The following is a 72,089-nucleotide window of genomic DNA, read 5'->3' as shown; positions in this document are numbered from 1 at the left end:
CTAACTAATTAATGTGGAAGGCAGCAATAGAATTTGTCTCTCGTTTCAGCTTGAAATACTTCGCAATTAGGGGCGCCTGGGTGGCTCAGTGGGTTAAGCCGCTGCCTTCGGCTCAGGTCATGATCTCAGGGTCCTGGGATTGAGTCCCGCATCGGGCTCTCTGCTCCGCAGGGAGCCTGCTTCCTCCTCTCTCTCTCTCTGCCTGCCTCTCTACTTGTGATCTCTGTCAAATAAATAAATAAAATCTTTAAAAAAAAAAAGAAATACTTCGCAATTAAGAGATGGGTGTACTCTTCCCTCTGTAGGAAAATAAAATGCCTTCTGCAGTAATCTCTGCAAATCCTTAGTCTGCGCCCTCTTCCTACTCATCTAAAACAAAGAACAAAGCAACAACTTCCAAACACAATACGAGCATATAATAGGGTGAACTTGGCAATGCCAAAGAAAGATGATTGCAAGGCAATTTTTTTTTACTTATCCCCATAATTTAATCATCAAATAGGCAAATAATAATAATAGATATAATATAAATAATAATAAAGAATAATAAAGAAAATAATAATAATAAAAATAATAATAAAGAGAAAGAAAAAAAAGAAAAAGGAAGAAACAATAGTTCTTCTCCAGAACGGTATGGAAAGTACCATTTGCCACTAGCCTTACTTTTCTAAGTAGAGTGTTTGGTGTTTTGCACGGGAACTGCTAGACTTATGAGTAACTGTCAGGGTTGCTCTGAGACTGGTCAGATATTTTGCTCAGGCTCAGAACAGATTTGTAGCTCATCTTTCAGAATAGACAAGCTGCAATCTGTGAGAACACAAGGGACTTCAATGACAGCAGATGGCTGGACAGCTTGTTGTCTTTGAAGTTTCAAGGCTGACCAAGTATACCAAATGTCTAATTTAGGGAACAGAATTGCCAAACAAGTAGATGTTAAGGTCGAAGGAATTAAAACTGTTAAGTGGCAATCATGAGTAAAACTTCATTTTTTTGTGGGTTGTCAACAATAGTTTCCAGAATGATGATTATGATACAGTTATAACAATAACATCCAAGTACAAATTCTTCTCCAAGAAGATGGGGGAGAGGGGTTCCAGTGATGGAACAACAGATCAGATTATGAAATGTATCATGTTGTAGGTCTGCCAGATACACTCTTGAACTGAGGTGATCTTTTTTTTAACTCTGCTGTCTCTACCCTGTCTCTGCCTCTGCTATCTTGAAGGTGAAATTGCTAGAAAAATTTGAAATTGTAGGCAGCTATGGTAGAATATGTCGGTTTTGGTTTGGCAATCGTATACAGCATTCATGAAATCAAAGCATCACCTCCTATTTTTCCCCCACACTGCAATTTCCAGTTAGCCATTATACCAGGCTACTGAACCTGAACTTTAAAAACACAAAATGTTGGCCCTATTATTGCATAGCTTTGCTGCTTGAAAAAAGGCATCTGATCAAACAAAAGCCATCTTTTCCAACTGAGATCTTAAGAATAACAACCTATTGGGATGCAAGTGATACTTTTTCATATATTACATATTTCATTCAGCACCATTGCACAATTTATGTTGGATTTTTGCAAAGAAAATACCTCAGGACAATTTCAATTGTTATCAACATTAATTAGTTTAACTTTGAGCTACTTGTCAGTCATGGTGTAGCATTTTGGAATTGGGGGGATCATTAGAAAAAATGTAATTATACTCCTTCATTTTATAGATGAGAAACTGAAGGCTGTTGAAATTAAACAATAGATGGAATTCCTGACACAGTCAAAACCAGAACTGAGGATTCTGATTTGGCATGTGTTTTACAAAATCATTACAGACTTCATTTCATGAGTGTGTGGTTTTGCGTGAGGCATGGTGCTTGGAACTGGGGATAGGAAAAAGTATAAGGAGTTCTCGAAGATTTATAGTCTAATTGGTGATGTAGGCCTAAGTTTCTCAAACTTTAAAGTCCACAGGAATCACCTAGCAAGCTTGCTAAAATGCAGCTTCTATTTTATTGGTTCTGGGATGGACAGGCTTTGCCACTAACAGGCTCCAAGGAGACATGAATTCTGCTGGTCCACAGGCAAAGTTTGGACATATAAAGATAATTAACAGTCTAGCAACCTAAGAGAAACAAAAAGAATAATAAAATCTTCTGAACCTGTTTGAAATGGACGTTACAAAGCTCACACTCCTTCTAAGAATGTCCCTCAGAGGCTCAGAGTGTATATACTGTTACAAAACAGTAACCTATTTTTGTCTCTGGGAGCACAGCGTTAAATATTAAGGAAATAGTGGGGCAAGGAGAAAGAAAGGAGAAAAGTGATGGCAAGAAATACCATCAAAGGAAGAGGTAGAGACACCATAAAAATTTTTTTTTGAAAAAATATAAACTCATGGCAGTCAAGATATATCAGTACTTCTGGAGAGTATCAATGAGAATGTAGTGTTGAACAATGGATTCAGAGCCAAGAAGTCTCAATTCAAGTTCTGGTAGGCCATTTAGTAACTATTTGATTGTTAGCCATATATGTAACCTATTTAGCTTCAGTTTCTCTATCAGAAAAGAGAGAGAGAGAGAGAAAGAGATAATACCTCAAATCTCCCTGGATTGAATAATTATATATTAAAGCACTTGACACAGACATGTTGAAGAATGTACAGAGCTTCAGAATGTAGCTTAGGTTTAGAAACTCAGCAATTCTATTCAAACCAATGCAGTAATAAATAATTCCAATCTTACACAAGCTACCTCAGAGAATAGAAAAAGTAGGTACCCTCTGTGACTAATTTTACGAGGCTGTTATAACCTAACTACAATAACCTAATTAGGGTAATACATACAAGAAAAGAAAACAAAAGGCCCATAATCACTCATTAGAATAACTACTAAAATGCATGACCAACTGTGGTTTTTCTCAGAAAGGAAGGTTGGTTTAACATTAGAAAAATCAATTAATGTAATTAATGTGATTAACAGATTATAGGAGAAAAATCATATGATCATCTCAATTTCAAGAGAAAAAACCCTTCATCAAATATTATGCTTAATGGTGAAATGCTGAAAGTATTCCATTAGAGATTTGAAACAAAACAGGATTGCCTGTCATAATCACTTGATTTACTGTTATACTGGAAGGCCTAGTCAGTATTTTTGGTTTTTTAAATTTTTTCCCCAGCCATTCTTTTTGTTTTACCTTGGCATTAAAGGTAGGAAACGCGCGTGCGCGCGCGTACACACACACACACACACACACACACACACACACACACACACGCGCGCGCACACACACTCACACACACATACTCATTGGAAAGGACAAAACAAAACTCATTATTTGCAAATGATTTGATTGTATATGCAGAAAACCTAGAGGAATTTATAGATAAATGATAAGAATTTATAAGAGAACTTAGCGAGCTCGTAGGTTTCAAAATCAGTATTACGAAGTCCCTCTCCCCTACAAAGATGTTCAGATCTTAACCCCTGAAACCTGTGAATTTTTGCCTTACAAATCAAAAATAACTGCAGATGTGATTAAATTAACATAATCAAATTATCCCAGATTATCTGGGTGAGCCCAGTGTAATCACAAGACTCCCTAAAACTGAAAAAGTGTGTCATAAAAATCATTTGACCTGTTATTACTGGCTTTAAAGACAGAGAATGGGGGCTACAAGCCAAGGCATGTGGGCAACTCTAGAACTAGAAAGGGCAAGGGAACAAATTCTCCCTTAGAGCCTCCAGAAAGCAGTGAAGCCTTTCCAACATCTTGACTTTAAGACCAGTGGAACTGCTCTTGAACTTCTGAACTACAGAACAGTGAGATAATAAATTTCTGTTGTTTTATACCACTCTGTCTGTGGCAGCTGGTTACAGCAGCCTTAGAATAATACAGTTACAAAGTAATGGATTTCTAAATGCCAGTTCATAAATTAAAGCAAAGAAGATACCACTTAGGACATTTGTGGTAGTCCAAATTTATATGTTTAAAAAACTACCCAGGAATTAAATCTAACAAAATATATGCAAGAAAATCATAAAACTTTATTGAGTGTTTTTAAAGAGGACCTAGATATGGGTGCCTGGGAGGCTCAGTGGGTTAAAGCCTCTGCCTTGGGCTCAGGTCATGATCCCAGGGTCCGAGGATCGAGTCCCACATCGGGCTCTCTGCTCGGCAGGGAGCCTGCTTCCCCGTCTCTCTCTGCCTACTTGTGATCTTTGTCTGTCAAATAAATAAATAAGATCTTAAAAAAAAATAAAGAGGACCTAGATAAATGGAGATATGCTATGTTCATGGACTTGAAGATTTAACATTTAAAGATGCGAATTCTTCCCCAATCTGATCTATAGATTTAGTTACAGTTCCAATTAAAATCCCAACAGACTTTTTTTTGGTGGAACTTGACAACTTGACTCTAAAATACATATGAAAGTCAAAAGGTCAAAAATAGCCAAGACATTTTTTTTTTAATTTAAAAATCTGTTGTGCTTGGGTGGCCAAGACATTCTTAAAGAAGAAGGAAGTAGGGACTTGCTATCAAGATATTAAAATTTATATAAAGTCATTATAATGAAGATAATATGGTAATGGTTCAAACTAGAAGAATAAATCAATGAATTTGAAGAGAGAGAGCAGACCTAGATCCACAAATATATAGACAAAGGGGCACTGCAGAATAAAGGAGAAATTATGGCGCCTACAATAAATAGTGCTGGGATGTCTGGGTATTTACAGTTACAAAAATAAAATTGGATCCTTAATTCATACCATACATATAAGTAATCTCCAAGTGAACTAAAAATCTAATGTAAAAGGGAAACCATAAAAATTTTTCCCTAGGCTAGGGAAAGTTCTCTTAAGACATAAAATGTATAGACATAAGAGAAAATATTGGTAAATTAGACTACATTAAAATTGAGAAAATTTATTCATCAAAAAACTTCATAAAATACCATCCACTGCTTCCAGTATACCTTCAACTAGAAACTCTGGCACTAGGAAATAGATACATGGATGTTTATAGAAGCACTATGTATAATAATAACAAACTGGAAGCAATTCAAATGTCCACCAAGGATTGAATATATAATTAATCGTTGTACATTCATAAAAGGAACTACTATACAGCAATGAAAATAATGAACAGCTACACACATCAACATAGATAATGCAAACACAAGGTTGAAAGAAGTAAACCCCTGAAGAAAATACACAATATGATTCTGTTTATACTAAGTTTGAAACAGACTAAACTAAACACTCTTGTGTAGGGATGATCATAAGTCAGAAAACTAAAGAAACTGAGGGGATAATGATTTTAAAAATCAGAACATTGATTACCTCAGCAGTGTAGGGAGGGGAAAGCAATTGAGGAAGCCCACATAAGACGTTTCTTTGACAGGGAAAATGTTCTTTTCTTAACCTGGGGGAGCTAGATAGAATGCTTACTTTATTCTTATTCTTTGGAATAAAGAATGCTTACTTTTGGGGCACCTGGGTGGCTCAGTGGTTTAGGCCTCTGCCTTCGGCTCAGGTCATGATCTCGGGGTCCTGGGATGGAGTCCCGTATCCGGCTCTCTGCTCAACGGGGAGCCTCCTTCTTCCTCTCTCTCTGCCTGCCTCTCTGTCTACTTGTGATCTCGGTCAAATAAATAAGTAAATCTTAAAATAAAAAAAAATAGAATGCTTACTTTGGGGCACCTGGGTGGTTCAGTGGGTTAAGCTTCTGCCTTCGGCTCAGGTCATGATCTCAGGGTTCTGGGATCGAGCCCCGCATTGGGCTCTCTGCTCAGCAGGAAGCCTGCTTCCCCCTCTCTCTGCAGGCCTCTCTGCCTACTTGTGATCTCTCTCTCTCTGTCTGTCAAATAAGTAAATAAATAAAATCTTAAAAAAAAAGAGAGAATGCTTACTTTATTTTTATTCTTCGGAATAAATGTCTTACACATTTATTATTATAAGAAAGTCTTAAAAAAACAAAAGAATGTCTTATATGTTCTTATGTGACCATGATTAATTTAAACAAAAACTACTTAATTAAAAACAAAACAAATAAAAAATTATACTGGAGGTTTTGTAGGTGGAAACAAGGGGCTTAGTTCTAAACCGAACAACCAAAATAAGATCATCGTAAGTTTAGTAGTAAATATAATTTACAAACTCTTTTGATTGGACACCATCTACACCCATTTTAGAACATACCATGACTAAATCTGTTTCATCAACCTTGAGGCGATACTAACATAGAGGTAAACAAAGAGTATGGGCTTTTTGGCAGGAGAGATTTTATTTCTGCACACCAATGTGAGGAAGCAACAGAGAAAAATATGTTTTTCCCATGGAGAAAATTGAACATGGTAAAAATAAATCTTATTTGGTAACCTAATTGATGAATCATTAAGCCCCATGAGTAGCTCACTGAATCATAAACTTAGCTTTCCCTTCTGCAAAGACTGAAATATTTTACAGTCTAGCATCTGAATTTGAAAATATCTTTAGGTCTAGGTGGTTTGCTTCACAGTTTTTCTGAATTAAAATAGTTTCCAGGGGCGCCTGGGTGGCTCAGTGGGTTAAAGCCTCTGCCTTTGGCTCAGGTCATGATCCCAAGGTCCTGGGATCGAGCCCCGCATCGAGCCCCGCACCGGGCTCTCTGCTTAGCGGGGAGCCTGCTTCCCCCTCTCTCTCTGCCTGCTTCTCTGCCTATTTCTAATCTCTGTCTGTCAAATAAATAAATAAAATCTTTAAATAAATAAATAATAAACAGTTTCCACTCTTAAAAGGGACTCATATCTGATGTCTCGTTTTCCTCTTGAAAAAGGGGGTTTATTTCTGCATTAGGGACAGCTGTTCATTATGTTAGATGAACCTAGAGACTCACTGAATTATGCCTTCTGTATAAAATGTTTGATCTTCATAATGTGTAGTCTGAATCATCGAGAGATGATGATTAAATAATCAAGCACTTGATTTAATAAGCTAGGTAATTTTTGCCATCTGCCTTAGGAAGGTCCATCCAAGATGGTTTAAAGTTTTAAAAATTTAAAAGTATTGATTTTTATCTTCCTCATCTAGAATTTCTCTTTGCACAGGAATGTTGAATAGATCTGATTTTGGAACAAAGTGGCCAAAATGAATTGTGTAATTTCCAAGTTTAAGTTCCAAGTTCCAAGTGGAACTTGGGGCATGCAGAATCAAGCCCTCACAGATCAGAGTAATTGGGGCTCAGAGTTACAGTGGGATCCACTTTTATGAACACAATGGGCTACAATGGGGAGATACAATGGGATGCACTTTTATGAATGTATATAGTTAAAACAAGCTTTAGTAAACCCAGTTTTGACAGAATCCAAGGCAGGAGTATAACCAGGTGATTGGATGCAAGAAGATCCAGGTGCTATTTTGGGAAAACACCCAGACTGTGTCTCATCTCTTCTCAATAATTCGTTCTCATTTTTCTGTCTCTACCAGCCAGCTTTGGCTGCATTTCTTCCCCCCATGGATCAGATAACCATTCCACAGCATCCATGGTGACCCAAGTCCAGCTGCTGAAAGAGATGCTCATTTTTTGTTCCAATTCCAAGTTCCACAGGGAGACTGTGATTTGCACAGCTTGAGTCTGGTGTCAATTCCTGGTCCAAACGATTATGATGAAGAGGAAACCAGGGGCCCACTTCTATGGCACAGACAGACCAGCCCACTGTTACCCACTACAGACGGGGAGGACATAAATGCTTAGGGGATTAGGAAGAGCTCTCCTAGTCAAGGGCCTGAAGGCAAAAATGTGTATGGTGTGTTCTAGTAATACTGTGTAAGCCAATTTGTCTAGGTATGGAGTTTGTGCAAAAGCCCTAAGAGACAGAATTGGAGAAATAGTTTGAGCTCACGCTGGAGAGATTCCTGGATGTCAAGCTAAAAGGTTTAAAGTTCTGAGTCTACAGAAATTTAAACCCAGCATGGAGCCCAATGTGGGCCTCAAATTCATGACCTGAGATCAAGACCTGAGCTGAAATCAAGAGCTGAACAGTTAACCGACTGAGCCACCCAGGCATGAGAACTTTATAGGTTCAATGAGTAAACAGGTCTTAAACAAAAACATGTATATTCATGAGGTCTTTGAAGGCTAGAAAGTCCTTTTACATGTTCATGTTTATTACACAATTGTTTATAATAATAAAATGTTGGAATCAACACAGATGACCATCAATAGAAGAATGCTTACAGAATTGACAGTGTATCTATCCTACAAAATTTCCTCTGGTCATTAAAGGGAATGATGTAAAGCTGTGATCATTACATCATTTCATTAACATGAAAAAAAAGTTTCAAAATTATTAACAGAAAAAGCAAAGAAAGTAGCAGAGATGTATAATGCGATTCCATTTATAGTAAAGTATTTTAAATATACATAACTTTTAAACAGGTAGAAAATTTTCTGAAAGAACATTCATGAAACTGCTAAGGTGGTTTCCTCTGGGGAAGGAAGTGGGATGAATGAGTGGGTGGGGTAGAGATGAAGAGTGACATTCACTTTACTACGTGTCATATGCTTAAAAAGATAAAAGTGCAAATACACCATTAAACATTTTTTAAAGTTAATTTCATTCTTAATAAGACAAGCATAAGGATGTGTACTTAGACTCAAAAACTAGAATAATATTACCTTTCATTTCTGAAGCAGCTTGCAGTTGACAACGGTGATAACTAGCCCTTGCTATGTTCCAGGTATCTTTGAAACCTTTCCATATGCTAACTAAATGAATCCTCAGAAGGACCTGGCAAATTCATTACTGTTATTCTCCCATTTTATTGATGAGGAAGCTGAGGCACAGAAATGAGTTAGTGGCCCAGGCTCACGTAGCCAGTAAGGGGCAGAGCTGAGATCTGAACGCAGGTGTTTTGCCACCAGTCCAGGAGCTAGCTAGTCTCCAGAGCAGCTTACTTCAGACATGTGACTACAGAACTGACAACTAAGAATGTTGGACTGTGGGCGCCTGGGTGGCTCAGTGGATTAAGCCGCTGCCTTCGGCTCAGGTCATGATCTCAGGGTCCTGGGATCGAGCCCCGCATCGGGCTCTCTGCTCTGCAGGGAGCCTGCTTCCTCCTCTCTCTCTGCCTGCCTCTCTGCCTACTTGTGACCTCTCTCTCTGTCAAATAAATAAATAAAATCTTTAAAAAAAAAAAAAAGAATGTTGGACTGAATATAATGATAATATATAAATGTGATATATTAAATGTATATAATAAAATACAATATACTATAAAATGTTATTTAAGTATTAAAGGTATGTAAAAACACAACTAGGAGCACTCTTGATTTCAGCTCAGGTTGTGATCTCAGGGTCCTGAGATTGAGCCCCATGTAGGGCTTTGAGCTCAGTGTGGAGTCTGCTTGAAATTCTCTCTTCCTCCTGCTCATGCTCACTCGCTCATTCTCTCTCAAATAAATAAATAAATCTTTTTTCTTTTTAAAGACTTTATTTATTTGTCAGAGAGAGAGAGAGAGAGCACAAGCAGGGGAAGTGGTAGGCAGAGAGAGAGGGAGGAGCAGGCTCCCCCCTAAGAAGAGAGCCGGAAGTGTGGGGCTCCATCCCAGGACAATGGGATCATGATCTGAGCCCAAGGCAGATGCCTAACCAACTAAGCCACCAGGCATCACTAAATAAATAAATCTTTAAAAAAATACAACTATAGGGGCACCTGGGTGGCTCAGTGGGTTAAAGCCTCTGCCTTCAGCTCAGGTCATGATCCCAGGATCCTCGGATCGAGCCCCGCATCGGGCTCTCTGCTTGACAGGGAGTCTGCTTCCTCCTCTCTCTCTGTCTGCCTCTCTGCCTGCTTGTGATCTCTGTCTGTCAAATAAATAAATAAAATCTTAAAAAAAAAAGATTTAAAAAAATACAACTATATTAAAAATATCAAAACAGGGGCGCCTGGGTGGCTCAGTGGATTGAGCCGCTGCCTTCGGCTCAGGTCATGATCTCAGGGTCCTGGGATCGAGCCCCGCATCGGGCTCTCTGCTCAGCAGGGAGCCTGCTTCCCTCTCACTCTCTCTGCCTGCCTCTCTGCCTACTTGTGATCTCTCTCTGTGAAATAAATAAATAAAATCTTTAAAAAAAAATATCAAAACACTCATATAACCAATAGAATATATATATATATTTTAATGTAGATTCACACCTAGCATGGAGTCCAACATGAGGCTTGAACTCATGACCCCAAGATCAAGACCTGAGCTGAGATTAAGAGTCAGACACTTGGGGTGCCTGGGTGGCTCAGTTGGTTAAGTGGCTGCCTTTGGCTCAGGTCATGATCCCAGGGTCCTGCGATCAAGTCCCACATCAGGTTCCCTGCTCAGTGGAGATCCTGCTTCTCCCTCTCCCTGCCACTCTGCCTACTTGTACTTTCTTTCTCTGTCAAATAAATAAATAAAATCTTAAAAAAAAAAAAGAGTCAGACACTTAAGTACCTGAAAGGCACTTCAAGTGCCCCAGAATCTTTTTTTTTTTTAAATGTTTCAATTTGTGGTTTAAATTCTAGTTAGTTAACATAGAGTATACTATGAGTTGCAGGAGTAGAATTTAGTAATTCATCACTTACATGAAACACCCAGTGCTCATCACAACTAGTGTCCTCCTTAATACCCATTACCCATTTAGCTCCGCCTCCCCTCCAGCAACCCTCAATCTGTTCAAATCTAAGGTATACTGAGTACCAGAACTACTTTTGTGAGTATGTTTGCTAATCCAGCCAATATGAGACTCTATCTTCCTAAGGAGTAAAGTACAAAAGGAAATCCACCAGCAAAACTAGGAATTCACAAGCTATTTTCCCCAAATCTCCACCCATAGGAGACCGCTAAACAATACAGTGGGGAAACAATTTCATCCTTGAAAATCTGTGATCACTTCCCAGCACTACTGCAATTACAACCTCTTGATGGTCCAAAAAAAATTCAAGCCATGAACTAAAATTGGTGCAGAATACTGATAAAGCCCATTGGGATTGAATGTGACAAATACAAACCCATTCTGAGAAGTCATCTTCCTCCTAGGGCTCAATGTATTTACATAAATAATTTTTCAAGGTCAACAAGCAGCACACAGTGAAAAACAACTAAGCACACATAAAGAAATAAGCACCATGTATGTATAAGAGCTAGAAGAAACAATAGTAGAAACAGGGCCAAAAAAAGATGTCAGATACCGGAATAATCAGACATAGATTAAAAAACAAGTGTATCTACTATTTTTAAAGATATAAAAGGCACATTTGAAAATATCTTGAGGATACTGGAAACTACAAAGGGGTGACTAAGAAACTTTTAGAAAGAACCAAATAAAACTTCTAGAAATGAAAATCGCAGTTACTGAAATTAAAAACAAAACAAAACCCAGTGGTTTAACAGCACATCAGACATAAATGAAAAGAGAATTAAAGAACAGGAAGTTTAGGTCATGAGATTTTACGGAAGGCAGCACAGAGATTCAAAGTAACGGAATATATGAAAGAGAGATTAAGATTGCTGGAAAGAAGAGTGAGGAAGTCTAGTGAACATTTAATTAGTTCTAGAAGGAGAGGAAAGAGATGACATAGCAGAGATAATATTTGAGGAATTATTGATCTATACTTTTTCAGACCCAATAAATGGTACCAATTCACGCACTCAAAAAGTCAAACAAATTCTATCAGGAAAAAGGAAAGGGAAGGGAAGGGGGAAGGGAAGGGGGAAAGTAAGGGAAGAAAAAAGGAGGGAAGAAGGGAAGGAAGGAAGGAAGGAAGGGAAGGACGGAGGGAGGGAGGGAGGAAGAAAGCAGAGAGGAAAGAATGAATTAACTATTGAGTAAACTTCAAACCTAGATTCCTCATCATAAAACTAATGGACAGCCCAGGTCAAGGGAGAGATTGGGGTAGGGTATGAGTGGAGAGAACTGTCAAAGGAACAACAACTTGACTGACAACTGATTTCTCAATAGAATCAATGGAAAGCAGATGACAGTATAATGATACCTGTTAACCTATTATTTTATTCCTAGTGAAAACATCTTTCAGGAATGAGAGCACAATATAAACATTTAAAAAACAGAACATAAAGAGTTAGTTTGCTACTGTTCAGATTCTTGTAAGAGGGAATTCTTAAGGATGTCATTTTGGGAGAAAGCACGTGATCTCACATGGAAGCCCTGAGATGCCAGAAAGAATGAAGAGCAAAGAAAGTGGTAAATGTATGGATAAACCTATACAATGCAATGTTGTGCATAATACAACATTAATAATATCTTATGAGATAAAAAAATAAGTTAAATTCCTGAAAAGAAATTTTAAAAATAAATAAATAATTTTTAAAAAATAAGTTAAATTCACGAAAGTAAAAGCATGCAAACCCGGAAAAGAATAAATAGAGTTAGTGTTCAAAGTCTTTGCCGTTTCTAGCACAAAAACAGCATTACTGACTAACTTTTGAATTGGTAGTTTGTGTGTGTGTGTGTGAGTGTGTGTATGTGTGTCTACACATATAAATCTTAGCTTACTGCTAAAAGAATAGATATAGGAGAATGTTAGCCTATAAATGGGTAAGGGGTGGAGAAAAGAATGATAAGAAAAATCAATTCAAAAGAAGAAAAGAAAGAAGAAAAAAGTAATAGAACAAGTGAGACAAAGAGAAAGCCAAACTGTGGTAATTTAAAATATATTAGTTATTAGTACTAATTAATGAAATAGAACATAAATGGGATAAATGCATCAGTTAAAAGACAAAGGTTTTCAGACTGAATAAAACAACTGTAAAAATATCCAAACAGATGAAATGGAAATACATGTACTCTGCAAATATAAACAGAACGGAACCAGCATTCTTAAATTACTAGTACTCTAAACAAATTTTAAGGCAAAACACGTTATTGAAGACAATTGGGTTGTTACTTGAAAAGCTAAACACAAAATTACTATATGACCCAGCAATTCCACTCGTAGGTATATATATAGCTAAAAAAATCCAAAGGAAGGACTCCAGAGATACTTTTCTACCATGTTCCTCCAGCATTGTCCACATCAGCCAGAAGATGGAAACAACCCAAGTATTCCACAATCAATGATGAAACAAAATGCAGTATATATGTATAATGAAATACCTTTTAGCCATAAAAAGGAATGAAGTTCTAATATGTATGCCATATATATGGATGAAACTTTGTGTCTGCAAAATGATAAATATTGCATGATTTCACTTACATGAAATATCTAGAATTCATAGAGACAGAAAGTAGATTTGTCAGGGGCTGGGAGGAGGGGAGCATGGGGAATTTTTTCCTAATGGTTACGAGGTTTCTATTTGGGGTGACAGAAATGTTTTGTAACTATATAGCGATTATGGTTGCACAACATGGTGAATATAGCTAACACTACTGAATTGTACACTTAGAAACGGTTAAAATGGCAGACTTGATGTTATATATATTTTACCACAATAAAAATGGCTAAGATAAAAATAATCACTTCTTAACAATACAATTTCAATTTGCACTTATTTTTAAAATTTATATATACATGGGATGCCTGGGTGGCTCAGTGGGTTAAGCCTCTGCCTTTGGCTCAGGTCATGATCTCAGGGTCCTGGGATCCAGCCCCGCATCGGGCTCTCTGCTCAGTGGGGAGCCTGCTTCTCCGTCTCTCTCTGCCTGCCTCTCTGCCTACTTGTGATCTCTCTCTCTGTCAAATAAATAAATAAAATCTTTTTAAAAAATAAAATAAAATTTATATGTACATACAAACAGCCTCAAACTAGGTAAGAGAAAACCAGAAGACCTATAAGGAGAAACAGACAAATCCACAATTATAGAGGAAATTGAAACATACATCTGTTAATAATAGATAAAATCAGATGACAAGAAAAATTACCTAATAGATGATTCAAACAATGCTGATTAATAAAATTGACCTAATTGAGATAAATATATTACATTCAACAACGGCAAAACAAATACTCTATAGTCCACACACAATATTTCAAAATGGACTCATATGACATCATTAAAGCAAGCCTCAACAAATTTTAAAGGGCTGCAATAACAGAGAATATTTTCTGATGAGTGTGATCAAACTATAAATAATGATAAACAGAACATCCCTATGTAATTGTAAATTACTCACAATGGAAATTTAAAAAATTGTTTTCAATTGAATAATGAACTCATAACTATCAAAAACATGTAGGATACATCTAAAAAGAACTTAGAGGGCTGATCTGTAGTCTTAAATGTTATATATTAGACAAGAAAAAAGGCTAAAACTCAATGAGGTAAACAACCACCTCAGAATATTAAAACAAACAGTGAAATAAACAGAAATAAAGTAGTAGAAAAGAAATAATAAATAAGAACAGAAATACATGAAATAGCAAAAATAACTTAGTAGGAACAATAAAACCAATAGCTGGTTCTTGAGAAGACTGATAAAGTTGTCAAATCTTTAGTGATACTATAAGAGAGAGAGACAGAGACAGAGACAGAGACAGAGAGAATAAATATATACACACACAAAAACTATCAAGAATGAAAAGGAGCATTCTACTCCAGATGTTGTAGACCTTTAAAAAAATCACAGAGGACACAATGAATGACTTAATGCCGATACATTTGAAAATGTAATAAATTATATGGGGGGCGCCTGGGTGGTTCAGTCCACTAAGTGTCTAAGTCTTGTTATCAGCCCACGTGATGACCTCCGTGTAGTGGAATTGAGCCCCCCTCGAGGCAAGCATCGGGCTCTGTGCTGAGGGTGGAGCCTGCTTGGGATTCTTTCTCTCCCTCTCCCTTTGCCCCTCCTCTAAAATAATTTTTAAAAATTGATTTTTTAATATATTTAAAAATAATTTTAAAAATAAATTTTATAAAATAAATTTTAAAATAGAAAATAAATTTTAAAAAAGAAAAAAGAAATGCAATTAGCTATATGTACTAAATTTCTAGGGAAAAATTAGAAAACTTGTAATAGCATAAAAAACCCGAGTAATCCTATAACCATTAAAAAGTTGAATCATTCGGGGCGCCTGGGTGGCTCAGTGGGTTAAAGCCTCTGCCTTCAGCTCAGGTCATGATCCCAGGGTCCTGGGATCGAGCCCCACATCAGACTCTCTGCTCTGTGGGGAGCCCGCTTCCTCCTCTCTCTCTCTCTGCCTGCCTCTCTGCCTAGTTGTGATTTCTCTCTGTCAAATAAATAAAATATTAAAAAAAAAAAAAGTTGAATCATTCATAGAGAGTCCAGAAAGAAAACTCCAGGACCAGGAGGCTTTAATGTGAGTTCTACCAATATTTTAAGGAACAAGGTATTCTAATAGTATATAAACATAAATTAAAAGAGAGAACAACTCTCAAATTCATAATGAGATACTAAAACTCATCATGGACATTGTGACAAAATATAATTACAGGCTAATTTGATCTATGGATATTAATTGAAAAATCTGAAGCAACATATTAGCAAAGTGAATCCAGCAATACAAAAGGATAATATAAATAACCAAATTGTATTTATCCTAGAATACAAAACTGGTTCAACCTTAAAAAATAAATCAATGTAATTTGTCATATTAGTAAAGGTGAAAAACCATATGATTACCTCAATATATTCAGAAGAAGCAAATAGTAAAAAAAAATCGACATGAACTCTTAATTTTAAATTTCAGACTTGAAATAAAAGGGAACCTTAAAATCCATTAAAAGTTGTCTATAGAAAATCTACAGTGAACATCATTCTGAATAGTGAAACACTGAAAGCTTTCTCTCTGAAATAAGGAAAAATAAATAGATGCGTACCATTATCCCTTCTATTCAACACTACACTGATAGTTTCTTAAAGGTTAGTTGCAGTGTAGAATCTGAAATCACATCAGTGAACTATATACTCTGTTCATTAAAATTTTCTGGTCTCTAACTCTGAATGAAATGTTTTTTATTTTTTATTTTTATTTTTTTTAAAGATTTTATTTATTTATTTGACAGAGAGAAATCACAAGAGAGGCAGGCAGAGAGAGAGGAAGGAAGCAGGCTCTCTGCTAAGCAGAGAGCCTGATGTGGGACTCGATCCCAGGACCCTGAGATCATGACCTGAGCCGAAGGCAGAGGCTTAACCCACTGAGCCACCCAGGCGCCCCTGAAATGTTTTCTAATATCAAGCATTGGTCATTTGGTAAATAATTGGTTCACTGAGTTACACAAATTTTCCAAATGTTAACACATTCCCTTATATAATATCAAAAATTTAACATTTGTTAATATTGCCATTAAGCTCATCAGAAAAAGATGTACTTAAGGTACAATTATTTATGATTTAATAACATTAATTTTTCTGCTTTTAAGATATTCTTAAGTGTGGGGCATCTGGGTGGTTCAGTCAGTTCAGCATCTATCTCTTGGTGTCCTGACTCAGGTCATGATGTCAGGGTCATGAGATCGAGCCCGGCATCAATCTCTATGCTCCGCAGGGAGTCTGCTTGAGATCTCTCTCACTTTGCCTCTCCCCCTGCCCCCTGCTTGCACACCCTTTCTCTTTCTTGCTCTCTCTCAAAATAAATTTTAAAATCTTAAAAAAAAAATCTTAAGTGAAAGTGGCATTTTTTTTTTTTTTTGCTAAGTGGTATTGAAGAATACAATAATAATACAATAAGGAATGTTGTACATTGTCACATGATTTTCCCACATCTACTGAGATGATCATATGGCTTTTATTTTTTCTTCTGTTAATGTGACATATCACCTTGATTGATTTGTAAATATTGAGCCATACTTGCATCCCTGAAATAAATCCCAGTTGATTATGGTGAGTGACTTTTTACATAATACGTATTGTTGGATTTGGTTTGCTAATATTTTGTTGAAGATTTTTGCATTTATGTTCATCAGAGATATTGGCCTATTGTTTGCCTTTTTTGTAAAATTGTTACCTGGTTTGAGTGTAAGGATGATTCTGGCCTTGTAGAATGAATTTGGAATCTTTCCTTCCTATTCTATTTTTTTCTTAATTGTTTGAGAAGCATAGGCATTAACTATTTTATTTTATTTTATTTTAGAGAGAGAGAGACTGAGTGGGGGCAGTGCTTAGTAGGGACAAAGGGAGAGGGAGAAAGAGAATCTTAAGCACAGAACCCAGTGTAAGGCTCAATCTCACTACCCCGAGATCATGACCTGATCCAAAATCAAGAGTCAGATAATCAACTGACTGAGCCACCCAGGTGCTGCTAACTCTTCTTTAAATGCTTGGTAGAATTCACTTATGAAGTCATCTGGTCCTAGACTTTAGTTTGCTGAGGGTTTTTGATTATCAATTTAATTTCATTGTTAGTAATCAGTATGTTTGAATTTTCTATTTCTTCCTGATTCAGTTTAGAAGGTAATAATGTTTCTGGGAGTTTATCCATTTCTTCAATTTGTTGGCATACACTTTTTCATAATATTCTCTTATAATCCTTCATATTTCTATGGTATTGGTTCCTATTTCTCCTTCATTTCTGAATTTATTTATTTGAATTCTCTCTGTTTTTTTCTCAGTGAGTCTGGCTAATGGTTCTTCAATTTTGTTTATCTTTCTGAAGATTTTTTAAAAATTTATTTATTTGATAGACAGAGATCACAAGTAGTTAGAGAGGCAGGCAGAGAGAGAGAGGAGGAAGCAGGCTCCCCACTGAGCAGAGAACCTGATGTGGGGCTCAATCCCAGGACCCTGGGATCAATGACCTGAGCCGAAAGCAGAGGCTTTAACCCACTGAGCCACCCAGGCACCCCAGTTTTGTTTATCTTTTTAAAGAACCAACTCCTGGTTTCATTGGTTTATTCTATTGTTTTGAAGTCTATTTTGTTTATTTCTGCTCTAATCTTTATTGTTTCTTTTTTCCCACTGGCTTTGGGCCTTGTTTGTTCTTTTTCTAGCTCCCTTGGGTATAAACTTAGGTTCTTAATTTGAGATTTTTCTTGTTTCTTGAAATAGGCTTGTATTTCTGTAATCTTCCCTCTTGGGATACCTTTTACTGCATCCTAAAGATTTTGGACCATTGTGTTTTCATTTTCATTTTTCTTCATGTATTTTTTGACTGTATTGTATGACTACCAGCTCTACCTGCCAATGAAAGCCTCTCAGGGGATAAGGCAGGAAGAGTACCCTAGTGGTCATTGCAACTGCAGCCCCAGTGGATAGACTGGGGGCAGGCCATTGGCCTTACTGTAGGCCCTGCCCATCAATGAAAGCCTCTCAGAGGACAATGCAGGGAGGGTGCCTTGCACTTTGGTGTGATTGCAGCCCTGGCAGACAGGCTGGGGGCAGGTGTCTGGTCTGACTACTGACACCACCCAACTAAAAGCCCACAGCAACCCCAGACTGGCTCCTTAACAGCACAGGGATTAAACCCTGCCCAGTGAGCTTACAACAGGCATAGTGAGCCATTGCAATGGACTGGAATGAAGGCAAATGTGGCTCAGTAGGGTATATGTAACCCACATAGAAGACACCCTTGAAGGACATGGTTCTGGTGACAGGGGGCATTGTACTACAGGGCACCACAGGACTTCTTCCTCATTAAGTCACTACTTTCAGGATCAGAAAATGTAGCTGACTTTCCTAATACATAGAAACAAACAGAGAGTGTTAGACAAAACAAGGAGATAAAGGAATATGCCCAAAATGAAAGAATAGAACGAAGTCACAGCAAAAAGAGCCAAATGAAATGGAGATAAGCAACATGCCTGACAAAGAAATCAAGGCAATGGTCATAAAGATACTAACTGAACTTGAAAACAGAAGTGGAGTTCAGTGAAACTTTCAACAAAATGATTAATAATATAAAAAAAGAGCCAGAGATGAAGAACTCAATAACTGAAACAAACAAACAAACAAACAAATACATTAGAGGGAATCAACAGCAGATTAGAGGATTCAGAAGAATGGATCAATGATCTGGAAGACAGGGTAATGGAAAGGAGCCGAGCTGGAGAGCCAAATGAATAATAAAAAATGAGAAATAAGTTAAAGGAACCCAGTGACATCATTAAGTGTAGTAACACTTTCATTATAGGGATCCCAGAAAGGCAAGAAAGACAGAATGTGAAGAAAATGCATTTGAAGAAATAATAGCTGAAAACTTCCCAAATTTGGAAAAGGAAAGAGACATCCAGATTCAGGAAGCACAGAGACTCCCCCCCCAACAAAATTAACCCTCAGAGATCCACACCATGACATAATAATTAAAATGGCAAAATAGCAAAAAGTTGTAATAAGGGGAGAATTTTAAAAGCAGCAAGAGAAAACAGTTATATACAAGGAAAACCTCATAAGGCTATCAGCTGATTGTACAGCAGAAATTTGGCAGGCCAGAAGAGAGTGGCATGATATATTCAAAATGCTGAAAGGAAAAAAAAAACCCTGCAACCAACAATACTCTACTGGCAAGGTTATCATTCAGAATAGAAGAGTTTAAGAGTTTCCCAGAAAAATAAAAGTTAAAGGAGTTCACCACCATTAAACCAGCCTTACAAAAATGATGAAAGGAAATTCTTTTTTTAAATATTTTACTTATTAATTTTTGAGAGAGAATGCACAAGATGGGGGGAGGGGTAGAGGGAGAAGCAGACTCCCTACTGAGCAGGGAGCCCAATGCAGGACTTGATCCCAGGACCCTGGGATAATGCCCCAAGGCAAAGGCAGACACTCAACTGACTGAGCCACCCAGGTGCCAGGAAATTCTTTGAGTGAAAGGAAAAGCCCATATCAGGAGTAAGTAAATTATGAAAGGAAAAAATTTCATAGGGAAATGTAAACATTAATAAAAGTAGTAGATTAATTACTATAAACCCAGTATGGAGATTAAGGCACAAAAGCAGTTACATAATTTATATCTATAAAAGTTAGTCAATGGGGTGGGGGGTTATTGGGTGACTCAGTTGGTTAAGTATTTGCCTTCACCTCAAGTCATGATCCCAGGGTCCTGGGATTGAGCCCTGAGCCAGGGTCCTTGTTCCCATGGCAAGCCTGCTTTTCCCTCTCCTTCTGCCTGCCACTCCCCCTGCTTGTGCATGTTTGCATGCGTGCTCTCTCTCTCTCTCTCTGTCAAATAAGTAAATAAAATCTTTAAAAAATTCACCAGGGGATTCACAAAATAAAAGAATGTAAAGTAGGATATTATATATATAAAATGTGGTGGGGGATTAAAATTTAATGATTTTAGAATGGGTTCAAATGTAAATGATCATCAACTTAACAGAGACTGCTATAATCATAAGATGTTACATATGATTCTAAAGGTAACCACGAATAAAAAACCTGTAATAGATACACAAAAAATAAGAAGAATGGAATCCAAGCATATCACTAAAGAAAGCCATCAAACCACAAGGGAGGAGAGCAAGAGAAGAAACAGAGAGGGACTACAAAAACCACAATAAAGCAAGTAACAAAATGGCAGTAAGTACATATCTAGCTATAGTCACTTTAAATGTAAATGCTCTAATCAAAAGATGGAGGGTGACTAAATGGATAAAAAAGCAAGACCCATCTATATGCTGCCTACAAGAGACTCACTTCAGACCTAAAGACACATGCAGATTGAAAGTGAAGAGATGATGAAGAGGTGCCTAGGTGGCTCAGTTGGTTAAATCTCCGACTCTTGATTTCGGCTCTGGTCATGTTCTCAGGGCAGTGAGATCAAGCCCTGCACTGGGCTCTGCACTCTGCAGGGAGTATGCTTGAGATTCTTTTCTCTCCTTCCTCTCCCCCTCTGCTCCTTCTCCAAATTGTTCTCTCATTCTCTTTCTAAAATAAAGAGCAAAAATCTTAAAAAAAAAAAAAGGCGAAGAGATGGAAAAACATTTACAATGCAAATGGAAGTGAAAATAAAGTTGGGATAGCACGACTTATATCAGACAAAATAGACTTTAAAACAAACACCGTAACAAGAGACAAAGAAGGACACTACATAATGATAAAGGGAACAATCCAACAAGATTTTACAATTGTAAATACTTATGTACCCAACAGGGAAGCACCTAAATACTAAAGCAATATTAACAGACATAAAAGAAGCAATTGACAGTAATATATATAGTACGGGACTTTAACACCCCACTTACATCAATGGATAGATCATCCAGACAGAAAACCAACAAGGAAACAGTGGCTTTAAATGACACATTGGACCAGATGGACCTAACAGATATAATCAGAACGTTCCACCCTCAAATAGCAAAATACACATCCTTTTCAAGTACGCATGGAACATTCTCCAGAATAGTTCATATTTGGCCATCAAACAAGTCTCAATATATTTTAAAAAGACGTAAATTGTATCATCCATCTTTTCTTTTCTTTTTAAGATTTATTTATTTATTTTAGAGAGATCGTGCACAGGAGGAAGGGCAGAGAGACAGCGAGGGAATCCCAAGTGCACTCCCCACTGAGCACACAGCCTGATGCAGGACTCAATCTCACAAGCCGAGACTGTGACCTGAGCTGAAATCAAGAGTTGGATGCTTAACCGAATGAGCCCACCAAGTGCGCATATCATGCATCTTTTCTGACCACAGTGGTATAAAACTAGAAATTAATCATAAGGAAAAAAAATCTAGAAAGAACTCAAATATAAGGAGGCTAAATAACATGCTAGTAAACAATGAATGAGTCAGCCAAGAAGTCAAAAAGGACTTGTATCAGTTTTTATGTTTTAGATGCAAGTCCTTTGTTGGTTATATCTGTAGCTAATTTCTTCTTTTGTACTGTGGCTTGGTTTTCACTCTCTTAAGTATCATTTCATGAACTGGAGTTCTTAAATGTGGTCTAATTTATCGATTTTTTATGGTTTTGCTTTTTGTATTATTTAAGAATTCTTTCTGTATCCTAAAGTTATAAAAAATTTCTCCATATTATCTTCCTAAACCTTATCATTTTTTTCATTAAAAATACATTATTTATGGTAACATGTAATGGGCTAATTATTAAAAATCAATTAATAAATATCTTAAATTTCCTGTTTTAATTTCTAACATAGTAATTATTGATAAATATCACCCATATAAACAAAAGCTCTATGGGATCCTCAATGTATTAAGAGGGTAAAGGGATTTTGAGATCAAAACATTCAAGAACCACTGTCCTAGAGAAACTCTTGGATTGTGCACTAGAGGTAAGCATAGAATTTTCTTAGCAGCATTGTTCTAAATAGCGTGGAACTAGAAACAACTCAAATAGTCATCAACACTACAATACATAAATTAAGTATTGACTGTTGTTACAATGGAAGAGCATATAAATACTCAACAACATGGATAAATCTAACATAGTATTGAGCAAAAGAAGAAAGAAAAAAATCTATAGTATGATCTCATTTATATAAGTTCTATAACAGGCAAAATAAAACTTTAGATTTAAGGGGTGCTCACAAAGCTGATAAGGCTATTAGCTTATCACATTTTTATTTTATTTTATCAGCTTATCACAATTTTACACATTGGTAAAATCCAGAAAAGCAATGAAAAATTGCTATAAAATTCAGAATAATAACTAACTAAATAATAAATAAATAAAGTGGTAATAAAAGACCCAAGTATTAGTAACTTAGGAGTACCATTACCACTCACAGGCTTGAAGGTGCAAAGAAAGCCATTAATAGAACCAGGAGATAGGACTTTGTGAAGACAGCTGCTTAACAGGACCTCACCTTACTCTTCTCCTTTCCTTCCTCTGTCTCTGCTCTCTCTTGTCGAACCCACTGGGAAAGCAGAGGGCAAGAGAACCTACTGGTGCTGTGCATTTATGTCAACCTCCCAGGGAACGCAGCAGAAAGAAGGGTAGAAGGTAGTCCTGGAGTGATGAAAAGTTGGTCATATGTCTACCTGAACCTAAAATGTCAGCCACCTCCATTGTTTTCCTTGTAAAGTAGGGAGCATGAAGGATGGAAAAATGACTAAGTACCAAAAAACACAGCTTGTACGATCCTGCTTCTGGGGCAGGTGGCAAGGTCTAAGCAGGTACCCAAGGCTATCTTCTATCTGTCATTTCTGTTTTTCTCTTCTATCAGCACATTGGCTAATTTTTTTTTTTTTACCTCTCTCCTTGTGGCAGGCTGCAAAAAGAAAGATGCTTTTGCCTGTTTTTCTAAAGTAAGTTCGGAGACACCTGAACATGGGGGATATGAGGCATTGGTAGTCCTGTCTATCCTAGGCAAATGCACTCTTCCAGTGAGCAGACTTGGCCACTGGGCCAAAGAGTGCTAATAGGTCGTGCACTGAATCCCTGAGTTCTAAGCAGAGCTCTCTCTACCCTGCCCTCCCCATCATGCAGTAGCAAGGCAATTACTTCTGAGAAGGATACGTCATCACCTCTTGTCTATATATTGGTTCTATGGCCTGAGGAACCCCTAATGAACAGGAGAAAGTCAGCTTACATTTCATTGGAACCACGTCTATTACACTTCCAGTTTTCATATGAGGACACCGAAGCCATGAGAATCTGAGATATTTACCTAAGGCTGCATAGCTAGTACAAGAAGACAGAGTAAAAGCTCAGCCTCCTGACTTTAAGGCTAATTTGTTTCCCACACACTGAAGGACTACATCTGTGTCTTATCACTGCGCCAGGCGGACATGGAAAGTAGCAGTAACATAATGCTAGACTCTGATAAAGGTGACTCAGGGGAGGGAGAAACACATAGTAGCAGATGTCCTCTAAATATTAAGGCACCATGGGGAATAATAAGACATTTGTCATCCTGCTGTCTCATTGTGCCAAGCTACAGAACTGAAGATGTTTTTGCCCTGTGTTTTTCCAAAGTAGGGCCTTTTCCAAAACAATTCAGTGTGATGACTATTCAAATGCATTTTAATGTGCTTGCTGATGAATTTCCTTGGTATTGGAAAAAATACTATTTTTCTTTTGTAATATCTCCTCTCCATTCCCCCAATGGAGGAGTTCACATTGATTTTTGTTAGTTTGTTTTTGTTGTTTTGTTTTTTCCTCACAGAGAAGCCTACTTAGTGAAAAAATAGGCTATTGTAAATCTATAAAACATCATCAAAACAGATATTCTGGTGAAACCATAGGGGTTTCATGAATCATGCTAGAGAAGTTCTTAAGTGACTCTGCATTTTAGGATTTCCATAGCCTTTCTGGGACTAATTAGATTGGTCCATAAGTGGTAAATGATGAGGCATAAGTCTGGGAGAAGCAATGAGATAAAGAAGGAATTGAAGAAATGAGAATGAATTACGCAAAGTGGAAACTTGATTTGTAAAAGTTGGTGTCTCTTCAACTTAGTGACTTGAAAATGGCAATCACTCTTTTATTGCTTTCATGATCTTTTTAATTTCTGCATATTAAGGTAGAATTTACATTGTCTCTCAAGCTAAGTCAGATGGAATGAAGAAGTCTTGTTACAAGACTTTATTTTTTTTAAAGATTTTATTTATTTGACAGAGAGAGATCACAAGTAGGCAGAGAAGCAGGCAGAGAGAGAGAGGGAAGCACTTTCCCTGCTGAGCAGAGAGCCCGATGTGGGACTCGATCCCAGAACCCTGGGATCATGACCTGAGCTGAAGGCAGAGGCTTTAACCCAATGAGCCACCCAGGTGCCCCACAAGACTTTGTTTAAAACAAAAGAGTAGAGCTTGCAAATAAATGGTTTCTAAACACACTCCATTGTAAGATGAGCAATGAGGCTTTAAATAACTTGGTTACATTAGTCAATGTTGGGTTGGGATGCCTTGCTAAGAAGCTTCCTGCAATCAATCCATCAATCAATATTGTGAATCAGTGCAGGATGAAAATAGTCATCAGGAATATGTAATACAGCATTTTATTTAGGGCTTTTGATGCTTTATATTAAAGGAGAAACCAAGTCCCTGGGTGGCTCAGTCCATTAACCAGCTGCCTTTGGCTCAGGTCATGATCAGTGGGGAGTCTGCTTTTCCCTCTTCCTTTGCTGCTTCCCCTGCTTATACTCTGTCTCTCTTCCTTTCTTAAATCAGTCAATCAATCAATTTTTAAAAAGAAAGAAGGAGAAACTAACTGGTGGGGAGGAATGAAGTCCATTCTTAAGTTGGTGGGGAAAGATGTTTATGGATAGGACAATTTTTCACACATATCAGATCATACAAGTTCAGTGGATGCCTTTTTTCCTCATCAGAAGTGAAAAAGCAGTCAACAGTAAAAAAATAGTATTCATCATTTTCAGTGAAGTACACTAAACTTATGGTTCAGTTTCATAAGTTTTGACAGTTGTACACACCATGTAACTAGCTCCTAAAGTTCCAGAAATTCTCTCACCCTCTTGTCCCTTTCTAATTAAACACCCTTTCTTCTCACCGGAGCAACCACTTTCTGATTTCTATTGCCATAGATCAAGTTTCCTCTTCTTGGACTTCATATAAATGGCATCATACCATATATATTATTTTGTGTCTGGTTTCTTTCAGTCAACATGTGCCTAGATTCATTGATGATTTTGCATGTATCAGTAGCTCATTCCTTGTCTGACTAGTATTTATCTGTATGAATATATCACAATTTGTTTATTCATTTCTTATTGATGGACATTTGTATTGTCACTTTTAGCTATGATGAATACAACAGCTATGAGCACCTTATATAAGCCTTTTGGGGGACATATCTTCCTTTCTCTTGGGTATATCCTTTGGAGCAGAATTGATGGTCACATGGCAACTCAATGTTTAATCATCTGAGCTGCCAGACTGTTTTCCAAAGCAGCTGCCTCATTTTACATCCCACCAGCAATGTGCCAGGTTCTAATTTCTCCATATCCTTGCCAACACTGATTATTGTTCATATTTTTCATTAAAGTCATCTTGGGGGCGTGAAGTTCTACCTCACTGTGGTTTTGGTTGCATTTCCCTAATGACTAATGATGTTGAGTGTCTTTTCAAGAGCGTATTGGCCATTTTAGATCTACATTGGAGAAATGTCTATTGTCTTAGTCGATTTGGGCTACTCTAACAGAATGCCATAGGCTGGAGGGTTCATAAACAAAAGAAATTTATTTCTCATAGTTCTAGAAACTGGGAAGTTCATGATCAAGGCACTGGGAGATTCAGCATCTGGAGAAAGCATGCTTCCTGGTTCACAGATGGCAGCCTTTTCTCTGTATCCTCACATGGCTCATAAGGAAGCCTCTCCAGTCTCTTTATAGACCCTAATCCCATTCATGAAGGCTCTGCTCTCATGACTTAACCACTTCTCAAAGGCCCTACCTCCTCGTACCATCACCCTGGGGGAAGAGGTTTCTACATATGAATTTTAGAGGGTACAAATATTCAGTCTATAGCATCTATTTGGATCTTGGGCTCATTTTTATCTGGGTTGTCTTTTTATTGTTGAGTCCTAATTGATTTTTTTTTAAACACTGGTTGAATTGAAATGAGGAAGTCTGTTGTATCAGGTAACCCTCCTTCAGTTGACAGTAACAGAAAATACAACCTATACTAGCTTAAGTATAAATGGAATTTGTTGTATCACAGAACTGAAAGTTCTTGGGGATAGTTTTGGCTTCAAGAGTGGTCTGATCCAAGCCAAAAAAAAAAAAAGACAACAGGACCTGGTTTCTTCCTCTTCATCTCCTGGCTCTGCTTTCACTGTGTAAGTACCCTTCTTGGACACACTCTCGAATCAAAGCAACAAGATAACTCTAGCAGCTGTAGCCTACATTCTCCTAGGTTCAGGTAAACCAAGAAGAACACTGTTTTTCTCCTAGCAGCTTTGGCCAAAGGCTCATTGGTCCGAACTGATGATAGACCATTCCAAATTGCAGTGCCCAGGGCAATGCAGACATTGCCTGATTTAGGAGGAGTCATAGGCCCTCTTCCTAAGCCCGGGTTAGAGCCTGCCCAAAACTCTGGACTGCAAGTGGGGGAGAAAGGAGTTCCCTAGAAAGAAATTGGAATACATTTACCAAAAGAAGAGGAAAATAGATGTTGAGATGTCAAAAACAAGCATATGTTTAATGCAATGCCTTTCAATCATGGTCTGACTAAAAGTTGACATGATTTGATGTAAGCAACTAAGACAGGTATGGCCACGCAGAAAATATTATTATTATTGATATAGGCATGCTGATACAATTAGCCAGCAGTGAAATCATGAAAAAAAAAAAAATGACTACATTTGGAGTTAGAACACCTTGTCTAAAGCTCTAGCTTTGCTGTTTACTAATGCTATGACCTTGGAAAAATCACTTAACCTTCTAAACCATTTTTCTAAGCCATAAAAAAGGGATTACCTTAAAGTATAATTCTGGCATCATAGTGTGGCTTTAGAAATATAAACACATGGAAGTGCCTGACACCTAAAGGTACTTATTTTGAAATCTTGGGTCATACCCTTTTGTCTTCAATGTGTCCTTACCCCAGAGCAACTTCCCTCTCCCACTGTTTGCTTTCCTGATGGGATTTGAGAGATTTCTCCAGAAAAATCTTTGGATCCATTGCCTTATTGCGCCCAAGTGGCACCCTCAGCTATGTGATTAGAGCATGATTCTCTCAACTCAAAGAATGGTTTCTGGTTGGAATGCCATTGTGGTATGATGAGCCAGACACAGACTGGAACAAATATTCTTAAAATTTGAATGGAACCTCAAAGACCCCAAATAGCCAAAGCAATCTTGATAAAGAAAAGCAAAACTGGAGGCATCATAATTCTGGACTTCAAGTTATATTACAAAGCTACAGTAATCAAAACACAAAAAATAGACACATAGATCAATGGAACAGAATAGAAAATCCAGGGGCACCCGGGTGGCTCAGTCAATCAAGCAGGCTGACTCTTGATTTAGGCTCAGGTCATGATCTCAGGACCCTGGGATCAAGCCCCACATCAGGCTCTGTGCTCAGCAGGGAGTCTGCTTGAGGATTCTCTCCCTCCTTCACCCTCTCCCCCCACTCATGCTCACTCATTCACTCTCTCTCTAAAATAAATAAATAAATCTTAATTTTAAAAAAAGAATAGAAAATCTAGAAATAAACCCACAATTGATATGGTCAATTAATCTTTGACAAAGCAGGAAAGAATATCCAATGGGAAAAAGACAGTCTTTTCAACAAATGATATTGGGAAAACTGGACAGCCACATGCAGAAGAATGAAACTGGACCACTTTTGTATGCCACACACAAAAATTCACTCAAAATGGACTAAAGACCTAACTGTGAGACCTGAAACCATAAAAATCTAGTAAAGATCTCAGAGCAGTAATTTCTCTGACATCAGCCACAGCAACTTTTTTCTAGGTAAGTTCCCACTATCCCTTGTTAAAGGAAACAAAAATAAAAATAAACTACTAGGACTACATCAAAATAAAAAGCTTCTACACAGCAAAGGAAACAATCAACAAAACTAAAAGGTAACCTAAAGAATGGGAGAAGATATTTGCAAATGACATATCCGATAAAGGGTTAGTATACAAAATACATAAAAACTTCTAAAACTCAATACCCAAAAAACAAATAATCCAATTAAAAGTGGGAAGAAGGCATGAACAGATATTTCTCCAAAGAAGACATGGCAAAGGCCAACAGACACATGAAAAGATCATCATCATTCAGCCTCAGGGAAATGCAAGTCAAAACTACAATGAGCTATTACCTCACATCTGTCGGAATGGCTTAAACTGAAAACACAAGAAACAAGTGTGGATGAGGATATGGAGACAGGGGAGCCCTCTTGTACTGTTGGTGGGAATGCAAACTGGTATAGCTACTCTGGAAGACAGAACGGAGGTTTCTCAAAAAATTAAAAATAGAACTGTCATATGATCCAGGCATCACACCATTGGGTATTTACCAAATAATACAAAAACACTAAGTCAAAGGGATAGATGAACCCCCATGTTTATAGCAGTATTATTTACAATAACCAAACTATGGAAGCAGCCCACGTGTTCACTGATTGATGAATGGATAAAGAAGATGTGCGCTCTCTCTATTTATATACACAATGGAATATTATTCAGCCAAAAAAGAATGAAATCTTGGGGCACCTGGGTGTCTTAGTGGGTTAAGCCTCTGCCTTCGGCTCGGGTCATGATCTCAGGGTCCTGGGATCGAGCCTCACATTGGCGTCCCCGGTCAGCAGGAAGCCTGCTTCCCCCTCTCTCTCTGCCTGCTGCTCTGCCTACTTGTGATCTCTCTCTCTTTCTCTCTCTGTCAAATAAATAAATAAAATCTTTTAAAAAAAGAATGAAATCTTGCCATTTGTAACAACATGGATAGATTCTAGAGGGTATGATGCTAAGTGAAATAGTCAGAGAGAGACAAATAGCATATGATTTCACTCATATGCGGAATTTAAGAAACAAAACAAATGAGCAAAGGGGAAAAGAGGAAGAGACAAACCAAGAAGCAGACTCATAACTGTAAAGAACAAGCTGATGGTTACCAGAGGAAAGATGAATGGGGGGATGGGAGGATGGGGGGAATAGGTCATAGGGATTAAGGAGTGCAATCGTTGTGATGAGCACCAGGTTATTAAAATAAAAACCTAAAGAACAAAAAAAAAAAAAAAAAAAAAGGAGCCCCATGTCGTTTAACGGTGGTCATAGGCAAGTATCTCTGTCATGCCCAGTCTTTGGCTGAGGACTGCCTGGGAGAAGCTTATACCTCAGAGGCTGGGGTGGATCCAGAAGGTGCTCCAGCTGAAAACTCAGCTCTCTGCACTCCTTGAAGCAGGTCCTTTCTTGAAAAGAGGTGTGAGGGCACACCCTATGAGGCCACAGGCCCTGACATCCATCTGGCCATGCTGCTCATGCCTGGAATCATACTCACAGAAGGGAAGCCAAGTGCTGTGTGCTCCACAGAAATGCCTCGGCTTCCTTTACGGCTCCCTTGGGTGAACTCTTAGTCACTCTATACTTTAGATTTCTTCTCTTTGACGTATTTCCACTGTCTGGAATGCTTTTTCCTTCAAACACTCTGATCACTTGCTCCCTTGTCTCCTTCAGGTCTCTCTGCTCACAAGTCACCCTAGTGACACCTCAGTTCTTCTCTGATTACCATAGCAACCCTCTTGCAAGCCTTATTCCTTTTCCTGGCTTGATTTTTCTCCCTAACACTTATCCATCAAACTAGAAGAGTTTGTTTCTATATCACCCGTCTTCTTTGATTAGAATATAACTGATGTCAAGTCAGGACATTTTGTCTGTTGCCCTGTCCCTAGTGCCTACAATAGTGACTGGCACCTAGCAAATGCCATTAAGTATATGTGAAAGGGGAAGAGGGGTGGGGGGAGGGGAGGAAGGAAGGGAGGAAGGAAAGGAGGGAGGGAGGAAGGAAAAAACTGATATAACCAAACAAATCATCTACCACTAAATTTTCTCATTCTGATGCAGACTTCTTATCTAAGATCATTTAACACTTCAATGAAGGTCAAGCATTTAACTTCTTGCAAGTCCAGAAACTTGCAAAATTGTGTCATTAAAATTTGGAACTATAAATGAAGAAGAGAAAACATATTAAACACTTCCTTGCATCAGATACCATGTTACACGTTTTCACATACATTATTTCATTTACTTCTCCCAATACTATTTTTGTTTTATTTTGTTTTTTTAAGATTCTATTTCTTTGGGGCACCTGGGTGGCTCAGTGAGTTAAGACTCTGCCTTCGGCTCAGGTCATGATCCCAGGGTCCTGGGATCAAGCCCCGTATCGGGCTCTCCGCTCAGAGGGAAGCCTGCTTGCCCCTCTCTCTCTGCCTGCCTCTCTGTCTACTTGAGATCTCTCTGTGTCAAATAAATGAATAAAATCTTTAAAAAAAGAGATTCTATTTATTTATCAGAGAGGCAGAGAGGGAGCACAAGTAGAGCAGCAAGCAGAGGGAAAGGGAGAAGCAGGCTCTCTGCCAATGCGGGGCTCGATCCCAGAATCCTGGGATCATGACCTGAGCTGAAGGTGCCCGCTTAATCGACTGAGCCACCCAGACACCCCTCCCAATACTATTTTTGAAATAGGGGTTATCATTCTTACTTTATGGGCAAGGAGACTAAAGTCCAAAGAAAGTGCCCAATATCACATACACAACTGAAGTGTGGAAATTTAAATCCAGATTTGTCTGATAGCAACAAAGAAAAAGCAGGTTTTAATGCTAAATGAGGGCAAAGTGGCCTGGGTGCTTGGGTGACTCAGCTGGTTAAGTGTCCAACTCTTGATTTTAGCTCAGGTCATGATCTTAGGGTTATGGTCATCATCTCAGGGTTGTGAGATCAAGCCCTGCACTGGGCTCTGGCCTCAGTGCGAGGTCTGCCTGAGGTCCTCTCCCTCTGTCCCTCCCCCTGCTCACGTACACTCTCTCTCAAATAAATAAATAAAATAGGTCTTTAAAAAAATGGGGGAAAGTGACCAAATTCCCTCAAAGTTGCTAGTAAAAATAAGAATAATATTAAAGGGTGCTATTTTAAAAAAAGAATTATTTCTGTATTTATTCGACAGAGAGAGATCACAAGTAGGCCAAGAGGCAAGCAGAGATGTTGTGGGGGAGTAGACTCCCTGCTGAGCAGAGAGGCGGATGTGGGGCTTGATCTCGGGACCCTGGGACCATGACCTGAGCTGAAGGAAGAGGCTTAACCCACTGAACCACGCAGGCACCCCTAAAGGGTATTATTAAAGAAGACCGAGTAAGGAATTACCTCTACTATGCACGGGCTTCAGTCCTCGTTATCACAGTCCAAGGGAGAGACCATATTTTTACACTGGGTTCATTCTTCCTTTAAAAAGACTGTTATAAAGGATGAATACCCAACTTTTGTAGCAACATGGACGGGACTGGAAGTGATTATGCTGAGTGAAATAATTCAAGCAGAGAGAGTCAAGTATCATATGGTTTCACTTATTTGTGGAGCATAACAAATGACATGGAGGACATTGGGAGATGGAGAGAAGGAAGTTGAGGGAAACTGGAAGGGGAGGCGAACCATAAGAGACTATGGACTCTGAAAAACAACCAGAGGGTTTTGAAGGGGTGGGGGTGGGAGGTTGGGGGAACCAGGTGGTGGGTAATAGGGAGGGCATGTATTGCATGGAGCACTGGGTGTTGTGCAAAAACAATGAATACTGTTACGCTGAAAAAATAAATTAATTAATTAAAAAAAAGATTGTTATAGACTGAATGTTTGTGTCCCCACAAAATGTGTATGTTGAAGCCCTAACCCCCAGTGTGAGGGTATTAGGAGGCGGAGCCTTTGGGAGGTAATTAGGTTTGGATAAGGTAGTGAATGTAAGACCCCATGATTGGATTAATAGTCTGACACAAGATGAAAAGAGTCATCAGCGCACCAGCTTCCTGAGCCACGTGAGGACACAGCAAGGAGGTGGCCATGTGTAAGCCAGAAGGAACCTCTCATCAGGAACTGAACTGTCTTGCTATTTGATCTTAGACTTACAGCCTCCAGAACCGTGAGAAATAAATCTCTGTTGTTGAAGCCTCCCCAGTCCATGGTATCTTGTTCTAGCAGCCCTAGCAGAATAAGATCAAGGCTCAGAAACACATAGCCCCCTAGCATCGGAAATTCTCCTTAGGAGGAAAAGCTGTTCTGACAGCAGAATGCTGCTTAGGAAAAACAGAAAGAATGATGGAATATGAAAATCTTCAGTAGATGCTAAATCCAGTAGATTAATCTTGGATGAGGACGAGAATATTCACACGGGTCAAAAAAAAATAAGAAAAGAAAAAGAAAAAACCTTCCTACAAATCATTTATTAATTACAAAGAAAATAGTATCTTGACAGTGGAGAAATCTGGCAGATGCCCCCTCAACCAGTGATTCAAATCAGCATCACCAGCATTGAGACAAACCAATATTTTATAAGATTTTTTTAAAGAGGGTACCTGGGTGGCTCAGTGGGTTAAAGCCTCTGCCTTCAGCTCTGGTCATGATCCCAGACTTCTGGGATGGAGTCCTGCATCAGGCTCTCTGCTCAGCAGGGAGCCTGCTTCCTCCTCTCTCTCTGCCTGCCTCTCTGCCTACTTGTGATCTGTCTGCCAAATAAGTAAATAAATAATCTTTAAAAAAAAAAGATTTTTTTTAAAGATTTTATTTATTTATGTCAGAGAGAGCATACACAAAAGAGCACAAGAAGGGCAGGCAGGGGGAGAGGGAGGAACAGGATCCCCATTGAGGAGGGAGCCAGCCTTGGTCTTGATCCCAGGACCCTGAGATCATGACCCCAGCTAAAGGCAGACGATTAACCGAATAAACCCCCCAAGCACCTCAAGACAAACCAACACTGTGTGTCTCCTCATATGACACACTGAAAGGACACAATATCACTTCTGTGAAATTCTTGCCAAAAAAGATACAACCTGAATGTAATCATGAGGCAAGTCAGACAAACCCACATTAAAGACTTTCTACCAAATAACTGTCTTTTTTTTTTTTAATGTCAAATTAAAGAAAATCAAAGAAAGGCTGAGAAACTGTTCCAGATTAAAGAGACTTGACAACTACACAGATGCATGATCTGAAACTGGATTCTGGCTTGGGAAAATAAAATAGCTATAAAGGAAACCATTTCGGCAATTAATGGAATTTGCACATGAACTATGAATTGGATAATAGTATTATATCGACGGCCAATTTCTTGTTTTGAGCATTTTGCTGTGGTTATATAAGAGAATATCTTTTTCTCAGCCAATATTTTGAAGTGTTTAGAGGTCTCCTAGCACATGACATCTCTAACTTACTCTCAAAATTTCAGGAAAAAAAAAGTCATACACACGTATAATGGTGGGGGGCGGGGAAAGAATGATAAAGCAAAATGGTGATGCTGTGTAAAGGGCATACATTATTCCTTACATTATTCTTACAAATTCCTTCTAAATATGAAATCATTTCAAAATTCAAAGTTACAGTGCTCGCTTCGGCAGCACATATACAAAATTCAAAGTTACAAAAGTGTGCTTTTAATCTCAAACAGACACCTCTCAAAGTTAATCTGGGGGCTGGAGAAACACTTCAGGTAATTACCATGGATTTTTCTTTCAAGCTTTTGAATTATTTTGCAAATCAAAATAAGAAACTCAGGACAGTTCCAGAAATGCATAACGCTAATTTCTATTGGAAATATAATCTACTCTTTTTTCTCTTAAGTGCTCATCAGACATTGCCTGAGTACTGGTCATTTTGTCAGAAGTGGTTGTTCGCAATGAGTCCTTTGGAAAACAGAACATTTTATGATTCCAATTTTGTAAATGGAAATAAAATGTATGCAAAGAATAAAGGCTGGAAGAAACAATGAATCTACTCAAAATAATTTCAAAAGACTTGGCCTCATTTTCTTAATCTTGATGTTCGTTTTATAAGCATTCTCTACAGGAAGCTGAGTGACAGCAAGATTGTTTAGGGAAAAGAAAGTGGATATTTATTTTCTTATAAAGTATTTATAAATTAGACATCACATGAGGCTACTGTTTCTTCAGTTTCTTCAATTATCAGTTTTCTAAGTTACGTTTTCCACTCTCTATTTCTCCATATTACATTGTCCACCAGTTTTTATTGGGCACCTTCTAGGCGCTATAAAAAATACAAAAGAAGGCTGGGACATCGGTCTTGGTGGCAGAGACTGCTAGTCGCCTGTTCAACATCCATTTCTTTCTCAAATACTTTTATTGTCGGGTGGATCAGCGTACTCAGCTATAAAATATTTCCCAGCCTCCCTTTGCAGATGTGGTGGCCAACAAGACATAAAAAGAAGTTATAAGGTGAAGCCTCTGGAAAAGGTTTGAAGAATTTGACTGGGAGGCCAATGCTATCCTTCCCCTCCTTTCCACCATATTACCTGGAACATAAATATGATGACTGGTCTTCCAGAATCATCTTGTGAACACAACAGTAAGGCCCACATTGAGGGGGTTGACGAAGGCAAGAGCTAAACGAGGCTAGGACCATGATACTCTCAGGGTCCACATTATTGCCTGGCCTGCTTTCTCAGGACTCCTTTTAAGTGAGAGAAACATCAGCTTCTCCCTTGTTGAAGCCATCATGGCCCTGGATCTCTGTAGAAGCTGAATGCCATTCTGAAATAATATAATCCTTGATTTCAAGAACTAAATGAGAAGAGAAGACTAGAGCACCCACGGCACATAGAGAGCACCTTTAGGTAGCAGAGCTAGGAGCCAGCATAGGCAGAAAAAGGAAGAGCTTTAGAACCATTGACTCCTATAGTTCAGGCCTCAGGTTGGCGATTTAGGCTGTGTAACCTGGGGCAAATTCTCTACCCTTTCTGACCCTTGGTTTCCTCTTTTAAAAAGTAAGGATGACAATAATTACCTTGTATAGTTGTGATGAGGGGTAGAGATAACGGGCCTGGCACTTAATAGGTCCTCAAGAAATAACGGTCGTAATTTATAACATAGCCTCACAAAAGGATGCACTCTATATGCAGTGAAATTGTCAGGAAAGCCTTACAGGATAAGTGGGACTTTAACTGGCGGTGAAGGATGGAAATGTTCAGAGTGGCTGAAAGGGAAAGGTGCTCCACACGGATAAACGGAAAGGCGAGTACAGCATTGGTGACGACATATGGAGACAGTCTGAAGAGAACAGAGCGGAGAGTTACGAGGAGATCAGTATAACTGATACTGTAGAGTTGAGGAAAACAGAGCAGCAGAGATGGGGTGGGGATCAGGTTAGCAAAGAGGGGCTGAGAGCAGATCGAAAGCCAGAGAGAAGATGCTCTTGTTGATATGGAAGAGCACAGGAGAATCCATAAATTTTATACAAAAGGAGTGACAGAGCAGACAAAATAAAAGCTCGCTGCACTACGGTGTTCAGTTTTCCTAAGTGATTTTTCTTTCAGAACAAGCAACAAGGAAATCAGTCAAAGTGCCAAATGGAAGGTGAATGTCTAATCCAAAAAGGTGGCCATTAATTTAATGGAAAGATTCCCTAATAGCAAACATTAATCTAGTTGTTAGAAAGGGGCTGTGGGGTAGCTTGAGTCCACACAGCTTTCTTCCTGCGGTTTTTATATACAATAAACTTTTGGCATTTGACAAAGGTGTTTTCACTAAAAAAAAAAGAAATTAATCAAGCCAAGCAGACAAAATATGTTTCTTCGTACAAACCATAAAGCACCAGTAGAAACTTGCCCATTTTGATGTAATGGTATCTTTTTCTCTATCTCATTTGAAAAAAATCTGCCCAGTAATGCTATTTGTTTCCAGCAAATATTTCCAAACCTTCTCAAGGTAAAAGTTAAGAGGTCCATTAACCAATCCGTCATCCACTCTTTGGTTTTTACAGAATCACGAAATGAATCACCAAACGATTGTTGCTTTTTCTTGATGTTAAGGATGCAAACTGGTAAACTACACTGTCAGATTCTTACAGGCCTGTAAGAGCCCACCCACAAGTCCGAATTTGAGAAATCTTCTCTTCCTTTTCAGAGTCTGAACTAGAGTAGGTAATAGAAACTGTAAACAAATGGGAAGAAAGCTTGGCTTGAGTAATCACATCTTTGGGCTGTCAGACCAAAAAGCATGGACTTAGATTAAGAAGACTTGACTGAGTCCTGGCTCTGCAGGCAAGCTGAGAGATATTGGGCAAGTCAGATTTCCTAACCCTCAGGGTCCTCTCCTATAACATAAGGTTACAGCCCTCTCCTACTTCAAAAACTCCTTCCTTAGGAGAACTACATAAAATAAAGCCTGAGCATGCTCTGTAATTCTTCAAGAACTGCAAATATGTGATGGTTTCAGTAGGAACTTAGAGTGCCTATCCACCATGTTCCTTTCTTCGGGAAGAGTCCCCATCACACCCTCCCGCAGGTGGACCCAGGAAGCCAAATTTGAAATAATCCTGATGATAATAATTTAAAAAATAAGAGCTACAGTTTGGGATAATGAAAAAGCTCTAAGGATGGATAGTGGTCATGGTCATAAAACAGTGTGAATATACTTAATGCCACTGAATTGTACCCTTAAAAATGGTTAAAATGGTCAATTTTATGTTATACATATTTTTCCATAATACAAAACTTAAACGAAACTAAGAGCAAAAAAAAAAAAAAAACCAACAATAACTAAGGGCCAACACATATTGAAGACTTCTTATATTCCTTGACAAGGGATACTTTATTTCATCTTCCCAATAACCTCATGCAGGGCTGCCACTGTTACACTCATAAACAGACGGGCAAACAGAGACACGGGAAGCTGAGAAAAGGACACCCAAGCCTGCATGGCTAGTATGTGGTAGGGGTTGATTTGAATCTAGGCAGCTGTCAGAGACTTTCCTGTATCCTCTCCACCAATCAGACGAAAGCACAAGTACGAAGTCAGGGGAGCCTCACTATTCAGATTCGTGCTCAATAATTTAATATAAGAGATACAAAAATTTTGATCAGAAGACGGTTGGCTCTAGATTCTTCTGACAGATACCTGGGTCTCTGGCTCCATGGCAAGTCAAAGCCTTGTGTGAGGCAAAGCTATCAGGAAACCAGGAGTAGGTAGGGAAAGGCAATCTAAAGAAAAGAGACAAGAGAGGGAAAATGAGTTGTTCTGGATAACCTTCCAATTCCTACGTGTGCCTTGCATTTTGTATCTATATGCTTATCAATAAAACCTGTTTGACTTAGGCTGCTCCAATGAGCTATACAATTTGCAACAAAATGAGTTCTAATTATTCTAATAAAGTATTGCAAGAGTGAAGAGAAGCTGTGTAGGCAAAAATATCTAGAGCATTGCTGCATTGCTTTTATAATAATTAAACATTGGAAAGAACTGAGCCACCCAATAGCTAGGAAATAATAAACCACACAATGGCCATTCAATAGAATATTATGTAATCATGAAAATGCACAAACAGAAAAACTGTATATAAGTGGAATGATTACAATAGGAAAAAACAAACAAACAAACAAACAAAAACCATAGCCACCCGGGTGGCTCAGTTAAGCATCTGCCTTCAGCTAAGTCATGATCCCAGGGTTTGGGGATCGAGCCCCACATCAGCTCCATGCTCAGTGGGGAGCCTGCTTCTCCCTCTCCTCCTTGCTGTGCTCTCTGTTGCTATCTCTCTCTCTCTCTCTCTCAGATAAATAAATAAAATCTTTTTTAAAAATTGGAAAAATATATTGAAAGCTGTGATGGTAGGGAAGAAGTATGTTGTGCGTGTGTGTCTAAGTGTGTGTGTGTGTGTTCTATATTGTTAAAAAATGGTGTTAAAAATTTCTCCTTTTCAGCCAGCTTCATTTCAGTATTCTTGAAATTAAATTTAATCCACAATGAGATCTCACTCCCATAAATGTTGGGATATTTAATTTTCATAATCATTGGGGTTTCCTCCCTCTCTGTGCAATCAGGCACTCAGAAAGCCAGGGAATGTGCTAGTTAGTTAGAGTGGTCACTAGTTGACACTGCTCACTCACCCATAAACACATTATACACCTACGTACCCATCCCCATACACATCATAAGAGGATAAATCCAAATGTTTGTTCTCTTTGGAATTTTCCTGGCAAATCTGAGTTTAGGCAAAAGCAAAGACCTCCCTGGACCTAAACAAATCTTAAGAGGCAGCCATTTCTCCTCATTTTAGCCAATGTTGTTCTTGTATTTGTCTATGCCCTGCATAACTGGACACCAGAATTCATTTTTCTTACTCCATGAAATTTAAATCACTGCTAGATCTTCTTATCTGATCTAACTTTACCTGTAATAGAAGTACCTCTTTTGGGCTCCTGTGCTTTTAGGAAAAAAGCATCCCCAAAGAGTGGTAATTGAAAGATGTTCAGAAGTTGGAAAGTAGGAAGAGCGTAATATAAACACAATGAAGAAATGCCTGTTACTCTCGTATGATTTCTCTGAGACCAGTGCTAGGGATCCTTCCAGCTTTCAAGGATATGTATGAAAGGAAGACCGTAATTCAAGGTACTGCCATCTTTGCTCACAAGAGTGAAAGAAGTGCTACTCAGGGATGACTCTAGAACTCTTAATCATTACTTACTGAAGAGTAACTGGTCATTTTGAAAGCATCAGCCTTCAAGAGACTTCTGTCTGGGCATCATGGGTCAGCAGACATTTGCTAAGGTACACACCAAGCGATGGTGACTGAAGGCAGGTTTTTCCAACCGCTGCAGACAAGCACAGCCATGCAAATGAAGACACTCATCAAGGTCACTTTTTCTTCAGATGCCCCAGTTTCAGGATCACAGAATTTACCAATTTTAGCGCCTGACAACACCCAGCGTTCCACTTTCCTTCCTCATCAAAGGGCATGTAAGAACCCACCAGACCAGGCTTAACAAGTGCTTATCTGGGGAAATGATTACAGTCGTGACCCTCTGCTCCAAATCCTGCACTTAGAACATGTATTATAACCCAGTTCTTAAATCGGACTGGATTCTGCTATGGCTTAACTTACCAGGCCTACCTTCTAAGCCACCCTAGAAAACCTGTGCGACCCCCTGGATTAAAATTCATTCGACATGTGGCAGTGCCCAAAAAGGAGAGTGCCGTAGGAGAGAAGTGGAGGGCACAAGGCAGGAGACTACACAAAATCAGTAACACAGTTTCAGAAATTGAAGCGGTTTGGGGGAAGAGGGAAGAGAAAGAAACAAAATGTCCCAATAATTTAGTGGCAGGGCTAGAAGAGAGCATTTACAGCTATTCCAGTACTCTCCAACCAAAAGCTTTTCCTGGATGCACTGTCGTTCCTAATACTGACAAAGCTCTCAGGCGACAGCTCTGGCTTGTACACATGGTCACGATGCCTCTCACACAGCATGAGGAGAGCATACCAGAATGCTCAAGAGGCATCTGGACAGTGCACAGCAAAAGGAAAGGCTGATACCCCCACCCCCGCAAAATTCCATTAAAATACAATGTTGGTCTATTACTAAGTCACACTGCATTTTTCTGCTTTATTAAGTCAGAGGTGCTGGAGGGCATCTAGCAGAATCAGTCCACGGCAGGGTAGGGGGTGTGTGCAGAGGGGAATCATGCAGCTGAGGGATGTCCCTTCAGTGAGCAGAGGGAGGGATGGGCTGGAGACCTCCCGTCCCTTCCAGATAAACACATGTCCATCTGTATTCGGGCTGTGGTTGCTAGGTCTCTGCCAGTCGTATTCTACAGTGAAATAGTATCTCCTGACACCACACAGACCACAGGTCTGCCAGTTTCCTCCCGCCCGGGAATTGCTGTCTCGACATGACCAGGATGAAATTCTCTGAGCAACAGCATGCCAAGCCCTTCCACAGCCAAATAACCCACCCGCTGCCATTTTCATTTGCCTCATCTTCCCACATCTTTAGGAAGAGAAGGAAGCCACTGTGGCCTGTCAGATTCCAGGGAGGTACCACATGGAGGCTGGAAAACCTTCCAGACTGTTCCACAGAGTCAGAGGCGCCCATCTGTTTGGTGCTCTGTTTGTGGTGCTGGGAGCGGGGGGATGGCAGTGGTTCTCCTGCGCTCCACACGGAGCATCGCGGGTGCTCCACTGGTCCAAAGACAACAGCCTTCCTCTTGCAGCCGTGCTGGCTCCTGTCTCATTCCGTTTCTCCTTCTCACCATCTTTCTACATGCTCTTATCATCTCTCAAGGCCTTGCACTTCCTCACTGCCCCAGTCACCCTTGCTTCCTAAAGCGGGTCTATCACTTCTTACATGAGAATATTTGGGGCCAGCTTTGTGGGCGTGTGCACTTATGCAATGGGGACCTGTGCTCAGAAGGTTCCCATGCTTGGTTTAAAGCCCGGCTGTTGGGGTGCCTGGGTGGCTCAGTGGGTAAAGCCTCTGCCTTCAGCTCAGGTCATGATCCCGGAGTCCTGGATCGAGCTCTCCTCGGTGGGGAGCCTGCTTCCCTTCCTCTCTCTCTGCCTGCCTCTCTGCCTGCTTGTGATCTCTCTGTCAAATAAATAAAATCTTAAAACTCTGCTGTCCCCATTTTGAAATTCTTTTAAGATTTTATTTATTTGAGAGAGAGAGAAGAGACAGCAAGCGCAGGTGGGGAGGGGCAGAGAGAGAGGGAGACAGAATCTGAAGCAGACTCCACACTGAGCTCGGAGCCTGATGCGGGGCTCGATCCAATGACTACAAGATCGTGACCTGAGTCGAAATCAGCAGTTGGCCGCTTAACCCGCTGAGCCGCCCAGGTGCCCTGACTGAAATTCTTAATCATTTTTGGAACCAGGGGGACCACTGTTTCATTTTGCATCACACCCTGCATATTATGGAGCCCCTCCTGACAATATTGCGAATAGCTTCCTGCCAAAACTTCCCATTCATCTGGACATTCTTTTTAATATGACCTGATTTGGGGTCTTTTAACCCTGGCTGTTCCTCTCTGACTTTAGTTCCCGGAACTCCCTGCAGACACGACATATGATGGAGTGAGTGTGGATCACAGGGCTACCTCAAACACTGCATTCCAGAGGCTCCTGAGATTGTGCGTCTATTTTCAGTGCTAGAAAGCAATTACTAGACGACAAACATTATGGCAAGCACGCTGCATGTATTACTGACCTCACCACAACCCTCCCAGGCTTTCTAGTTTTTGTTTTTTAAAGATTTTCTATTTATATATTAGAGAGAGAGAGAGAGAGAGAGAATGTGCACAAGCGCACAAACAGTGGGCAGGCAGAGGGAGAAGCAGGTTCCCCGCTGAGCAAGGAGACCGACGTGGGACTCGATCCCAGGAACCTGGGCTCATGACCTGAGCCGCAGGCAGATGCTTAACTGACTGAGCCGCCCATGCACCCTAGCACAGCCCTCCTAGTGAAGAAACAAATTTATTCCTGGTTTTCAGATAAGAAAGCTGTGGTTTGGGGCACCTGGGTGGTTCAGTGGGTTAAAGCCTCTGCCTTCCGCTCAGGTCATGATCCCAGGGTTCTGGGATTGAGCTCCACATTGGGCTCTCTGCTCAGCAGGGAGCCTGCTCCGCCCCACCCCCCCCCCCCCCCGCCCCTGCCTGCCTCTCTGCCTACTTGTGATCTCTCTCTATCAAATAAATAAATAAAATCTTTAAAAAACAAAACAAAACAAAACTGTGGCTTGGACAGGTTACACAACTTGCTTCAGATCATAGTCATGGGTGGCAGAGAAGTCCAAACCAAGCCTGATTGATGGACTGACCCTTCCATGTTATGCTCCACTGTGGTTTCTCCCAAGTTGTTAGAGCGATAGAGGCACAGACTATCTGGGAGGGAGGGTGCTATCCACATGGAGCTGTCACCAATTCTGATCTCTACCAACTCATTTTCCTCTAGGGTGATCCCGCTGGGACAGTCTCTCTGGGGGCTGACTGGGTCACTCCCACATGGCCACTTCCTATTCCAGGTTCTCACTCTCCGTTAGGCTCTTTTCTGAGGTGCCCTCCCAAGCCTAGGCTCTATATCGGTTTCTAACTGCTGCTGTAACGAATTACCACAAATTCAGTGGCTTAAAACAGCAAATTTATTATCTTACAGTTTTGGAGGTCAGAAGGCTGGAAAGGGCCTCGCAGAGCTCAAATGAAGGTGTCAGCAGAGGCCCCATCCTTCTGGAGGCTCTGGGGAGAGTCCTTCATTTGCCTTTCCCAACTTGTGGAGGCTGCCTGCAGTCCTCGGTGTGTGACCGTGGCACTCCAACCTGTGCTTCTGCGTCACGTCTGTGTCTCAGACTCCGACCCTTCTGCTTCCCTCTTGTAAGAACCCTGTGATGGCATGGACTACCTGGAAAATCAACAACAGTCTCCCCATTTTAAGGTCAGCAGATTAGAAACCCTAATCCCATTTGCAACTAGGATTTCCTCGTGGCACGTAACGTAATACATTCACTGGTTCCAGGAATTAGGAGATGGACGTTTTTGTCCGTGTCTACACACCACATACACTCACACACATGCGCACCCCTAGCTCCTCATGGAACATGGATTCCAGGGCCTTCCCCTTCCTATAGATTGCTCCCCTTCCTATGGATGCTTTCTGGTTCTTCTGTGTTCAGTCAATAAACATTTATAAACCACCTATTATGTGCTAGGCATTCTGTTAAAGGCAGGGGTACCAAGAAAAAAGAGACAGTCCCTGTCCTGAAGGACCTCACGTTTTAGAGACGCTGACAGGAAAAATCACAAAAGACAAGAAAATATGGCAAATCCTGGGACGAGAGGGAGCACAGGGGAGGAAGGGGCACTTGGGACTTGGGGCTTGGGACAATGCAAAGATATATCTTACTGCACCTATTCGTGTCCCAGACCCACAAGATCAAGACAGTAGAATTCACCATGGAAATTAAGGATCTGTGATCTGGTCTCTGGCGTCCCTGAGTATCAGTGCACAGGGCCACCAGGCAGAGCCGGGCTGCTCACAGAAGGAGAAGCAGAGGAGCACACAACTCTCCCTCTGCGCTTCTGAAGGCCTCACTTTAGCTCGGGCCAGTGGCAGCCAGGACTTACTCATTCCCGAGGTGAGGACTGTTGCCAAGTGGAACAAGCTTTTATGGTGTTCACGAGGGACGGGCTCATCCCAGGTGGCTGGTCCTCCCATCTCCCCAGTCTGAACCTGACCTAGAAGAAGTTCTTATTCTGAAAGTTGAGAAGGGAAGGAATTGTTCAGTTAAATACACCAAGACGCACTTTAGTTCCTGAGTCTGAAATGGGGAGTCTAAGGGAAGTACCAGGACTTGCAAGCTTTCAATGAATGTGTTTGTTTTAGGTATCTATCATAGCCCAGTTTCCAGGATGTGCCTGATGACTGACCTTTGTTCCTACTCTTTTCATAAGAAACCCAGAAGCTATCATCAGAGTCCTGCCCACAGACACTTCCCAAGAACAAGCGAGGGCCTTATTTCCAGCTCAGCACTGAACTCTACTGTCTCCTTTCAGAAACACAAGTGCATGTATTTCTATATATTTTTTTCATTTTCCAGTTTAACCTTCCTAGCTATGACAAACCACGTTCTCTTGTTTAAAACACACACACACACACACACACACACACACACACACATTTCCTTTCCAAACCAAGAAGCTACTTCAATGAGACCGAATTCGTGTTACGTCAGTCAGGTGACTCTGAGATCCCTGGTGTTTGTATAGGGCTTTATAGCTGCCCAAAGCTATTCTCAGCCATTGAGTTTTGCTCCCCATAACCACCTTGTGAAACAGTGTCCTCCATGGGAATCCATTAAGCCCTAAGAAACTTTCAAAGTCAGAGTCCCCTCCGAGAATGCTAAATGAGGACTTTCCATTTTTTCACTAAGTTGAATAAAATAAATTCCGCCCTTCATCTTCAAAGGACTAAACCAGAGATCAGTTTTGTTCTCTGCTTATAGTCCCATATCTACTCTGTGGCCATAAGTCTCAACCTGAATACCTCCAGTGACATAGTCATCACCTCCTAAGACAATCTCCATCTTTGGTTGTTTCTGACTGATGGGCAGACAGAGAAGGTTAGAGATGCTCCGAGTGTGTCTACAAGAGGGCCACGAGAAAGGACACCTTCATGAGGTTTGGTGTGAGCCCACTGCAGTTTTTTTGTATTGGAAACGGCCAATCAACCCAATCAGATCCTTTCTCTTAGACAATATGAATGACAGGGAGACATAGAAAAGGTAGGCCACAGAATCTAATGTCTTCCCCTTCCAAATAATGCGTGAGGCCTTCTGTTTATCCGAATCCTTGCAGTACTTGAACTTGGAGTTACTGTGGCTAAAGAGGACATTGTCCCACATCAGTGTAATACAACTCCACTAATGAAGGGCATTTGGATGCTTCTCCCCCTTGAAATTTTCAAAAGTCAAATATAAAAGTCTAACTATCATGCTCATTGTAAAGGTAAGGACATGGAGTCTCTCAGGAAGATTAAGCAATGGAGAAGTTCCCTGGTTAGGAAGTGGGACATCTAGCCTCTGTAACCCTGGCTACAGATTTTAGTTAAAACAGACGAACAAAAAAGACTAATTGAAAGTTAAAAAAATTAAAACTAAATAAATTTTAATGTATGTTTTTAGATAATAAAGAAAAACAAAAACCTGTAACACAACTTGGATGAATCTCTGGGGAATTATGCTCAATAGAAAAAAGCCAATCCCGAAAGGTCACATACCATCTAAGGCCATTCATGTAACATTTTTGAAGTGATGACATTTTATATATTTTTTAAAAGATTTTATTTATTTATTTGACAGAGATCAAAAGTTGACAGAGAGGCAGGCAGAGAGAGAGGGGGAAGCAGGCTCCCCGCTGAGCAGAGAGCCCGATGCAGGGCTCGATCCCAGGACCCTGGGATCATGACCTAAGCCAAAGGCAGAGGCTTTAACCCACTAAGCCACCCAGGCACCCCAAATGATGACATTTTAGACAGGGAGGCTAGATTAGTCGTTGCCAAGGTGCAATGGGGACAGGGATGGGGGTGGTGGTCAGTGGACTTTGACTCTGAGTTGGGTGGTGGGGACATTGTTCCTTCTGCTCAGGGTCAAAGCAAAGCACCTTTTAGGTCAAATGTTCTTTAATGAGCCAACCCACAGGAAAGGCTTGGCTTCTATGGCAATTGTTCAATTCCCTGTCCACCCTAGAGAAATGAAGGGAAGTTGTAAGTTTTTCAAATGGTTAGTGTGACAGTAAGATTGATACACAGGTACTTGCCTGCGGGAAAGAATGTTTACAGCAGTTTAGTGCTGCAGGGTCAACTGACTTGCTGGTGACAGTGAAGATTGATGACAACCTACAAACCATCCCATCTGGTTTGTGGAAAGGCAGGGTGACCAGATGGCTTGGGAAGGGAAGCCTGAGAAAGGAGCAGTTCCAGCTTGGTACAGCTCAGTTCTTTCTGAGCTTTTGACTGCTCACACAATGTCAAGGGCAAAGATGTATAAGAAGTCTGGCAGACAGTGTGAGAGAGGAGTGAAGAAAAAAGAGACAACAGAGGACACGTACGGAATTTGCAGCTTGAAGAGACTGTTTGGGCTCTGCCTCTTAGAGACTGCGAGACTATGAGCAAGTCTCCGTCTCTCTTGAGTTTCTTGACTATTCATTTGCAAAGCAGAGCAATGAACCCTTGCTGGCCTCCATTACCAGTTGGTTGGGATGAACAAACAGAATAATCTAAGTGATACATGTTCTGTGAACATTTACATTCTTTGCAAATGCAGAGAATGGTAATGATGTTTGGCAAGATTCCTACTAGCGGTCTCTAAACTTCTGGACCTATGATGTGGCAAGTAAATCAATTCCACCTGAAGGACGATGGGTCCGTGGCCCTCAGGGGAGCATCACTATATGACCAGGTCTTGACAGCACCCACTGCACTTACCATCAATTCATGGATGGGGCCATACCATAGGAGAGGAAAGGAGCATGACAGGCTCCATCTGAGCTAAGTTCTAGTAACTTCAGTCATCTTCCTGCGATGCTTTCCATAGCTGATCCTTGGTCTAAAGCTATGCATAAAGAAAGCCTTTAATAATGAGTGGATGCTCCTTTAATTTGGTGAGGGTTCTTTTCTTTTCCACTCAAGTAATTTGGGAAATCACTACTTCTGGAAATGCTGCACAGCAAAGGGGAGACTGTCATGGTGGGCAACAGTCTAGCCAGAGACCATATGGAGGGAGATACTCAGGGCTGAGTTGAAAACCCTCTTTGAACAATTATCATATGATCTCCCTGATATGAGGAAGTTAAGAGGCAAAGTAGGGTGTTGGGGGTACGGAAGGAAAAAATGAAACAAGATGGGATCGGGAGAACAAACCATAAGAGACTTTTAGTCTCACAGAACAAACTGAGGGTTGCCGCGGGGAGGGGGTATGGAGAGGGTGGTTGGGTTTTGGACATTGGGGAGGGTATGTGCTATGGTGAGTGTTGTGAAGTATGTAAACCTGGCGATTCACAGACCTGTGCCCCTGGGGCTAATAATACATTATATGTTAATTAAAAAAAAATTTTTTTAAAGAAAACCCTCTTTGAGAAGTGGCATAATGCGGGAGAAAGCATGTTGACTCTAAATGCAAGTAGTTGTGTGACAAAGACCTAGATTTGTCTTCTCTGAGCCATGGTTTTTTCACCTATAAAATGGTCATGACAATAATGTTCTCCTCACAGAATTTTTCTGAAGACTAAATGAGATAAACAGATACGGCACAACCGGCACAGACCAGAAACACAGTAATTCAGATCCTTTCTTTCTTTGCAGGATAGGAAGAAGATAACACAACTCCTTTAAGATATCTTCTTGTCCATGTTCTTCAGAGACAATGAAAACAGGAGCCTTGGCACCTTATCAAACATGGGATTTGGAGGCAAACATAGACTCATATTCACACTCCGCCAATTACAAGCTATGTCATCTTAAGCACGTTGCTCATGTCTCCTAATCTCTGTCTCCTGAGTATAACATAGAGTTTAATAATAGGTGTGACTATGGCTGTTTGGAAAGTTAAACAGGTAGTAAATATAAAATGTCTGAAGACATCGTCTTACACATAGTCTGCGTGCAATAAATGCTTGCTCTCCTAACTACCTTGGGTGTGGCAGCAGGCGGGCACAGAGAAATGAAGGACAGAATGTCCACAGACATCACTGTAATTTTTCATAATCCTCACTAATCCTTGGTTCCATCTGTGCAGCATGTTCTTCCCACTTGAGTTCCACAATAGTTCACACTAAGGGCCTTCGGGAGCAGGGATGAGCCAACAGGGTTGCATGACTGTGAAAACACAACGGATGCAACCCTAACGCCACACGTGGACAGCTGCATGATGCATTTACGCTGGACATGAATGAACTGGAGAGCACGCCAAAGGGAGCAAGCAGGATGGGAAAGTGGCTGGAAAGATGCCATGTGAGAAATGTCTCAGGGACTGGGACAAGAAAAACTGAAGAATGAGCACAAGTAAACAATATTTGAAGGGCTGACAGGTGAAAGGATGACGTCATTTATTCTGTGATTCCCTGGACAACAGAACTCAGGTTCATGGGTCAAAGTCACGTGGAGATACAATTCAGTCGTCTGAGAAGGCAGCTGTCTAGCAGTGGAGTAGGCTGTCCAGTGAAGGAGGGCCTGCGTCCCAGAGCATGGCACTTAGGGGCAGAGGTGGGTAGGCTGGCATGGACATCCCCCAGGTCCTTCACATCCCTGCAGGTCTGTGTCAGGAGAGGCCCATGATGGCTCCCACAGAAGCAGCCTTGAATTAGCAAGTCATTTATATAACCCGGTTCCTTCAGTGTGTTATAAATCTTGGGGGCACCGCAAGAGGACACAGGGGAAAGACATCTTACTTACCTCAATACCAGCTACAGTTCCGACAGTACACAAAAGGCCCAATCTCTGTATTTCACAAATACATAATGCTTATCACCTCAGAGAAGGGGACCTAAAGTGCCAAACCAACCTCTTTCTCGTATCCAATTTCTCATTCCAACAATATAGTGGAGAAAGGAAGCTATAACCACGAACATTTAAAAATAGACTTCCAGGTAAAGAAAGAACTGCTCCGTATTTGAGCCTATTCATGAACACCATGAACTTCAGTTTGCTTACATGTAAGACAGGGATGAGAGAGACAATTACCTCTATGCACTGTTCATTCATTCATTCCACAGATACGTGAGCACGAATTATGGACAAGGCCTGGTTCTACTTGCTGGGAGCTTCCATCAGTGAGCTGACACACATCCCTTCTGGAACTTATGTGCTAAGTGGGGCCGGGGTGGGGGGTGGGGGAAGATGGCAATACACACGGGAAGCAAACTGGAGTACGTTAGTGTGAACATACTCTGTTTTCACAGAAAATATGCTATGAGAAAGCTCAGCAGGGACAAGGACAGGGAAGGAGAGGGCAGTTTCTGAGAAAGGAGTCAGTAAGCGAACACAATAAAAGTTAGTTGCGTCCAGGTTCAGTAGAATGTCCTCAATGTCAATGTTAGCTGTTAATACCACGGAGACTTCAGAGTTCGCAGGACCTACGTTCCCAAATGACTGACTAGGGGACATGTATTCAAAATCAAAACCACAAGGGAGTGGATCCTGATACTGTTTTCAAGTGGAAGACTCCATGAAAATGGCATGACTCTGGGGTTCTGGCACTGCCTCATTTATGCAAGGATGCTGCTAAGAATCTGTAGTACAGAAAGGCGGGAACTGGGGCTTGGAGGCAATTACATCAGGTGAGTGACCTAACTTTCCTAAGCTTTGGTTTTCCCCGGAAATTTGAACAGGGCTATTGTAACATTTAGTAATCACATATGTAAAATGCTGGGCACACAGCAGGTACAGTTATCTTACATTATCATTATTGTCCAAACTCATCTGAATTTTCAGATTTTCACTGTGTTCAGAATGAAAAAACAAGGCTGTATTCCTCAGGAGGGAACATTCCACAATCACATGTTGCTAGGAGCTGGCCTAAGGTCACTTGTTATGAGAACAAACCAGGGGAACATAAGGAAGTGTTCAACTGATTAAATGCTCAGTCCAGTTCTCAGCCTTGCTAACTCCTTGGCTGCAGTCTTCAGGATTCCAGAAGATGCAAACAAAAGACACACTGATTCACTCAAAACAGTTCTTCGTACAAATCTGAGGATTTAGCCAAAAAGCAGTCCAAAAGGATTTATGAAGTTTGCTTCCCTCCACAGAGCCTGCAAGTCAAGGAGACACACAGGCTCCCTTCTGTCAGCCCTGTTTTCCCAGAAGCACCGTCCCTCTGCTTCTTACCACTCTGACTGAGAGTCTCCGGAAATGAGAATTAAATTTGTTCAGTGTCAAACTTTTCCTCATGGGACAACTTTACAAGGAAGGAGCTCTTTCTGTTTTCCCCTATCAGTCCCACTTCCACAAGTTCTGAAGGAAAGCTTTGAAGTGTTTATTGGTGTTAGTGCCTTCTCTATTAGCCACCCCCAAGACAAGAGGGCTATTTCTAGAATCAAGTCCTCCACTCACTCCTAGACAGCCAGTAACCCCATCTCTACTGATGGGAGCCTTGCATCCAGCCATCTGCCCCATCCAGGGGTTGTTGTGAGCCCCTGGCGCTTCAAAAGGAATAAAAAGGGGCAAAGGTGTGTGGGCTTTGCTGGGTCGAAGTCAGTGCTTCTCAAGCTGTGGTCAAAGGCCAGTTTGTTCTCATTTCCAATCCATCATGGACTGATAACTTTCATAAATAGAAATTAACTGCTAGGGAAAAAAATTCAAAGACAAAGTGCAAGCCAATGTTTTATTACTAGATTCAACAGTCATAAAATTACTTGTCACGCTGTGAGAATTTTAAATGTTTATTCACAACTTCTGTATTTTATTATCTAGCTGTGGACTGCAGCACAGACCCGTCACTGTTGAGCCATGCGCTTTACTTGAAACAAACACAGTCAACTTACCCACTTTCCCTGTGAAATATTTAAGTGCAGTGGTTGGCACACAGTAATCACTCACTAAGTATGAGCTATTGCTGTTCTCCCCAGGCTGGTGAGACGAGTTCCTACCTGTTGCTACTGACCTTGGACAAGTATCTTCACTGTGCTAAGTGTTCCAAAATGTAAAATACATAATGAGATGATCTAGAGTCTACATCAGTGACTTGTGAATTTAATGCATTATGTCCTGGCACACAGACCCACCAACGTACGCTCAAGCATGCAACTGTGAAGTTTCATGACATATTATTACCCTCACCACATGCATGCATTGATTATTTTCTACTTGCTGCTCAAGACATACTTGATTTCAAATCCACCGCTTGAAAAATGCTACAGCAACTGATCTCTAAGGTTCCTGTCCTCAATGATAGGGTTAACAAGTAGATTTCCATCGGTCATTTACAACTTGCTTTCCATATGGCACAGACATTACCGAAGGCGGGTGCATCGGAAAGTTTTTTGCTGCTTTTGTTGAAGCCAGCTGATTCTACATTGGGATACTCTTCAAAAAACTTTTTATTCAAATTATATTAGTTTTAGGTTTACAACACGATTCAATACGTTTCTTAGTGTCCATCAAGGTATGTGTACTTACTCCCCTTTACATATTTCATCCCCCTTCCCGCCCCACACTGGGATATTCTTAGTGAATCTAGTGGTCTTGAATTCATACCCCTGGATGGTAACCTAGAGACACCACTGGAAAACAACTACCTGCCCTCCTGCAAGTTTCCTTCAGGCAAATGTAATAGGTGATTGTGAGCTAATTTCCTTATTGCATTTTTGCTGTCTGGCTAAATTGCCTCCTTGCTTCTGCAGGAAGCAGGGGCAGTAGTGGGAGTCCACAGGCCCCCGGAAGTGTTCAGACTGCACTGGAATTTCCACTCCTTCATGTGTTAGAGGCAGCAGGTGAGGGACTTTGTAGGAAAGGAATACTGACATACAGCCTTCTGTGTGAAAGGGCATGTCATATCCCTTTTATTCTTTCAATGAATCATTTTAACTTGTGAATTTCAACTCTGTTGAAGAATAAAACATGAAATTACTTCCAATGACTTCTTTTGTGCTCTGTATAACCTCCCCTTTCCTCTTGAGTAGTAAGAACATCTCCAATTGGCCACCCAATCTGAGTAGCTTAGCATTTCATTTGGTAACTTTCCCCTCGTGTTCAGTACAAGGCTCTGGACCTCTCTCCAGCTGAAGCAGGTCTCGATGCTCTAGGGACATGCGATGGGGGAGTGAGGTGGTCTCTCTCACCTGCACCCCTCACCATCTATCTCCCTGTGCTGATTCTTCGATTGCTTCATTACTGTCCACAATGAATTTGAGAGCTGGTTCTGAGGAAATGACAGCTTTCAAAAAAGCTCCACCTGAAAGCTGGGTTGCCTCTTCATGAAGTTCAAAAGGGAATCCCAAGATCACACACCCTCCCCCAACACACACCCTTGTTGGGGGTGTTTTCTGCTTGAGGCCTGCACTTTGGGATACCATCCATATCCTCCTGGCTTGCTCCTGGGAGGGCACATCTGTGAGACGCACTGCCTGGGTTCCCTGCAGGGGTTCTGGAGTGCTCTTCTGTTGGGCACTAGCCAGAAAGCTTAAGTCCCCAGGCATTTTCTGTGGATTCAGTTGAGGTCACAGTTCCAAGAAACCTCACATCTATGTCCCACCCAACTTGTCCTTTCTTCTCTCCATTCCTCTTAGCTTTGCAGAGGCTGGGCATGATGCTGGGATAACGCCCACCAATTTTTAGACAAAAGATGATCTCCAAGGAGGGAGGTCCTGCCCCGAGTTGACATCTCCCCCTCTTTCAGCTTTTACTTGGGTGTGAGGGATGAATGCAATTCAAGAATTGGTTCTGCTGAAATGACCTTTGAAAAAAGCAGCAGGAAAATGCTGGCCACAGAGCTGCAGTCCTCTGATCAGAGAAAAGCGGGGAGTTTTTTGGTAAGCCTGAATTTAATTTTTTGTTTTGTTTTAGTGTAGTTAACACAGTTACATTAGTTGGAAAACTGGAGAGCGACAAGGAAGAGAATGAAACTGGACCACTTTCAACACCATACACACAAATAAAATCAAAATGGATTAAGTACCTGAATGTCAAAAGTGGAGACTGTCAACACCTGGTTTTTAGCTGGGAGTTCTTCTCACCTCTTGTTAGAAAACAGCAAAGACCCCTCAGCATCTCACACTCCCTTAGATTTCTATGGCAAGCCACATTGCAAGCCCTGTGAACATAGCAACAGATAGAAACATGGTCCTTGTCCTCAAGTAACTCCCAGTCTGAGACATCAAATACACATAACCTCACAGACACCCGTGTAATGGTGACCAGCGCTCTGAAGAAACATCACAGAGTACCACAAGACTGGACACAGCTGGTGTCAGGAAAGGGGTCTCTAAGAATTACTTTTTAACCAGAGGCTAAGAAACCACCAGATGGAGTGAATAGCAAGGGTACCCCAGGCAGAAGAAAATGCACCTAAGGCAGGAGACTCCATTCTCCAAAGGGTGAGCCAATCAACTGGATGCAAACGATGATCAGAGAGGAAGGTGAAAGGCACCCTACCCAGGCCCTCCAGATACGTTAAGGACAGTAGTCTTGGTCCCAGAGTAAAGAAAGCCATCAGAGGGTTTTTTTTTTTTTTTTTTTTTTTTTTTGGTGCCGTGATCAAATTTTCATTTTAAAAAGGTTAATTACAGCTGCACAGCTTGGGAGAACATCAGAAGGCAAGAATGGAATGGGGAAGGCAGTGTGTAACGGTGGTAAGTTTTATAGCATTTCTACAAATGCTGGGTTCAATCCCTTTTCAAAGTTTCACCTAGTAAACATTCAAGAGCAAAACTGGATTAACTTGTATTAACTTAATTTCCTAAAGTTTCCCTGTTCTGGACTCAGACCCTTCCTCTTACCACTTGCTAGCTGTGTGGCTTAGGGACCGCCATGAGCATCCCCAGGTTCCTCCATTATAAACTGAGGCACACTCTTCTACTCTGAAGATCTGCTTTCGGGTGAAATGAGCACCTGGTGCACAACAAATGTGGACCTACCTCAAGCAAAAAGGAAGTCTCTGCTATTTGATCCAACTGCTTAAACAAAATTCTGTATATATAAATCACACCAGAGTTTGTCCAAGATGCACTTACTAAAGAGTGGCACATTTTATGGTTTTGGAACAGGGTATTAGAAAAACTTAAGACTTGCTCCGTGAGTCAGGATTTTTTTTTTTTTTTAAACAGGTATCAGTGAGTGGTACTAAAAGAAAGACAGATGTCTATACATTTTATTGGCAGACATTGTAATTAAAACTCCTTAATATTGTCCCCATAAAAAAAGGGTGTCTATATTCCCAATGACAGAGCTTCCCAGAAATCTAGTCTTTATCAGTGTGACTTTGAGAATTTCCACCTTCCAGAGGATCTAAACCTCTCCAGTAACAACAGTGTGCTGGCTCCAAAGGGGAGAGCAAACCGCTTCTCAGTTTGATGCCCACGGCAGGCAGTGGTGGATGTGGATGGGCAGTACAGCATTCCTTACTGTGGACCAGATGTAGCGTTGAGTCTCAACAAAGTGCTCCAGGCAGCCACCCCCACTGACCCTAAGACAGACCCAGTCTGAAGGTACTCATTTTCAAAGTGGAACAAAAAAAGAACAAAAAAGCGAAAAAAAAAAAAAAAAAGCAAAGAAAAGGAGGAATGAGTGTCTAATAATAGGGAATATACCTGGAATCTGACTTAAAAAGAGCAGAATGAAAACAAGTTTCCCACTGACTAAATTGGAACTGCTCTCCACATCTTCCCTTTTCTTAATAGCACTACCTGGCTCCTCATTATCTCATGGAAAACCAAGTACAGCAATAGTCCAAATGCATAAAAATATAATCTGCTTACTCGACTCCATTTCTATTATGTGAATTGTTTTAATATATATTACATCAGAAGCACGTTATTACAACCCCCAACCCTTTCAAACAATTTAAAAAACTCCAGCTGAGTGGGGCGCCTGGGTGGCTCAGTGGGTTAAGCCGCTGCCTTTGGCTCAGGTCATGATCTCAGGGTCCTGGGATCGAGTCCCGCATCGGGCTCTCTGCTCAGCAGCGAGCCTGCTTCCCTCTCTCTCTCTCTCTCTGCCTGCCTGTCTACTTGTGATCTCTGTCAAATAAATAAATAAAATCTTTAAAAAAAAAAAAAAACCTCCAGCTGAGACTGTTCCAGGCACACTCTCACACTTGATATTCTCTGTCAACGGGAATCTTCACAATCATCATGTTTGGATACAAAAGAAAAAAGTGTTTTGGTGCCTCCCTCACTCTTGCCCATGCTTTATGAGAATCTGTTTGGTAAAAGAGTAACTGAAAGGTAATGGTGAGAATAAACGGTATGAGAGGGATAGGTTATGTAAATATGAATGTAGAGTTTTAAGGAAGCACCTGGGGGAGGGAATCCTCTACAAGCAGCACAGAAGCTCAAAGAGGCCTGCTGTCTCAAAAATAAATCCATTTAAGAAGAATAAATGAAACAAGATGGGATTGGGAGGGAGATAAACCATAAGTGACTCTTAATCTCACAAAACAAACTGAGGGTTGCTGGCGGGAGGAGGGTTATGGACATTGGGGAGGGTATGTGCTATGGAGAGTGCTGTGAAGTGTGTAAACCTAGCGATTCACAGACCTGTACCCCTGGGGATAAAAATACATTATATGTTTATAAAAAAATAAGAAATAAATAAAAAAATTTTTAAAAATCCATTTAATAAGACACATTTATAATTGCCAGAAAACCTAACTATGTATGAGGTATAGCCAAATATCTGAACATGGTGTGGCAGGGTCAAGAGCTCAGCCCCATGGCTCCAAATTCGCAGGGTATGACCAAAGCAGAATACTGCATGGGATCTGGTAGGGGCAGTTCCTACAAAACTACAATCTGATTTCCAAAGCATGGCCCCAAGTAAGAGCTTTGTGATGAAGCAGATACGGTCTACAAATGCTTTTTACTCGTGGCTCATAAAACATGATCCCTGAGAGAAGATTATCGCTGCCTATTTCTTGTCCTGATGCTTTTATTTTCAAATTTAGACGTGTAGTAATAGAACTCTTTCATGATCATCAACAAGCTTAGAACACTCTTTCTAATGAGGCTGGTGGTGTCCAAGTTACAAGCCCAACTAGGATGTTTAGAAGTTTGTTATTTAGAGATACTGGAGCTATTCTTTTCAGACACTGTTATTTTTACATTTTGAGAATATACTACACTCGAACGTTCCTTTGGTCATCAATATGGCCACATATGTACAGAGCCATATGTACATATAATTCATGATACACAGAACATGCACACGTATCTATGTATCTCATATATGAGATTTCTCCTTTACCACAGTTCCAAAGAAGTGGGCTAATGAGGCAACTGGAGCACGGACAGACCCAGTGAGCCACCCTGGTTTCACCAGAAACCATGTAAAGTCAGCAAGAGGTGCCCCATCACCTCACTGCCTGTTGAGGCCCCTTTTCCTTTTTTTTAGTCCTCACTGTAGGCTTCAGTTTCTTTGTATTTTACAAAATTTTATAACTATGCTAAGTTATGCCAGAAACCCTGGACATATGTCTCACAGTCTACAGACTAGAGAAGTTTTAAATTCAAAAAGACATGAAAATTACATGTTAACATTTTAAATTCTTATTTGAAACCGCTATCTTCACATTGAAGACTAAGGAAGAGAGCAATCAGCTCACTCCTGTTGTGGGCTGCAACAGTGCTTTTACCCTGAAATGCCTTCTTTTTATTTAAATTGTGGTAAAATAAACATAAAATGTATCCTTGAACTATTCTTAAGGGTGCAGTTCTGTGGCATGAAGCACATTCACACTGTTGTTCCATCCATCTCCATTCTTTCATCGTCCCCGATACCTCTGCACCCATCCAACATGAGCCTCCCCACCCCACCCCCGGCCCTGGGCAAAAACCATTCCACGTTCTGGCATTAGGAATTTGACTACTCCGGGAACCTCATCCCAGAGAAGTCACAGAGTAGTTATCCTTTTGTGTCTAGCTCATTTCACTAAACTATCATCAAGATCCATCCAAATAGCAGCACGTGCCTGAATTTTCTTCTTTTTTAAGGCTGAGTAATATTCCATTGTACCCATACACCCTCTGTTCACCCATTTCGTCCATTGCTGCTTCTACCTTTGGGCTACTGTGAATAATGCAGCCGTGAACCTGAGTGTACAAACATCTGTTTGGGTATATAACCGGAAGTGGACTGGAATGCTGGATCATGTGGTATTTCTATGTTTAAGTCCGTTCTTACGTACCTAAATGAAGAATGCAAGGAATACACCAACCAAACACATTGTGTGTGTTTTCATCAAAGCAGTGGAAAAACCCCGTCAGGTTTTCCTTGCATCTCTTCTCACTTAACCTGTTGGAACACCTTACATTGATGAACTGCCTTGAAGATGCCAAAGACCTCCAGGCCTAGGCAAGCCTTCCAGAGCTCTTGTCACAGACCAAGCCTCGGGCTTTCCTGTTGACAGGAAACAGGACCCAGTATAGCTCCATTTGTCCAAGTGCCCAGGGTGATTCCAAACTACATCCAACACTCAGCTCTGCTGCATCCCACAGGCTCGGGTGTGGATCCTGGCATCAGAGTGCAGTAAGTATAAAACCTGAATTTTTATAAAACTAGTAACTGGAAAACAGGAAGATCAAAGAAGGTGGTGAAATCCTCACCAAGGCCAATGACTGCACAACACGTCGCTCCCTGAGGCACTTTTTTCCACCTGCTAGAACACTAAAAATTAGGAATGTTTCAAGTTACTTGAGAATTCACCAATCCCAGAACTTTCCTTTCTTAGAAGTTCTTCCAGGGTTTCTGTCAGAAATTCCCTTTCTGTTTAAGGAAGCAGAAAACTCCCAAGGAATTTCAGGACCCATAGTGTAATATACAGCTCCCTATAATTAATCAAAATCATCACCTAGCCTGCAGTTTCAAAATTCTGAATGTATGAGGACATGTGAAGGTACTGGGCCATAATGTGGTCAATGCCGTGTGGGAAACAATACAGAACCAAGCAGGTATGGCTCAAGGGGTTACCCTAGGAATGGTCCCTCTTTGGGAGAGGAAGACGGGTTAAAGAGAATTTTGTGAACCAGCAAAGGAATGCCATGACCAGGAACGTCTGAGGATCCCACAATGAAGGGTGAAACTGACCCTCTCTAGATGGGAAGACAAAGCTTTGCCTCTCCATTCACACCTCTGGTTCCGCTTTTTCCTCATTCTCGCTCAGTGAAGGACTCGATAATACACTTGACCCAGGTCCAAGACATTAATTGGGCTCACTGATTAGCCAGTAAGGTCTTTGTATACTAAAGGGTCACACATATGTCTTTTCCTTCCCTGGCTCCTTTCACCCTGTGGAGGCACACCCTGACCTCAGCAGGCTCTGTCATCTCTTAGTCCAAGCATAGGGGTCACTGCCGTGGGTTCCTACACCAGTCATCTGTCCCTAAGATGGTCAGATTCCCAAATATAGACATGAACCTGGGAAGAGGTAAGAAGTCTCTGTTTAATGCACTGAGGCTAAGCTATCTAAGATTACCAGAGCTTTGCAGCAGTCTGTGAGCTAACACTAAGTTTGTGTACTTTGATTCCTATCTGCTGCTGAACCATGTACACAGCTTCCTTAGGGGTCTTGAAGGATGTGGGAAACCCTGGATTCTCCAGTAACCCCACCCCAAACCAAACAGCGCTCTCCAGTGTGGGATGCAGACTAAAGTACATGATCTGTTACATTTCCTAGTCTTCTATGCAAACCTGATGCTGGGTTGTATTCATAGGTTTACCTCCCCAAAATCAATTTGTTTTAGATACCACTTCAGAGTGATCCTCAATCCTTGATAGAAATAAAATTATTTACATTTTATTTTCATGTAAAGGTGACAGCAACAATATGGGCATTCAGTAAATATTTTTTGAATTAGACTAGATGTTAAATTATTTTGTATGTTCCTGAAACATGATGTGTCCCTATCCATTCCTTAAGCACAAAAATATAATTTTATTCATCATAATATCAATGTTATTCAACATGTAGGGCTTTTTTTCCTCCCTTTAAGCTGAATTTCATTTCGAATATCTAATGTTGACAAATATCTAGCTAATCAGTTACCTCTTACATTTATATAAATGGCAAATCAATTGCTCCTCACAGTCCCAGTGCAGCTCTTCCTGCCTATGGGTCCTTCCCCGGTGCTTTAATAAAAACACCTTTTTACAGTGAAAGAGAAAAAGGGGGGGGGAGCTGGCTCAGGGATGAAGAATGTGACTCTTGATCTCAAGGTTATGAGTTCAAACCCCACGATGGGTGTAAAGATTACTTAAAACTCTTTTTAAAAAATTTTAAAAATCTTTTAAAAATCTTATAATCTTTTTAAAAAAATGGCACAAATTTCTCTGAATACCTCTTGAGAAATACTAATTCACAATTAGCACTTATTTAGCACCACTATCATAGAAGTTCTAAAGGTCTGAATACATGTCCACTCCATGCAACCATCTTCACCCTGTTATGTAAGCAACTGCCCAACTCTTCCTTATTCCCGCCATGTTACAAAACAAGGCAAAGACAGAGGGAATAACATACCCTATGTTCCAGGAGAGGTACAATGCAGGAACAGGGTAAGCAGGTTTCTGGGTCCCCGCCGCTGTTTCACATGCCCGCTTCATCTTCAGTCTTCCTTCCTGGGCATGACAGGACTCCTTTGATGGAAGGCAAGATGGCTGCCATCCTTCAGTTATCACAGTACTGTACCTTTAGAATGGACAGCATCAGCACTGTGATAACTGAGCCAGGGCAGCCTGTCAGTCACGCTGTCGGCCAGCACCATCCTTTCTGGTGGCTGCATGACTCCCTCCGAAGGCTCCTCAGGGAGTGAAGAACTAAAAGATCCCCTTCTAGTTCGAGATGTGGGGAAGTGAAGAAAAAGTAGGGTCATGGCCCAGGAAGTGTTGAGACTGAAACAGTAAAAGGCCCAGTTGAATCATATTAGGATGAAAGATGAACAGAAGATGAATACATGTTTATGACGACCAACCATATGATTAAGCTTTCACTCTGATAAGACATCAAATATGCTGTAAGCTTCCCAGCTTCTGTGATACCTCTTCCATGCATGGATTCATGGACATTATCTCCCTGACCTCGATCACCCATGCAATAAATACTTACTGAGAAACCACTCTGTTCCAAGTTATCTTCTGGATGTTCAGCCAATGAAGATAAATAAGACACGGCCCTTCACCCTCAAAAGCACTCACAAACATAACTGTACAGCCATAATACTTCACATGTGCCTAACATTAACTAATTTCGTATGTGCATTCTCATTTGGTTTTCACAAGAACCCATATGGGGCTGCCCATGAATTACTGATTAATTTATTGCCAAAGGATCCTAAAAACATATTAGATATCGTTAGCCCATTTATAGAGAGAAATAAAAACCTGAGAGGTTAGGTGATTTACCTGAGATCATGCCCTAAGTCATGGTAAACCTGGGCTCAAATCCACATTCAATGATCAAGCTGAGTGCTTCTTTTTTCCTCTACCCCAACCTGGCCATTCCACTCATTATCTGGATATATAATTTATACAAACAAAAAGGATTTTTGAAAATATTTAGCTGTGGCTTAAGATTTTTCATTTTCTTAGTATCTCAGGATCATGAAGCAGAAACTAGTGGGGATTTCATTTTATGCTTTAAGGAGATATGCACATGAACAAGAAAAAAAAGACTTATTGTTCTTGCTCTGAGTGTTAAGGATGTACTCAAATTGATAACCCTGATGATAATTACGTATTTAAGCACACCTGCATAGTGTTTACCATTACAGTTAACGTCAATTCTACAGTTACACCAGTCCAAGAACCACTGCCCACCTTTGGCATGACTTAAAAAAAAAAAAAAAGACACGTCACTTGCTTTGAAATTATCCATACCTTTGAAATGCATCCTGAAGTCATTTCAGGGATGATTCTTACTTTTAATAAGAAGTAAAAAGATTCTGAAATTGGAATTCAGGCTTTAGAACATTGACTTATTAAAACCATGATTCACTCGGTTTTTTTCCACGTCAGTCATAAGATCTCAAGTTATTTCAATATGAGTGGAACTTGACAGATATTTGAAAAATAATTATGTTTTCAATTAGGCATTTTCTCAGTTTCAATGATTCATTATATGCAAATTAGATATTAGCACTGTACCTCAAGTAAGACAGATAGATGAGTCAATTCTTTAGATCAGAAGTTAGAACACAGGAGTACAGTGACTTTCTGCACTATGAAACTGACCTAATCTTCAGAAAAGTAATATCCAGTGAAATAATCCACCTCCACACAAATTAAAACAACATTCTCTAACGTGCAAAAGTATCTCATACTTAGGGAGGTCACAATGGCTAGGTCTCAGCCAACTGATGTAATACAAAGTTGAAACACGAGAGGGCAACGAAGATTTAAAAAAAAGAAAAAAGTTGGATTCCACAACCCAAGGTTCCTGGAAATAGCTGCACATTTTCACTCAAATTATAAACATCTGTTACATGAAAAAAAAAGATATTGTGATTACTTGAGAATAAAATTTTAGATAGTTGACCAGTCAGAAATAGAAAGATTACCACCTAACATTTTCTGGCCACAGGTTCCTTTAGCTTTGGGAAAGATAAATATTTACTCGGAGACACCTATGGGTAGACAACTATGGCAACAACTAAGAAACCCTGATGTACTTAGGAGTTATTAGACTGTTCCTCACTAAGACTGAGCATTAATGTAACTGAATGTTTAAACACAAAGTATATAAAGATCAACTTCATGTCTGTCATGTACTGCAAAGCTGAAATTCACCCTATTTAGCCATGACCAAATCCCATACAACTAAACACTACTGGTACAGTAATAAAGGACCTTTCCTTATTTCTCTCTCCCATCTATTTTTTTTAAATATCTAAACTGGGATTTTAAAAAGAAGTGACAAAAAGGAAACTGTTATTATTCTGTAAATAAGAAACATTTCTTTCTCGAAAGATTTTTCTTATAAAAACCGAGTTGTTGTAATATTAAAACAAGGAACTGCAGGTGCTCATGCTACACTATCAGAGTATACTGCACAGTTAGAGAAGAAAAAAAAAAAAGTGACATAAAACACTTTCCTCCACAGATCAAATTCATTTTAAAGTTCTTCTATGATAAAAATGATACAAACTGAGAACAATTTCTTCATGATGCAGGAACCAAGTACTATCAATAAATCAAGTACCTGTGGCAAACTGGTACACTAAAAAACTTGCTTTTAAATCTTGTAGAGTACAAATGCACACACAAAGAACATGTCACGCCCCTCTTATCTCTGGACTAAACATGAAAATACAATGATTTTTAACCTCTAAATACCTGAGTCAGTCACTGGAGGCACTGAAAATGAGCAACGCAAAGTATTTAAAAAAGTACTTTTAAACTAAAATAGCTTAACTAGAGGTCTAATTTCAATCCACTAACCTTTTACTAAAGTGTGATTTTTTTCCCCCGTAACTTGAAAACTGTAATCCAACTCATCAGTATTCTAAAATGTGCCTATCTCACTGAACTGGGAGGCTATATAAATATATAGTATATATATATACACACACACATATTTATATACAAGTATATAAAAATGTACTGTCGACAAAAGATGCTCAAATATCAATTACTGCTCTGCATCGTACTGCAAAGCTTTGCTACATTAAGAGTTTTTAAAAACTAACTTGTGCTAGAGATTATTAGGAGACCTGGAGTGAGGGAGTGATAGGTTTTTGGGTTTTTTTTAAGAAGAAAACTGGCTCAAAAGGCCAGGAGAAGCCAAGGATCACTGCCCTGTGCAGAGCACAGTCCACCCCAATTCTCGCAAGGAAGCATTACCAGAGAGTAATCAGAAAGGAGTGTAATGTTTTGCCCACTCCCAGCATTGGCGCCCAAATCATCTCCTACCCTAGCTATCTCTAACTAATCTCTGACTTCCTCATTATTGCAGCACTGCCACTTAAAGATGCTAGGTCTGAGATTCTCAGATGCCCTGCATGGATAGCTATGGGGGCAACACCAAAGATTCTCACGATCCTCAAGTTCTAGAGCCGTGAGCTGCTCCAGAAACAATTAAACTCCTCCTTTCTGCAGAATCCACCATCCTCAGAGCTTTTGTTCCTACATCTGTAAAATAAACACGCTTCTACTTGTAGCACATGCTACAGTGGTAGCGCACTCATTATTGGGTGCTATTTCTTATACAGGCATACCTCAGTGATACTGTGAGTACAGCACTAGATCACTGCAATAAAGAACCACAATAAAACCAGTCAAATGAATTTTTTGGTTTCCTAGTGCACATTTAACTTATGTTCATGTTATACCATAGCCTATTAACTGTGCAAGGGTATTATGTCTAAAGAAACAATGTACAGGGGCACCTGGGTGGCTCAGTTAAGCTTCTGACTCTTGCTTTTGGCTCAAGTCATGATCTCAGGGTTATGAGACAGCGCTCCATATCAGGCTCTCTGTTGGACGTGGAGCCTAAGAGTCTCTCTCCCCCTCTCAAAAAAAAAAAAAAAAAAGGAAACAATGTGCATACTTTAATTAAAAAAATACCTTACCCAAAAAATGCTTATCATCATCTGAGCTTTTAAGTCATATTCACTGATTATAAATCACCAAAACAAGTGTAATAATGAAAAAGCTTGAAATATTGTGAGAATTACCAAAAAGTGACACAAAGACACGAAGTGAGCAAATGCCGTTGGAAAATGGTGCCAATGGACTTGCCCAACACAAGCTTGCCACAAACCTTCAATGTGTGAACACACACACACAAAAACCACAGTATCTGTGAAGCACCATAAAACAAGGCATGCCTGTACTGTAATTTAATTTGCCACTGCTAATAATTACTTCTTCAAATCAGCACTATTGTCCCTAAGGTCAGAGACTATTTTCTTCACAGCACTTCACAACACTAATCACAGTCCCTTCCACAACATGCATGCTCAACAAGTATTTGATTAACTGATGAACCTCGTCATTTCCTATGATCTGCTATCAACCAAAGTGTACGTTTAATTCCAGCCTCTGTGCGGTCTTAAGGTACATGGCAGTCTGTCATCTAGAAGATAAGGGTATTGTATTTAAATGACCCCTAAGTCCCTTCCAGTGCCATTAGTGAATCTCATTAGACAAAACCAAACCCCAAAGACGGCACCACCTCCATTCAGGTCGGCATTCAACTTTTTTGGGGGGCATTCAACTTTTTGGGGGGGGCAAGGCAAGGGGTCAGTAGCCTTGTGGGCCCAATCACCACCAAGGGAGCTATGATGTGGGGATGGGGATGTGGACGGGGTGGAGGAGAGAAAGTAAATGAAGGAGTAAGAGAAAACAAACATGAGCCCTATCACTAAAATGCCACCAGGTGTCACAATAGTTACTATGTCACATACTGTTCTCTGATGAAGTTTGGTATGCCCAGGAGCCTTTCGCAAAAGCTGCTACAGCCAGATGTGTGGGTATCTAAGTTTTCCCATGACAGTCCTACTAGTCTTTCTAGTTCCAGGCACACTTTTATTGACCTTCCTGAGTAGGGCATGCCTCCTATGTAGAAATACGGAAAGCATTCATTATTCGGTCTCATGTTCTAAAATAACAACTCCTGGGGTCCCCAAATTTCCACATGGAAAACAGCAAAGAAGAGATTTCATGCAGTCATCTTTTCTGAAATTAATCCATCTACCAAAAGGAGTGATGTCATAGGCCAGGGCTAAGAGAAGTAAAATACAAACCATGCATGTATTTTTAAATATTTTACTAGCCATATTTGAAAAAATTTTTTAACAGATTATATTAATCTTAACAATTCATTTAGCTCCATATACGTAGAACAGTATCATTTGAACATGTAATCAATATAAAAATAACTCGAGGTATTTTACTTTCTTTGTACTAAGTTTTTGAAAACTGGAGTGATTTAATTTACACTTAAAACACATCTCAATTCAAACTCTAGACTTTCATCAGAAATACTGAACCTATACTGAGATTTCACACGTTTCAGTTTAAAAAGTAGATGCGTATGTCCAAATTGTTTCCAAACATATTTAAGTTTTCCAGTAACTGAATCAAGTATCAATCTTAAGAATTTACTAAATTCTTTCAAATTTACCAAAATTTGAAATTCAGCTCATTACCATAGCTAGATTTCAGGTGCTTAACAGTTATGGACAATCCTGTCACCTGGATTCTTTTAAACCTGAACCAGATTGAAAGATGTTACCTCTTCAACCAGCCAAGTCCTTCTACAACACCCACCAGGTGCTCAAATGCTGCCAAGGATTTTCTGCCCCACTACTAATCCTTAAGTTGTCAATACTTTAGTGAGGATGACTTATTAAGCAGCCCTTCCCAGAGACTGCATATCACTTTTCACTCAGACAGAAAGGTACATCTTGGTTCAAGAAAAGAATGGAGACACTGAAATTCAAAGATATGCAGTTCCGTTCCAAAGTAAAGGTGGAAAATCCTGACATCGTTACTTCTTTGTCCAGGATCTTAGTCACCCCACAAAAGTTACAGTCACTGTTTATAACGAGCCTCTGAATTTCATACTCAGAGCAGCTGTCACTGCATCCTGACTCTTCGCCTTCCTCAAGTGCTCCCTCCCAGCCTCCCTCCACAAACTCCTTTATACTTTTTAGAGTACATTCCAAGAGCCCCTCTTTTCAATTCATTCTGAAAAATGCTTGTTATTGTTGACATACAGAAACATATGAATAATTCAATAAATGAATCCCAAACCATCCTATTAATCATTCAGCGGTCTAGGTACCCAAGTTATCCTGAGACACGCTTTTCTGAATATGCACAGGAAGTATCCCCTCTACTTTCCCCCAAAGAAACCAATTACAAACACTCCAGTTTTCCCTCCCTCTGTCAAAGTTCAGTGTTCCTCCTGCAGCTGATTTAAAAGCTGATCTTCTAAAGGAGCTGGATTCCTAAGATAGTTCTATTTTGAGCGTTCTTCCTGTTCTGAAGCTAAAGTTGGAAGGGCTTAGGTGGTGATGTCATGAAAGAGAGGCTGTTGACTTTTACAGAAGGGTCTTCCGCAACTCTGGGGATGCTCATATGGTGGAACCTAGGGAGGTGATGTTCATTTCTCATCTCTTTCCTCTCCCTTCCCTTCCTTGTGACTCCCAGCTATTATTCAGCAAGCAAGAAAACACGTTCAAATAAGCATGCAAACGTATTTACATATTTTACTCAAAAACGAAGACTAGGGAGATGGAAAATGCCTCCCTCTGGGGAAGAAGGGTGACAACCTCCTTCTCCACTCTTCATCCCGACCTTCCCAAGCATCTATCATAGGACTAGGGACAAAAAGTGTGGCAGGACAGCTGGTGAAAAGAATCAAGGGATTATAAATCTAGGACTTGAAGAGGAAAATGCTGTTGGGGATATTCAGGACAGAAAGGGGACCCTTAGGTCCCTTCTCTTCCACCGGTTCCTCCTCCCTTTTGGAATGGCTGGATTTGGGGCTGGGTGTGTCTTCTGCTTGGGAGGCGTGTTTGGCTCTGAAGAACCAAGAGGGGCCAGGGTGGAGCCCAGGGAAAGAGAGCCAGAGACAGGCTGCTTTAGGCCGGATTCCGGCTAAGCTCTTAGGGAAAGGAAAAAAATGGGGGGGGGGGCTGTGAGGAGAGAGCAGACAATTCCATTAGGATACCTGGTAAGGAACAAATAATGGCACTGATCTAAGGAGGTCATCTCTCTTCAATCTAAACCCAGCAGTTAGCTGCTGGTTGGTCGGGTGCAGGTCCAGAGGGAAGAGAAAATCCCAGCACATGTGTAGACCACAACTTGCCTGGGTCCGAGGATGGATGTGCCCGGTGCAATCAGCAGGTGAAAGCAGCACTTTCTGGCCAATTCTGAGATGGGGGATCAGCTAAGAACTCTGGGAACATAAGATTCTCCGGTTTTTCCGCTCACCTCTCCTCCAAAGCGAGAATAAGCACAGGTGTGGTCCTTCTCCAAAAAGGTGGCAGCTGGCGCGCGTGTAGCTGAGTGAAGGGAAAGATTCCGTGGCCCGGGAAGGCAGGGAGAAGCCGCGGGTTCAGCTGCGACCAGAAGCAGGCGACCTCCGCCAAGTCCCTTCCCCCTTCTTGAAAACCGAACAGGACCGGTAGAAATTACAACGCACCCCTCCCTCCCAAATACTGTTTCTAATAAAAGAAACTGCCTCTCCTGCCTATATAAAAAACTGCACACTCTGGTTGATGAAAATAAACAGGTGAGCCCGTGGTGAAGCAGGAAAAGACTGGGAATGGGAGAAAGAACGTAGAGAGAAATCGAGGCTCCCTCCCTGCACACCCCCTCCCCTCCAGCCCCAGAGAATGTGCGTGGCAGGTTGCAAGCTAAAAATGCACACACACACACACCCCCCGCCCCGCGCCCATTCTCCCTCCTACACCAGGGTCCAGCGTCCCGGCCTCGTGGTAGCGGTCGGTCCCCGGACGCCGCACGGGGCTCCCCCTCACCCCGGACCGCCGTCGCCGCGGGGACTCCGCTCTTCCTCTCCTCCCTCCCTCCTCCTCCGCCTCCTCCTCGCAGACTCCTCCCGCCGGATCTTTCATGTAAACAACATCCAGGCTCTATTTACAGTCGCCGCCGGACGGCGAGGGACCCACGCCAGCACCCTGGAAGAAGGCGGGGGTGGGGGAAAAGCGAGTGCGCAACATTTACACACGCACCCCGCCCCGCCCCTCCGCGCCGCTCCCCCTCCACGGGGCCGAAGCGGGGCGCCGGGGGCCACCCGCGCCCGCGTCCAACCTGCTCCTCACACCCAGCCGAGGGCCGGAGGGCCCGAGGGCAAATGCCCAGGGGGCGAGGCCGCCCCCTCCCACGCACCCCGCAGGAAAAACACATACACACCTCCACAACAACAAACCCAGCCCGGCAACACACGCTCCAAGTCGGTGAGGAAGTGCGGAGCCCCAGGCCCGCCCCATGCCACTGCCCCAGCGCCGGCTGCCTACCCCGGGGCGGCGAACTGCTTGCGGTCTCCGGCGGCGGCCGAGGCAGGCGCCCAGCGCCGGGCAGCGGCGCGCCCTCAGCCCCCGCCGCCACCCGGCCCGCCCTCGGCCCGCCCCCCGCGCGGGCGCCTAGCCGGCCGAGCCCCGCGGCTGCGTGTGCGTGTGCGTGTGCGTGTGCGCGCGCGCCGCGGCCAGCCTCGCCAGAACGGCTCTCGTTGCCGCCGCCGCTTCCCGCGCCCCCGGCCGGCTCCGGCGCGCCGCCACACCGAGCCAGGAGCGCCGCGGCCAGAGCTCCGCGGCGGCGCACGGGCGCGCACACGGACGTAGACACTCGGCGGCACCGAGCTCCGCGCGGCCGCTCGCCGCCCGCGGGCGCCCGGTCCCGCGCGCGCCCGGCCGCCCCCGCGCCCGGCCTGCAGCCCCCACGCCCACCTGCGCCCCCGGGGGGTCCTGGGCCCCCCTTCCTTTGTTCTTCCCGCTATTTGCATGAGGATTATCTAATGACGCAGCAAGGCTCGCCACAACGTGACCGTCGCCATTTTTCTGTTTTTATTCTATCTCTGCCATGTGATAGATTGGGGGGGGTTGGAAAAGGGAGAGAGACAGGTTTAAAAAAAAAAAAAAACTTCCGGGTCTCATGACCGGGAAGGGAGAAAAACAAAAGGGAGACGAGACACAACTCCAGGGGAAAGATGTGTGCGTGTGTGCGCGCGCGCGCGGGCGCGCACACGCGCGTCCCCCTCCCGCCTCGGCTCGGAGAAGGGAGGCTCCCGCAGCGGACACGGAGCATCTTCCCGTACGGGGAGCCCAGTGACCTCCCCCGCCAGTCGTGGTGTCGCGCGTCCTGGTCCCACACTCGCTGCAAACGCTCCGCGAAGCTGTCAGCTTGGTCCTTTCTGGCCGCCTCCACTTGCTGTTCACCCCGGAGCTCGCGCCCTCGCTCCCAAGCGGGTGTAAGGTTCTGGGTTACCTTCAGGGAAGTCTCACCAGAAACGGCGGAAATAATAAAGTTTAAAGGCTACCGAATTTCCTGTGTTTTAAGATAGTTTGTTAACATGTTGTTTATGACAGCCGCGTGGCCACGCTAGGCACAAATCTTAAATTGCTTCGAATCTTTCCTCTTTCTCTATATCCTTTTCTCTCTTCCCAAAGCGAGACACACCCTTGTGTGGTGCTCCATGGAGGGCGGGGGTTGATAGGTGGCCACGGACCATTCATCATGCCTTGACTTACTTTTTAAGGAATTTTTAATAAGTGGCTCTTCAAGGCCAGGGAGCATTGTTTAAGACGACAGTTGTATGCAGCAAGGTGGATTCGCGTTACACTGATCGTATTCACATTTGGAGGGCGTGATAGACGTTTCATTCTTTCCCAAGTCTCGTGTTCACGGTTGCTGAAAAAAAAAAACCAAAGTATTTGGGAGCTCTGCCACGTTTTTCAGTGAGATACAAAATTTTGTACCTTTGTTTACTACTGTATTTCCTTTGGGCACTTTCACTTTTGTTTTTCTTGAGTTTCCTTTCTGGTTTCTTGTCTCAATTTCACGATTCACTGCAGAAATGGACTTCAGAATCGGCTAGGGTTCCTCGCTTTATTGGCGCAGAAAGGAGGCCGTTGAGTAGTGATGGACACAGGTCACATTTAATTAGGGCGGAGCTTGGATTGAGCGTAGCTCACCTGATAGCTCTGCTGGAGGGGTGGAGATGGAGGGTGGGGGATGGTGACGTCTGGCCGCTACTCTGCTTTGTAAAATTGATAGCCTAGAAATTAAAGACGGAGAACACTTACCAGATCATTACCTTCTTGGGACTGGTGTGATTTGATTGCTTCTTCAAAATCCCCTTTCTTGTGTTTTAACTCAACTGTATCTGTTAATTCAGATTCCATTTCACTCTTCCATAGGAGAGTTGGTCATTTCAGGGAACAACCCTACATGATTGTAATGAATTGTTTTTGTTAGACTCAGAGTAGATCATTGCCCCTTTGTCCACCTACTGTTTCCTTTTTATATTTATTGTATGGTGCCTTTCACACTCAGCATATGTAACAGTTGATGTATTTCCCCGAACTGAGGGTAAGCTTGGAGGGCAGGGCCATGCCATATTCATTTTGTATCTCCCATGGTTAACACCCTGCCTGGAAATGAATGAGCATACATTAAAGCCTGATGAGGATTTTTTTTCCCCCTGTAATTCCTTCCTAAACATCTCTAGGAAATTCTTCCATGTTTCTGGTGAGAACAGAACACTGAAGATGCCTTTTGATTCTTAAACCTTTGGCAGGCTTCTACTTTACAGAGCCAAGCAAAACGTAATTTGTTTGACCAGGTTTTCTTTTTCTTTTCTTTTTTTTTAAACCAAATGCTTTCTCCTCTCTTTCTACCTTGTTTGGTTCCTCTTCTTCATATTCCTTCTAATTCACGTAATTAGTTATGGCATCGCTTGCCTTTTGACTTTTGCTTTCTCAGACTCCAAAAGGTTGGTAAAGTTTAAACTTTGATTTGACTCACCCTCTTCAGCCTGGAGTCAAACAACCCAACCCGAGGCAGCATTCTTATTGAGACTCTCTTCCTGGAACGCAGTGAGGAGGCTGGCAGTTGAGCAGTATGAAAAGATCTCAGCATCTGGACAAAGAGTGCACATTTGTAGCTTTAAAAAAGGGGAGAATAACTTGATGCACGCAATCATATTGAGAGTTCAGAGGAGGGTCTGGATTGTCCCACAGACGAGTTCATACACATCTGGATCAGTGAGGTTCCATCACATGTCTGAACATGAACTACAAGTATTCCTTTGGACGGGGCAAATTAAGTTGGTATTACTGATGGTAACATCTAAAATCTATATGTTTCATCCTGGAGAGCAACAGTGTGATAATAATTTTAAATGTAACAACATCACTTTCCAGCAAGGCAGAGATGGCACCCAATTATATTTAAAACCATGTGCTCCCTTAAGTACAAAGGTGAACAGAGAAAAAAGGAACATAAATCAAAAATACTTAAATACTTCTGTATTTCTTCCATTCATGTATGCTCACACATCATTACAAAGATCAAACTTCATTCCTCTGAAATACTACGTGGTTGCTGATTAAAGTAAAGCTCTTATAGGCATTCTAACAACATTCTTTATCTCTCCCCTACACAGTTAAAACAATGACAATTCCTGATGTATGAGAGCCTGGACTTTGGAATCAGTTTCTAATCTCAGCTCTGCTAATGTATTACCTGGGCAAGTTTCTCATCAGCTCTGATTCTGTTTAAAGAAATATGAAAATGAGTATAATGTCACCTACTTCAAAGAGAAGCTTTTAGGATTGACATTTCATCAGAATTTAATAAAATATATAGGAAGCCCCCACCCTGGTATGATGCTTAGAAATAATCTTCAATAATGGGGGGCTGTAATAATATTTTTTAATGTATTTTTGTTTTATCATATGTGCTTCCTAGAATTCTTTCCCCTTTGGCTTCCTGCTCTTGAAAATTCAACAAATCTAGTATTACTGAAAGTTCTGTGACTCTGAAAATAAGTTAAGTCCTGCCTTCAAGAAGTTTACACTTCAGCCTTGGAAAAATACATATAGAGGTAATTGTACTGAGACTCGCAGATTGAAGACAAACACTTGATTCATACCACTTTATGATAATCTAACCAAGAAGAAGCATTTACTTAAGATTTAGCTTCACTAATACCCAAGCAAAGACAAACCTTCTAGAAGCAGTTAGGAAAATGCCACACACACACTCCCATCTCCCAAACCCTCACATTTTCACATAACACCAGGAAGATTACCTTTAAAACCCCATCCAATCAGTATGATTCTGCAGCTGTTGAAAAGAGTTTTCTGGTCCAGTGTAAGAGACAGGCTTCCTTTCCACCCAAGTAAAAACTATGCCAGATTGTACTTTTGAAATAATGCTGGAGACGTGTAGTTAATAGGAAGCACTTCTGGTTGTTAATTAATTCGACCACTTTAATCAAGAACTATTTTCCAAGAAACTTATTCCCAGCCCTGGATCAGGTGCTAAAGAAACAAAGATGATGAAGATATAGACTTTGTCCTTAAGGAACTCATTCAACAAATGTTTATTGATTACCTACTGGGGATGCAGTGGTGAAACAGATTATTGAACATACTAGCCAAGGACTGACATACACACCTTATCTTCACAGCGCCCTCAAGAAGTGTTTGATTGACCCAGGGTTTGGGCAAGGCAAAACATAGACCCTACCCCCAGAACATCTTTGTTCCTCAAAACAAAGAACAGCTCTTGGAACAAAAAATAAAAAATAAATAAATAAATAATTGGTCTCTACAGCTCCAGTCAATCTTAGAATTGTGAAGTGAAGGAAATTAAATTCAATTCTCCAGGAGTCTAGGCTATTTAAACAGCTTTCTGGTCTCTCAGTTCCTGAGTTTCTCAACTCTTATTTCATTCTTGAAAGGTTAATTCTAAAATGCAAACCAGCTTATATTATGCCCCGCCTAAAAACGTTCGTGGCTTCCCATTACCTACCAAGCGTGGCACACAAGATGCTTTGTGATCTTGCCCTGCCAAAGCCTTCCCACCTCATCCTACATAACACCCACAGGGGAGGGTTGCCAAAATCTGTAAATAAAAATACAGGATGCCC

At 41.1% G+C, this 72,089-nt stretch overlaps 1 protein-coding gene and 1 long non-coding RNA gene across 6 annotated transcripts; both read right to left on the bottom strand.

Moving 5' to 3' along the window:
* Positions 1-37,420: 37,420 nt before the first annotated feature.
* On the bottom strand, positions 37,421-67,937 carry LOC123955150 (spidroin-1-like). Its single transcript, XM_046026872.1, has 3 exons — positions 67,906-67,937; positions 67,453-67,862; positions 37,421-37,484 (listed from the first exon to the last, which is right to left on the bottom strand). Exons 1-3 carry the CDS (start codon positions 67,935-67,937, stop codon positions 37,426-37,428), a joined length of 501 nt encoding a protein of 166 aa, XP_045882828.1. The 3' UTR covers positions 37,421-37,425.
* Positions 67,938-67,981: 44 nt separating this feature from the next.
* LOC123950461 lies at positions 67,982-71,448 on the bottom strand. Of its 5 annotated transcripts, none has more exons than XR_006820230.1 (5): positions 71,247-71,448; positions 69,959-70,072; positions 69,238-69,378; positions 68,911-69,138; positions 67,982-68,842 (listed from the first exon to the last, which is right to left on the bottom strand). It is a non-coding gene; the product is annotated as an uncharacterized LOC123950461 (long non-coding RNA). The 5 variants fall into 5 exon arrangements; XR_006820229.1 differs by lacking the exon at positions 68,911-69,138 and having other exon boundaries at positions 67,982-68,431; positions 68,683-68,842; XR_006820227.1 differs by having other exon boundaries at positions 67,982-69,138.
* Positions 71,449-72,089: the final 641 nt, after the last annotated feature.

Source organism: Meles meles, chromosome 1, assembly GCF_922984935.1.
Source record: "Meles meles chromosome 1, mMelMel3.1 paternal haplotype, whole genome shotgun sequence".
Lineage (NCBI taxonomy): Eukaryota > Metazoa > Chordata > Mammalia > Carnivora > Mustelidae > Meles > Meles meles.
The sequence above is the reverse complement of the archived record's forward strand: the minus strand, read 5'-3'. Positions and strand labels throughout refer to the sequence as shown.

Excerpts from the sequence above, each read along its gene's own strand:
- LOC123955150 (XM_046026872.1), bottom strand. The coding sequence starts at position 67,937 with ATGCAAATAGCGGGAAGAACAAAGGAAGGGGG. Across the intron at positions 67,863-67,905 it reads GGAAGAACAAAGGAAGGGGG|GCCGGGCGCGGGGGCGGCCG; the intron begins GCCCAGGACCCC and ends TGGGGGCTGCAG. Across the intron at positions 37,485-67,452 it reads AAGCAGTTCGCCGCCCCGGG|ATTGCCTTTCCCTACCTACT; the intron begins GTAGGCAGCCGG and ends TCTTTTCTTTAG.